Raw genomic sequence first — 72,089 nt, 5'->3', positions numbered from 1 at the left:
ATATTGCTTCACTTCGTACGGATGTCATAGCCGCATTGCGAGATCATCCAGAGACATCCGCGGAGCACGCCCTGCCCGTCCTACCTCCTCTTCATGATTTTTATATCTCCTTCTCATTTTATATCTGTGATTTGACTGTTATATTTCTGATACTGCTATATTTTTTAGGCCAGTCTGTCGGCCCTATTCCTATAATGTACTATATATACTGTTTCCATTTTCTATATTGTGCATAATATTTTTGGATGTCTGGATTTTATATTGATATATCTGTTTGTGATTAACTCTATCAGGTGCATCCCAGTGACTTCAGTGAGAGAGTGCTGCCCGAATTTTTCAGGACCACCTTTTTCCTCTCTCCTTATTTTAATTTCCCATCCCATTTACACTTGCATGAACACTGTGCACTGTTATTATCCCTTTTGTTATCTGATGAGTTTTATCCTAGTGCCATCTTTTCAGGACCACAGTTAATCCCAAGTTTGGAGGGGCTATGCCACCTATTTTGGATACTTGTGTCCCAGCCATTCTTTACTTAGTTGCACTGGTATACTCTTTCCCTTTGTTCTCTTTGCACATTGAGGACATTGTGCCATTTAAGTTTGGGGGGATAATGGTGTTAATTACAGTATTTGCTTTAACTTCACTTCAAAATTTTGAGCATAACTTGTGTATTTGAGAAATTTTCTATGATTGGTCCATAACTAGCTATGATTTTGATCTTTTGAGGACTATATTGCTTAAAATTTAAAAATTACTTGACTTAAGAGTCCAATACTCCTTGTATGCCTTGTGGATGCCATTTAGGAGTAAATTTTTTGAAAAATTGATATCTTGCTTGCATTTGTGATCCATCCTGATTTTGTGATTGTTTTGAGATTCACTTTAGAATTCTACACTAGCACAGGCGCACACTAGCATTCATTTGTGGGGTACATGTTTTGTTGATTATTGAATTGGTTATATCCCAATTGAGTTAGTAGTGCATTGAAAGTTTTCATTCTTAATAAAGGTAGATAACAACCCCTTTTTGCTAAGTAGCCGGGATTCTAGCCTTATCAAGCACTGAACTTCTCGCGCCGAAAGGTGAAGGGCCCAAACTCTAGATTAATAATTAAACTTGAAAAAAAAAAAAACAAAACAAAAAGAAGTTGCAAAAGCAATTAAAAAAGTGAGGACTTCTCCCAAATGGTGAGAAGTGGGAAATGATTAGATGGAGGTTGTCTTAATTTGTAGCCTAGTTGATTTGAGCTTGTAAGTCTTTAGGGGTGTTTGAACACCTAATGCCCTAAAGCCGTCAGGTTTGGGAGTCATTGACCTAACGTTCGACCTCATGGATCACTAGAAAGCTTAATAGATCAACATATTTCACTATACTTCCATCTTTGATCCTTAGGGATAGTAAAAAAAATAATAATAATAATAAAAAATAAGCGCACCTAGTTTAATAAAGCTTTAATAAAAGGTCCACTCTTTGTCTTAATGATCGGTACTAGATTTGTGTGCTAGTTTGAGGGTAAGGATGTGATCATTTTTTTAGTTGGCTTAGATAATAACATATTTGATACCGGTCCACTCAAAAATGATTCTAGAGTTGTTTTGATTTGTATGATCATTTTCTTGATGTGTGGAGGTGTAATACCCCTAGTTTTCAAAAGGGATAAAATGGGAATTTGAATTTAATTTATGTGCTTTTTGTTTTACTAATGGGAGTTGGACTTATGTGTATAGTTGCTAATTGTTTAATTGTGGTTTTATGTAAATTAATTATTTATTTGTTTTGCATGATTTGTTGATTTATAATTATGTATTGGTTTGATATTATTTATTTGTATTTGTTTTAAATGTCATTATTATTTGCGTGACTTTATGTGTTTGTTTTAATGGTATTTTTGTTAAAATTCTATTTATAGTTATGCTCATTGGTTTAGTATAATTAAGTTTAGGGTTTATTTTATAATTAGGGTAACCGACTGTTACTGAGTCGTGGAATTAAGATTAGGGTTTAGAAGGAACCTATATATATATAAGACAATATGGTATCCTAGGGTTCAAAACAAACTCTATTCACGTAATATTAACCTGTGAGGAAAACAGAGGCTCTGGGATGTAAAGAGAGATACACAGTGAGGGTCTTGAGAGATTTATTAAAGAGTTGCTTCTAGATGAAACCATGAAGCAGTAGAGGAAGGGAACGATAATCAGAGGAGGAAATACAGCCTTGGAAATTCTGCAATTTAAAGACGGAGAAAGGTTTCAAACTGAAACCTAGAGGCAAGTTTCATTTTCTCCTTCTTGTAAACTTGTGTTCTGTACATTCTTAATAGTCTCCAGGAACCTAATTAACTTTTAAAACAGACTTGTATACATATTAGATTAGGTTGTAATCTGTTTGATGCTTTTAAAACTGAAACTGTGTTTTCTTGCATAAATTGCTTTGAATCGGTTATAATTTTTGTCAAGCAATGCTAGATGGAAATTGAGGAGTTGTTAGGACTGTGAGGGCTTAATTTAATCCTAAATAGTTTAAAAACAAAGGGGATAGAAGGTTGAACCTCGCTGGAAACACAGATGACAGCCAGACGAAGCAGAACGAAGTTTTGGATGCAGAGACGACTCTCAGAGGGTGAGAGACGGCTCTCTAGGAGAGGGAGTTGTCTCCTATAAATGTAGAGCCAGCTCTCCATGAGGGAGAGTTGGCTCTGGATAATGAAGAGCCGACTCCCATGGGGGGGAGTCGGCTCCCTTGAACAGATACCCCTTCGGGGGTATTTTTGGCATTTTTCTGCCCTTAGGGCCTTAAACAAAGTTTCTGGAAAGTAAAGGGGGTTCTAAATAATTAAAAATTTACCTATTAGAACCTTTAAACAGTAGGTTTATGTTAGGGTTTGATTCTAAGGGCATTATGAACATAAACAATAGTAATGTGTATGATGTCCGGAAGAAAGGAAGGGAGACTGACAGGCTAGTTATTTTAGCAAAATTCAATAAACTGATATAATGGATATTTTTGGGACTTTATATCAATAATATCTAGGATATATATAAGTCCCAAGAGGGTTGGTTAGGTTGTGGTTGTGGACGGTGTGTAATTTAAATACATGGCTGTGTGCTGACAGGAGTGGAGAAGATTTTATTTGCTGGTTTGTTTTAACTAGTTTACAGGAGTAGTATAAAGTACTGTTGGGGTTTTTATACAATGTGTAGTGAGACTTCTCAGTGTCATATGATAGCAGGCACAGGTGTTAAGATGGAGGATTAAAAGGACGTCATGTGATATAAACGTTAACTTTCATGTCGTCAGGGATTGAGGAGGATTTCATACTAGTCTCTGATGTAATAATTTAAATGAACTAGTATGAGAGGATGGTTTGGGATTACTAGCATAATGTACTCAGTTTATAATTCTGGTAATCATTATACTATGCTATGGATGTTAGTTGATGAATTGTTTGATTTCTGTTTTATCAATTGTATGGATGTGGATTATATAAATTGTTTGTCATTACTTTAACAATTTATTTGGAGGATTTATGATTATAATCATATACTGGATGTATGATGGGATCTTAATAATATCTGTTTTCTATTATGCTGGTTTCTAGATATATTTGATGTTCCAATGAATGTGCATCACTTGTAGATCATTTGCATTATATGTACCGGTATGGGACGGTGACATATCAGGGATGGATTAGATCAAAAAGCTAAGTCCTACCCCTTCATACATACGGAATGGATTAACTAAAACAGTTAAATCCTACATGGATGCATGTCCTGTCAACTAAAACAGTTGAACGACATAACGGATGTTTGTTTTATCTTTCTGCATTAGGAAGGAATTTATATATATATACTTATGGTACTGTGATACGAGCTTGAGTCTCCTGATCACAGTTAGGGTACGTATATCGCAAATGTTGGGTAGCTAGATATAGCTGATGTTCCCTGGTAGGTCTAGGTACTTGGCTGCTGAAAAGCGTGTTTTTATGTCACCTTCTACCTAGGCTGAACTATGTTATAGGCTAGTGAGCATCCTATAGTATGTGTATATATATATATATGGACTATTTCAGATATTGCCGAGCTATCTAGGATGTATCTGCGTATTGGGTTTATGTACGGATTGTAGTAGGATGGAACTTGCATGTGGGCCTGACCCACCTTTATTTTTCAGGTGTTCGTAAGTACCAGGCGTAGGGCTTGATCGTGGTGATGCAAATACAGTCACTTACTCTTCCGACTACATATGATTTCTTTTCTTATTTTAGTTTTGGATATTTATTCTGTAAATTTATTTATCAGTTGGAATTATTAGGGGTCTACTGGATGGATTCCCGAGTTGTACGGATTTGAAGGATTTAAATAATATTAATTTATTATTTAAAGTTTCAGAATTTTTATTTTAGATTTCTTTCAGCGCATTATTATTTTATTCTTAATTCAGTTTTTATTCTTGTTTATTTATATATTGATTGTTTGGTATCCCTCAGATCTGTGCTCGGACTTGATCACCTGTGGCTCTAGAATTGAGGGGTATCACAGGAGGACCATACTTGCTCGCTTGATGTTGAAATTTTAGGAGATTGCTTGGAAATGGTTGAAATTTTACATACTTGAGGTAGTTTTCTCCCAATACTTGTTTGTAATATTAGTGTCTCTTTTGTGAGAATGAACTGAATGTTTATGGGTATCATTTCTGGAAACCCTCACGAGACTTCACTCGTCCACTAGGGGTAACCTAGGGGTTTAAAAAGCTTGTTACATACGCTAAATGTAATCGTGTTTCCTACGAAAGTGGCGTTATCCATATATTACTTTCTAGTTCATAGTTGTATAGTTGTTCATTTCATTCCTTTACTTTGTAGTTCATTGCTAAGGACTAGCAATATTTAAGTTTGGGAGTGTGATGAGCGTTGAAAAGTGCGCATTTAAACCCCTTAAGCTTAGGTATTGTAGGACCTTTATCTATCTTACTTTCCCGTTTTAGACTAATTTTATATTATTTCCATTTTCAGGTACTTATCCCCAAAATAAGCTAACTCAGCTAAATAAGAGCTTAAAAGAAGCTAACTCAAGCTAGATGGAAGAAAGGAGTAAAGTTAAAGCAGATTGAAGCAAAGTATGGAATTCAGCAGGTTCGATTGATCACAAGTACACTTCGATCGATGAAAGTTCATCGATCTAGACATTTCAAGATGGATCCAAACTCTTTTGTCCTTATCCAAAGATCTCACAAAGTTCGATCGATCCAACAATTCTCAGATCGATCGAAAAGATTTCATCTTATCTTGTTGTACCACCCTACCTACCACTTTTGTCTCATTTCCCAAAATATCTCAGATTTGTCTTTATCCAAAAAGGCGCCGCCATAGAGGATCGATCCAGCTTAAGTTCGATAGATCTCAGGCATGTTCGATCGATCTCACCACAAGTTCGATCGATCGAACTTCCCCAAGTGCAAGAAAATTCAATTTTCAGCTTATTAAAAGTTGTCTCATATCTAATCATTAGGAGGAATATTGGTGTACGAGCCCAGGTCATAGAGGGTGACATTTTAACTTACCTATATAAGGAGTATGAGCCATTCTTGAGAGCATACTTGGAAAGGACTTTTGACACAATTTCCATATCATATTCTTAGTGAGGAAGAAAAGAAGAGAGGAGGCTAGAGACACAAGCTTGGAGTTTTTCCATCAACGAAGAAGAGGAACAATTTCTACCATGGAGTTAGCCCTTGAGGGTTGGAGGACACCATTCATGAGTGGCTAGACATCTTCTTAGGGCTAAAGTTAGCCCTAAGCATGTTTTTTACATCTTGATTTATGTATTTCTAAGGGAATTTGTATTGTGATACATGTTTTGACATTTTTATATACATAGATCTTGTTTATTCAATGATTTATGTGATTTAATACTTCCAATTGATCATTTCATTCTATCCATATGTCTATGTATGCTAGAATAGATGTTCATGTGTTTGTCTCTAGATTTTGTGTTATTGATGCATGTCTATGTGTATTGATGCTATAAATTTAAAGAATGTCAAGGCACACTGCTTAATAGAATGCTCTTGTGGTTTATTTGATGGTTCATACTCATTTCTTGATGGATTGTGCCTCTCTCTTAGTTTAATTAGTTTAATTTTATGTCATTAGCTTAATTGTAGTGTAGTTGTAGTCTAGATGTTAAATGGGAGGACAATCCATGCTTGTTATTTGATGTTCTATACTTATGAAAATAAGTAATATATGTCTCTAACCTTGTGTTGTGTTTGGATTATAAGCTTGTAAGAAAGTATTAATGGCTTAGTTTGATATATTGTGCTATCCACTATGTTGCTTAGACAATATATACTTAATTAGTCATCCATACTTGTTAAAACAACCACACACACACACTATTGTTGCAATACATGTTTTTCCCCTCATTAATTATTCATTAAGGGTGTAGAAAAGTTATCTTAGTGGTGATCTCTAAACCCCAAGATCTCTCTCTCTCTTATTTTCTCTCTATTGCATTTAATTGTTTACTTTAGTTTAAATTGCATCTTAGTATAATTCAATCACCAACTAATCTTTTGATCACTCGACCTACTAACCCTAATCTCGATTCCACAACCTAATACGACCCACCAATCCCTTGGGACAATCCCTACTCGCCCTAACTATATTTTTAGTGAAAGATAGTAGTGGCAAATTATAAATGTAAAACTTGGCCCCACTCATCTTAGTCCTTCTCTTTGTAAACTTTTGGTGCAACGCAACGGCACACACCAATAAGCCTGAAGATAGTAAGCATCTGTCTCTGAACCTCCTTGCCCTCAACTATGCGAAGATGACGCTCAATGTTCTTCTACCATTGATGAGTTACTTTCCCATCGGTGGAGCCCGAGAACTCAGGTGGGCTCCCTTTCGTGAAAGAACTCCTAGCCTTCTCCCAAGGATTAGTCTAAACCACATGTACTGGTACAGGTGCCTGCTGAACATGTAGCTGGTTCTCAAGTGCAGCTACTACGCCTGCTGCTATAGCCTGAGCAATGATGTCAGCTATGTGAGGAGGATACTCTGGATCCCTGCCCTGATGTTGGTCCTAATCCCGAGACTCCTAAGTCTGCTGCTGCTGCTCCTCCTGAAACACAAGCAGTTGTTGTTCTTCTGCAACCCGTTAACGTCGTAAGAGATTCCGCTGCCTACGTGCTGATATCCTTTGCTGCCTTGTTATCTGCAATTACCGTTTTTGTACAACGTTAACCATTGTGTTAACATAAAAAGATAGACATCAGTTTGATTATAACGGACCGTAAAGGAATATAATGAATCCTAAATTTAGGCTCTAAACAGAAGAATATGCTACACGGAAATCAATATACAATAGATCCCTAGAGACACTTGAATCTAGAGTGCTCTAATACCAACTGTGATATCCCTCGATTCTGAAACACTAGTTGATCAGGCCCGTGCACGACACTGAGGGAAATATCAAGCAATTAAGGTAATAAACAAACACGGAATACAAAAGATAATAAGAATAAATAATAAAGCTGAAAAGAAAACTAAATAATAATTCCTCCAACAATAATAATCCAATAAAATAATCCTCCAATAAATATCCAAATACTCTGATACTAATAATCCTCTATATTACAACTCGGGAATTCATAATATGGACCCCTAATAAAATCCCAGCTAAAAGTAAAACCGAAACAACTATCTAAAATGAAAACATAAATAGAATCCTACGTAAAATCGAAAGAGTAATGAAGACTGGTATCTTCTCCGCACGATCAATCTTTCCACCTGATGAACACCTAAAAAATAATAGTGGGTTAGGCCCACGACTAAGTTTTACTCTACTACATCCCAAATAGAGACCTTATACACATATACATCTTAGTCAACTCATACAATAACTATATAGTCCGTATATATATAGATACACACTAAAGGACTCTCATTGGACTATAGGGCGGCATCAACCTGAATAGTAGATAACATGCAAAACTTACACATAGTGGGCATAAGTACCATGATCTACTAGGGCATACAACTATCCACTAAATCCAGCTATGCATCACAGGCAATATACACTCCCTAACCACTGATCCTGAGAACTCAATCTCATATCATGACACATATCCATACAGATATATATAAATCCACCCTATCCAAAACACAAAATAAACTATCCACCACAGTTTTTCATTGGCATGTCATCCACATGGTTTCGTGACCTGATACGAATAGATGTGACTTAACTTATTAGCCTGTCCATCTAATAATTGACCCCATATCATAACAATGGTGCATTAATCCACAACATAACCAAACGAGGGTTTCCAAATCCATACAATGATGCACGTATGTATATATATCAATTAATCCAAAAATAAACATAATATAAATCATATAGACATCCATTGCATTTAATCAAAGATTCAATTTTTACTCATTAAAACACTCGTCGTGACTTCAAAGGGAACTCGAATTAATTTAACTCAAACTTCTCTTTCTCTTTGAAAGATTCAATCTTTATGCGTTAAAAAGGTCTAGTGACTTAAAAGGTACCTTGATTTAGGTATTTTCATTCAAATATTCAATCTTTACTCGTTAAAACACTTTTTTTGACCTCAAAGGGAACTCAAATAAGTTTAACTTAAAACTCTCATTTTCTTTCAAAGATTTAATCTTTATACATTAAAAATGTCAAATTACTTAAAAAAATTATTGATTTAGTTATTTTCATTCAAAGATTCATTATTTACTCATTAAAACACTCTTCTTAACCTCAAAGGGAACTTGAACAATAGAACCAATTCTAAGTAACATGCAGTTAACTTACATCACGAGTAATTTAACATTCATCTCAAATAAATTGCATACATCTCCATAACAGGATTAAAATCATTTAATTCCAAATAATTGTTTAAAACAGTTTATTATAACATAATCATCCATTAATTAACTTTTAAGTTAAATAAATTCCATACTTAACATATTAATGTATATTATGCATTTTAGTTCTTTATCAAATCAATTAAAATCCTTTAAAATCATTAAAACAGGCCCAAACACATCCTAGGCACGAAATCCCATGAAAACACATCACAGAACCAAACCAGTCCATAGCCTCCCAAACCGGTCGACATGAACCATGCAGACGTCAACCAATTTACACAAACCAGTCGACGTGTACTATGTCCCTTCGTTTTCTCCGGCTCAAGTGACTCTGTTATCCTTTGTTAAGGGTCCTAATGGTTTTTTTCTAAATCACAAATGATTCCAAACATTATTTACATCCATTATACATTATTAAAACAAATTAAAACAAGTTTTCATGCATCTAGATTCAAAATCAAACAATTACATAAACATAAACATACATACTATTATTAATCCAATTAAGCATGCAAAGTCATTCATTAATTCTAATTAATCATCCTGGAGTTATCCTAAGCATGCATAATATACGTGATCAAAGGAGAAGAGATAAAAGAAGAACTTGCCTTAAGGATTTCGGGTTGAAAACCTTAAACCTCCTTCTCTGGTTCTTCCTCTAATGTTTATTCTCCAAGCTCACCATTTAATCCTTTGTGCATTGGAAGGCTCCCCCGACTGGAAGGCTTAAAGTGAACTTTGATGCTGTCTTTTTCGTTCTTCTAATATAGGTGGGAGAGGTATGATTACTAGGGATGAGAAGGGAGTAATCCTCAAAGCAACCATTTTCTTCTGGCCTTTTGTAGCTTCTGCAATCATGGCAGAGGCTATGATAGTTAGAGAGGTTTTTCTTAGACTGATTGATTGGAATGTTGTGAATGATATGGTGGAAGGTAATTGTGTGATGGTGACAAATATTTCATTTTCTGATAGTTCCATCACAGTTATTCTGGAAGATATTCAACATTTGTTGCACCAATTTAAAGATTCGAGTTTAATTTAGGTTCCTAGATAAGGCAATATAGTCATCTATACCCTTAATCACTATGCTTTGAAACTCAAGCAAATTGTTATTTTTTTTATTGTGTTATTCCCATGTTTATAAGGGAATAAATAGCATTGGATTGTATTTCACTTTAATTTGTTTGAATGGAGTTTGTCTTGCTTGATTTCTGATAAAAGAAAAAGAGATGGATTTCTCATCCACATATCCATGATTTTTTTCCAAATTTTCCTTATATCAAACAGCAGAGGTTTGGTTCATTATTCTTCTCTTCCCTTTCTCCATTTTCCTTTACTAGTGCCAAACACAATAAAAGGTCAAACACTCATCTCTATCCCAATTATAAAGTGCATTTTGACCATAATTGTGGAGTCTATGGCTTCTATCTCTTGTTTTTCTTTAATCTTTCTCATGGAAAATATCCAATTGTTTAAGATGCAATGAATAATTATAATTTATCATGATTTGTAGTTTAATAGTATTTCCTTTACCTTTTAAAGTAATAATAAAAATGGTAAAGTACAATGACACATTTTCAGGTTTGCCACAAGGACAGACATATACAAGTTTTCTATTTTTTAGACAATGACACCCCCTTAAGGTTAAAAAGTTGACAAAGATACCTTATATAGCCACCTGTCATGGGGAATTGACCAAATTACCTTTTGACCATTTTAGTGGAACTTTTTAACTTTTATAACTTAATAAGTTGGACTAATCTACCCTCAACATTGACCAGAAATTCAAGTCATGCTTCCCCCTTCTCCGATTTGTTTGTATGTTTGTCAATTTTATAGGATAAGAGGCCATGTGGCTGTGGTGCAGGCTAAACTGGGTGAGAGTGGCACCGCCGAGGCCATTACACTCGAGGTGGTCGTCGGTGTTATAGGATAAGCGGCTGTTGGAGTAATTGCAGCCAATGTAAGGTCTGTCATGAAGGATCGGTGGGTTAGATTTCGGCATACACATGACCAAACTCAGGTTTTGTCGTAGATTCTCCGACGAACTATCAATTCATCGTTGTCGATGTACTGTATCTCGTTCATTGACTCACTGGATTTATTAGCAACAACTTTTGTCTTCGTCGACAACAACGACTTCATGATTTGCTATGAGCATCCACACTTCAATTTGGGCGTTCACTGCTGCCTCGAACAACCCGATCTTTGCCTTCACTGACTACGTCTACGCAGACACAAGCGAACAACAACTGCCTTTGAAGATGATTCACGAGACGTCAATGACATCGGGGACCCAATGGATCCACGGTGGAACGTGTCGGTGAAGAAGCAGTAGGGTAGCCACGGAGGATGAGCTGTTTTAGGGGTTCTTGGAGGATGGTGATGATGGAAGGCTGAGATTCCGTTGAAGAATCCATGACCGCAGAGCGTGGATAAAAAAAGTTGGGAGGAGAGAGAAGATAAAAAGTTGTAGGGGATGTATCCCATGTTTACACATGGCGTCACAGGGTGTAAACAAATATATAAGTGCAACGCACGTTTTAATCATAGTTGGCGTGCCCTTCGCGCTCTGCTGTCGCTCAAGAGCAAAGACTATAGTCAGAGTACTTCCTCAAAGACGAGCCTTGTGATACCCCTCGATTCTAGAGCCACGGGTGATCAAGTCCAAGCACAGATCCGAGGGATACCAAACAATTAATATGTAAACAAGTAGAAAATAAAAACTGAATTTAGAATAAATTAATAATACGCTGAAAGAAATCTAAAATAAGAATCCTCAAACTTGAAATAATATATAAATTAAGTATAATTTAAAACCGTACAACTCGGGAATCCACCTAGTGGACCCCTAATCCCAAAACCTTGTATAAATTTACAGAAATAAAAAAAAAAATCCAAAATTAAAATAGAAAGGAAATCCTATGTAATCGAAAGAGTGAGTGTCTATATCTGCATCAACACAATCAAGCTCTAAGCCTGGTACCGTCGAACACCTGAAAAATAATAGAGTGGGTCAGGCCCACATGCAAGTCCTGATCTACTACGATCCAAACAAGAATCCGATACACAGATACATCTTAGATAGACTCAACAATATCTAAAGTAGTCCATATATGTATATATTACACACTATAAGACGCTCACTAGTCCAATAGGTATGTCTCAGCCTGAGTAGAGATACCATGCAAATCACACGTAATGTGGTCATGTGTATCTAGACCTACCAGGGAACAAAACCACTGCCCAGTTATCCATCCTAGGTGATATACGCACCCTAACCATGGTCCTAAGACTCAAGCTCATACCATGGCACCATAACATAAATATATAAAGTCTGTACAAGGTATGTCATTCAAATAGTTTATTGACCTGACACATAATTATAAGTAGGACTTAACTTTTGTAGTTAATCTATCTTATTTCAATATAGTTAGGACTTAGTGTTTGAACTAATCCATCCCCAATATAGGTAGGTCTCAGTGTTTTGAACTGAGCCGTCCCTAATATGCCACAGTCCCATACCTATGCATAGACATTCATATAAGTAGGACTTAACTTTTTATAGTTAATCCAACTCATTCCAAAATAGGTAGGATTGAGTGTTTTACTAATCCATCCCTAGTATGCCACCATCCCATACCGGTGCACACAATCTTTCAAACAACATAATTGTAAAGACAATAACTGTTATCTATGAACCATTATCCAGGATATGCATAAATACAGTTTAATACATATAACATGACATTAGGCATTCATTACAGAACCTAAATATCACATTCCAACCATTTAAATTGCTAAAATGAGTCATAGCATTTAAATCCTCCATTTACCATAGTTGACAAAAAACAGTATAAATAGTTACCAAATACATTCCAAAATAAGCATAAATACAATTTCACATGTGTAAAACTAAATCATGCATCCACTAACAGAGTTAGAATCCAAATCCCAGTCCTTTAAATTTGTAAAATAAGATTACACAATCTACCTCTCCAAACAGTACCATACTGGTGCAACATATAACCGACTTAAACACCAGTTAACTCCAATTAAGCATACGCATAATTAAATTACTATAAGCCTAAATCACAGATGAAAACATAATTCTCAATTTAAGATTTTGTAGAGAAATCAAGGTTTCAAAAACAGTAAGCAACATAAGTTAATTCACATCCTCCAATTAGTCCCTAAACTGCTGCAGTTGATTAATAAGATGACTATTAATTTAGTCCAACACAAGCATGGTTAAATTCAAGTAATCCATGTTACTTATAATCCTATTTAGACATGATTAATCAAAATTAATTCACCAATAAATAATCCTCCAAGTTCCAAAGTTTAAACTGATCAACATTCAAGTTGCAACCTGTAGATTCCTTTCCTAACTGTACACTGCCTCATCCTTAATCCCTTTATGAATTCTTATTTAAACATGTTCTTACAGGTCTAAAACAATAACATGCATCATTTAAAATCATTTAAACCAAGTCTCAAAACTCTGTACAGCCTAAAAATAATCAAAAAACCAAACAAAACGCATTTTGGATGAGAGCAGGCTCTCTTAAAATTGAGAGCCTGCTCTTTTAATGTGAGAGCCGGCTCCCTAAACTAGGGAGCCTGCACTTGATAGCATGGAGCCGGCTCCATGCTCCTTGGAGCCGGCTCCTTGATGAGGGAACCTTCTCCCTCTCACTCCGAGGCTCTCTGCAATTTTCCTACTCCATCCTCCTCACATCCGATGATACCCAGGTCTCTATAGCTTGTTTAATACCTAATCTAAGACTCAATTTATGTTCTAGATTGATTGTAAGACAAGAATATACAAGTAAAACCTAAGTTGCAACACAAGTTATTAAGCATCGGCAGTAAGGTTTAAACTGAACTTTTAACCAACTAAAGAACAGATTAATACACTGATTTTAAACACAGATTAAACATGCATAAACGTTGTATTTGAAACTTAATGTAATCCCTGGAGGCTATTTAAGCATGCACAGAACACAAATTCCGGGGAAAGAGAAGATCAGAAACTTACCTTTGAAACTCAAACTTGCAAAGCTAATTCCACGTCTCTGAGTGTTAAACCACCCTTGTTGCTCCTACTGCAGTCCAGTAACACACACCAAACTTCCCTCCTTGATTCCGTTTTGTGAACCACCCAAACTCCCACTCCGGTTCTCTCTGTATCTATCTGGTTTTCACTACCAATTTAGGGCTCTGTTTGTGGTTTACAGAACGTACGTTTATTCTGTTCTCCAAACCCTAAACCATGTATTGCTTTATATTTATAGGTGTATATTAATACCCTAGTCCACGAATAATCAGAGGCTAAGCCCTAATCCCCATCCTAATCGGCCCATGAAACTACCTCAGTTCTAACCTACGGCGGCTCACCTATACGTGAATTATAAGCCAAAAATTATAACTGTAACCCTAAGTTACCATACAAAAAATAAATAAACATTACATTAACTAAATAAAATAATTAAATAAGTATAGTAATTAAACAGGTAATAAATCCAAATTACATGTTACTAAGGCAATTAATTTAAATAAATTCAAATAATATAATTAAAATAATCTCAATTAACATGTAAATTAAATATACACAAATATTAATTAAATCAATTAAGCAAACACAATTAATCACTTAAAAAAAAAACAAAACAACCAAGTCACATAACTAAATCAATTAATCAATGTAAAATAAAATAAAATTTTCAATTCTATCCTTCTGAAAACTAGGGGTATTACAAGCCTGCTGTCCCATGTGTTCTGGCTGCAACACTTATAATCACATTTAGTATTTCCCAACTACCGCCGCTTTCGAAGAGATGTGCATTTAATGTGACAGTAGCATCTTTTGGGAAAAAAGACCATCGTAGCCCTATACAACTTTATAGTGTCATCATGACTACTCTAGCGGATCTAGCACTGAGCTCTCAAGAGCCGGGAGTAAAAAACGAGGGCTATAGAAAGGGAGAGACTCACGCCAAGAAGAGGATGTTGTTTTAGCTTTTGGTTTTTTTATCTTTGGTTATCCTCTGTATTTAGATATCATCCCTCTTGGGATAGGCTTTATTGAGGTCACGAAAGTCCACACATATGCGGATGTCACCACTCTTTTTCTGTACTGGGACAATGCTAGCCAACCAAGTAGGGTGGATAATAGGTTTTATAAAACCAGCCTGAAGTAACCTCTGGATTTTGTCTTTGATTTGAAGTTCGAGGGTAGGTCGGAATATGTGAGGTGCCTGTTTAACTAGTTGATGATGGGGTAAAACGTTGAGATGATGAGACACCAGGTTGGTGCTAAGACTAGGCATCTCCTGGTAAGTTCAAACGAAGATATCAGAATACTCTTATAGGAGCGAGAGTAACTGTTTGCAGAATAGAGGCTTGAGGTTGGCAGCAATGAAAGTGGTGCGAGGTCGAGCATCCTCGGGGGTAAGGTTAACCTCGTCTAGGTCAGTGAAGGATGGGCATTTACGGTCACGGATATGGGACTCGCTCTGTTCAGTTTGACAGATCAAGTCCAGACACTATCACAAGCAGTAAACATACTTACCGTTGTCTAATTGGACAAGCTGGTACTTGCAAGGGTGAGAACGACTGTGGCGGGAAGACGCTTTGTAAGGATGAGGATGCGGGAAAATATTTTTCTGAGCCTGGTCCCAGGTTGGCAACAGAGTAGCGATAATATGGGCTTGCTCTGGCTCATCATCCGCGAGTTCATCGAAGAAAATAGACTCAATAAAGTGGGTTTCTGCCTTAACGAAGGGTCGTTCGGAGCATGAAACTGTTATGACGCGGTTGCCGAGTATGCCTTTGAAACATTGATGATAGGTGGAAGGGACAATTCCAAATCGAGGCATCCAAGATCAACCAAGCAGAATATGGTAAAATATGTCAGCATCAATGACATAGAAGCGAGCATGAGCTCAAAATTTACTAACAGCAAGATCTGCCATAGCCAAATAAAGGACATTAATAGAGGAGCCGTTGTCAAGAAAAGTGCGTTTGAACTCGACACCATTTAGTAGGCCTGTAACATATAAATGACGATTTTGATTCGAGGAAACCTTGCAATCAGTTTTATCGAAAAAAAATGACAATGCCCTGAGGTTTGGCCACATCTGGTCACAACTGAGATGGGGTTGCAGCCGCACATTGTTCGAGGGCGACAGGCTCGGCGTCGATGACTGATAGGGCTCGGGAGCACTCATCGAAGTCATTATAACAAGCGACACCTGCGATGGCGCCAGGGTGGCGAGGATAAGGAACTTTTCGAACGTCAGCAAGGTTGGTGACTTCAAGTTCTCCACTGGCTATCTTTGTTTGAAACAAACATCTACGTGTCTTGCACTTAGCAATTGGATGATTGACTATCTGGTGGTAGATGTAGAAGTTGGGGTTGATGCGGTCATGGACAGTCGGTGGTTGGTGAGGTACTGGGAGAATGACCTCTCTATGCTGTACCCATTTTTTGAGAGTGTCGGCCACCTCGTTCATGCGAATCGGAAAGGGAGATGGATCGTCCTATCATGGTGGACGCTCCTTTGGCTCACTGTCTTTGCGTTTATTGGTCCGCTCGACTTGTAGTGGTGACGGATCTGGTTTACGAGAGGTAGTGCGCACGACATCTGCCTGGATCGGCTCCTAGAAGTCACGCACCAAATTGCGGACATCCAGGATGAGATTAGTGAAGTTATCGAGCCTCAAGTTACATAAGTTTATTCTATAATTTCTGTCTAAACCTTGGACACAGATATCTACTTGATCCTTCTCGCTGCTGCTCTCAAAGCAACCTTTAGGAAGCACGAGACAAACTGGAGAGGTGATTCTCTAGGGGATTGAGTCTCTTTTGTCAAAGAGAAGGTAGTTACCCGCTCCTCAGTCTCTCGAAATTTGGCCAAAAATTTGTCAACTAACTGTTCCCAGGTGGTGTCAGAATCTTGCTCGAGGCTTTTATACCAACGATATGCCAACTCGGTAAATGATTTGGAGAACTCCCGCAATCGTAGTAAAGTATCGAGGCTATGTCCTCCAAGCAATTCAACAAAATGCGTGACATGCTCCTCAAGGTCTCCTGAGACACCATCGTATTTGGGGAATTTAGGCACGAGGTATCCGTGAGGATAGGGAGTCAATGCGATACTGCGCAGATATGGTGGCTTACTGCGAAAGGCCAACGATCGGGTTGTTAGGCTAGTTTTTGAGAAAGAAATCTCAAAGTCGAGACTTAGTGACCAAACCATCTTCCTTGTATAGCGGATTGGGTGGCCGGGCCTGGCTCTGAGCCTTGACCTAAGCATAGGAGGGAGGCGAGAAGGGGTCCAAGGTATTCGAGAACACTGGTTGGGCTAGTTACATAGGCGGTGTTAGAAAAGATGAGCTAGACTGAGTTATGCCTCTCTTTGCAGCTTTTGCCTGTAAGTCCTGAAATAACATGGCCTCTATGTTTGCCAAACGTTCTCCTAATTCATATTGGGTTTGCTACATGGATTGTGTGGTAGATACATGTGGGCAAGTGTAGGTTGGCTGATATCTGTTTGTAGCGGTTTTTGCACGTTGGGGGGCGAGGTTTTCGCCCTGTCCCGAGTGTTTTGACTGTAATGGCTGGTTGTTCAAATCCATCAGCTCTACACTGATATCCCCAGGGGAGTTACCAAAATGTAAGGCTTTTTTTACATTTTATGCAACGTAATTAATACAAGCAAGATGGATGATATCTAAATATATAGGATGATCAAAGATAAGAAAACCAAAGCCTCTTCTTGGCGTGGGGCTCTCCCTTTATATAGCCCTTGCTTTTTACTCCAGGCTCTCGAGAGCTCAGTGTTAGATACGCTAGAGTAGTCATGATGACTTTATAAAGTTGTATAGGGCTACGATGGTCGTTTTGCCTGGAAGATGCTGTTGTCGCATTAAATGCACATCCTTTCAAAAACGACAGTAGCTGGGAAACAATAAATGTGATTATAAGTGTTGCAGCCAGAACACTAAAAGAACCTCCTCTTCTTGGCGTGGGGTTATATAGCCCTTGCTTTTTACTCCCGGCTCTCAAGAGTTCAGTGTTAGATCCGCTAGACTAATCATGATGACTTTATAAAATTGTATAGGGCTACGATGGTCTTTTTGCCCGGAAGATGCTGATGTCGCGTTAAATGCACATCCCTTCAAAAGCGACGGTAGCTGGGAAACAATAAATGTGATTATAAGTGTTGCAGCCAGAACACGTGGGACTGCAGGCTCATCTTCGAGGAAGTACTTTGACTATGGTCTTTGCTCTCGAGCAACAGCAGAGCGCGAAGGGCACGCCAACTATGTTTAAAACGTGCACTGCACTTATGAATTTGTCTACACCCTGTGATGCCATGTGTAAACATGGGATACGTCCCCTACAAAGGTTGATGTGTAATGGTATTGAAGGGTACTTTTGACATTTCAATATATCATATATTTTACAATATAATTGATTTTAATATTAAGGGGTAATTTCGTCTTTTTGATCAATTTAAGGCCGTGTTTGGTTGCCAATTCTTTAAGGGGGTGTCATTATCCAAAAAATAGACAACTTGTATATGACTGTCCTCATGACAAACGTCACATGATGTCATTGTACTTTATCCTTAAAAAAATAATAATAATAAGTTCAAAAATTTCTTATCAAGAAAAAAAAAAAAAAAAAAAATTGTTCAGTTTTCCTTAAATCAGTATTTGACGGTGATACTACATAAACAGAAATGAATAAAGCTTGTCTTAGGTTGCATAAGAAGGAACTTCATTCTTATAATGATGTGGCCAATAAAACATCAACAAGTGTTACAGTTTAAAAAGAAAAGAAAAAAAAAAGATGACTAGAGGGAATAAAAACTGATCATTCCTTCCCTCTTTCTCTCTCATGCAACGATATATGTTACTTTTGTGTTTTGAATCTAAAATCAAATATTGTTCTGGAAAATATATATATACACACACACACACACACACACATATTTTAAAGAGTGGGGCCAGGTGGGGGAATGACTATATATAATGTATGACGACACATTATACCAAATTAAATAACTTTTTCGATAGAGAAATCTAATAAATCTATTTTTATTATTTTTATTTGGTGATAATCATCTTTAAACAATTAAATTTGGATGAGAAGTTTGTAATTAGATACAAAAGAAAAGAAGATGAACATGAAATGTTTTGTAATTTAGGAGAAATTGGGATAAGAAAAGAAAAGAAAAGAAAAAGAAAGGAAGATGAACATGAAAAGTTTTAAAATTTATACATAAGCGAAAAAAGAAAAAAAAGGAAAATTTTAATTTCTATATCAACGGAAAAACCTAGAAAAAAAAAAAAAAATACTCACCATTGGTATCATGAGAATGAATTCATGATATATATCATTTTCTATGAATTTATAGTAATTATTTGTCTCAACTCTCATATATGACTAAAAGATGTCGATCTAATATATATATATAGAATTATTCACTTGCTCTCTGATGTACAAGAATATATATATTCCCACTTCAAGTATTAACCGTTAGATTACATTGGGCAGTTAAAAAGGTAGTTTATTATTTTATATTTAATGGTTAAGATTCAATTCGTGCATAAATTCTTTGTACACTAATGAGCAAGTGAACAATCCTAATATTAATTAATATATATATATATATATATATATATATATATATATATCTGTTTTGAAATGATATATATGTGTACCTGAGAGAGAAAGACCTAAGGATACTTTATATTGTCTTTAGCCTTCATTTTTTTTTTTTTTTCTTTTAAAACTTAAATACCTATTAGTATTTTATTAGGCCAGCTCATTATAAGAATGATGTTCTTTTTTTATGCGAACTGAGACGAGCTTTGTTCACCAAAAATTACTTCATATCCTTTTGCAAGACTTGTCTCCCAGTGATTGCTATCCCTCGCGTCCTTTTCAAAAAAACCACATGTCGCCTCGTGAGATGCTTGAAGTTAAGAAGATAAACCAATAACGGCATTAAATTATACCAATAAATTAATAGTAATAATAAGAAGAAAAAGGTTATTTGCCTAATTTGCCCCATTCCACCTGTGCTTGAGTCGGTTCTGTGCTTTAGTTGGTTCCATGTCCATATCCATCTCCATATGATAGAAGTTTCTGATCTTGACATTCACTTATAATAAACAAATTATAATTTTTTATTATTTTCAGAATTTATTAAATTAAAAATGTTTTTACAGAGAAGAAACGTACTGAAGTTAAATTAGTTCACTGAAGTCTTTAAAAAGTCGAAAAAATAAGGAATTCATCTCTATTCCAATTATAAACTGCATTTGGACTATCAAACCTTAGTTATAAAAACCTTAGCTATAAAAATAAGCATTTCAATGTTTAATTATTTATTTAATTTATTAGTGAAGAATGAAAATAGGCAGCAGGCTAGAGTCCATGTGAATGAATATATTGATATTTCTAATGCTTAAGTTTGACCAAGTATAATTGCATTCAACATGCAATGGAATTCTTCAATTTTCCTATTTCAAAGAACCATATTCAAATATGGGGGCTAAAAAGCATTTTAAATATATAGATAGTCAAGTGTCTCAGATTAAGAAAAATTTCAAAAATATCTTTAAGTTTAAAGAGCCAACATAGTGTTTTTGAATCTCACGATTTGTTTATTTATGCATAAAATCCTTTGCACTTAAAAATATTTTAATATAATATCAAGAGTGTTGTAGTTTAATGGGATCCCGTGGATAGTGAGCGTTTAAGTCTTTATAGGAAAAAATGGATGTGTACGTTTCTTGCAGAGGAAAAAAAAATCTCATTTATTTATTTTCTATAAAAATTTTGGTTTTTTTTTTTTTTCTTATATTGAGGTTTGCTTTAAAATTAGAATTGCAGAAAATTTAGTTTGAATTTTAAACTAATTCTTTTCTAAATTCAAATTCAAGGCACCCATCGATAATCCCAAACACAAACCTACCGAATAACTACTTATTAGCTTTTGAGCAAGCGAGTCTTAAGTATTGAAATTCAATCAGTAATTATGAAGAAAAAAAATCTAGTCATTTCGAGGTTACGCCATTTTGGAATTCACTTATTTTTGTCAAAAATCTTGTATATTTTAGTGGGATTTAAAATGTTTTAAAAAATAAAATCTCAAAGAAAATCACCCAATTATGTGGGGATAAGGATCATCTCCAGCGTTGGACCTCTCCTGCACAGAATTTATTGGGTGAAGTGGGTGAGATTGCATCATCACTAGTGGGTCTCATTTATCAATTCAATCTCACTCACTGAATTTTGTACCGGAGAGGAACGACGAGGATCCTTGTCCATCCAATGGCAACTATACTTCACCTTTTAAAAGAAAAAAGTGAAGAGTTCAAATCCCAATGTTTTTGTAATTTATGGAGTATTGTCTAGAAAAATACTTAGTATTTAAGGCTATAAGTTGGGTTGGCCCAAGCCAACCTCAACCCGAATAGGGTTGGATTGGGCCAACCCGAATTGTACCCAACATGGGTTATGGTCATAACTCAGCTCAAATATTTTCGGGCCGGTCGGGTCGGGTTGACGGGTTGTGTTTTTTTTTTTCCCCCTTAGAAATTTATATTATATATATATATATATATATATATATATATATTTGATTATATTATTATTAAAAAATAAAATATTTTTAGGACAAATCATTTCAACCTCCCCAATCGCCTCCATCTCTATTCTCGTTCTCTACTCTGAACTTGCCCTATTTCTCTCGCTGCAACTGCAATCTACAAATCTACAAGAATCAGAAGTTCAAAACCCATATATTTCAGTTTATCTATCTGCCTGCAATAATCAAAAGTTCAAAACCTATATCGGCATATCATTTCAGATTGTTCAAAAAATCAAACCATATCTTTCAGTTTCCATCGCCCACTGTTCCAGTTCGGGTTCGCTGTTCGCAAGCTTCAACCGCTGTCTCTTAACTCTCAAGCTTGCCCCCCCCCCCCCCCCCCCCCCTCTCTCTCCAACTGCTAACTTGTATGTACGGGTTTTGTTTTAATTTTTGGAAGTGACGGCGGCGGCGGCAGCAGCAGACAGAGAAAGAGAAAGAAAAGAGAGGAGAGAGAAAGGAGAAAAAAAATAAAAAAATAATTTTTTTTATATTTTGGGTTTTGGGTTGGGTTGAGCCCGAACTCAACCCGAACATGCCTGGGTTTTGACAAAACCCAACCGAACATGAGCCGAATTTGTGAATTTTAAGTTTAAATTTCAAAAATTTTGGGTTAGGATTGAATTAGACTGAGTTAGCCAGCCTAAATTGCAACCCTACTCGGTAATAGAAAAAATAAGTTAGGAAAAAATTAAAGACTCCGGAATCAATAGACCAAGAAAAAAGTTAATCTCATGTCATCTATCTAGCTTGAACTATGGTCCAAGAAATTCCTTTGATCAATTTACAGCGACTCCTTGGATCCTATTTCTATTGACGACTTTTGTTGTCTTTTTAGCTTCTCTTTTGTTTTTTACCGATTAAATTTTGTAGGCTGATTGTACTACTACATTGGATTAATCTTCAAATCGTCCAATGGCTTAGTCAACATCGGAGCCAAAATATTTGCACCCATTTGGAGGTTAGAAACCGTCGGCCACATACATATACATATACATATGCATATACATATATAAATATCTATGTATTATATAATATTGGTGGCATAGTGCGCATAAGCTGTATCCAACCCAATTCACTCACTCCCACAAATTAATTACAATCTTAATTTTTTTATTAAAAAAAAAAAACTGCGCTATCTTATGCTTCACAATTCCAAACATCATCAAAACTCGACCAATATACCATGAAGTAGTAACTGCGAACATGCCAGCAAAACGCACAAACAACTCTCAAGTATTATACATATGTAGAAGTATGTATACGTCTATATACATCACACACAAAAATGTAAAGCAAAATTGCATATAAGTACTATATATACATATAGTCAGTGTGTGGAAAATTCAAAACCCTATATTCTTTTTCTTTGCTTTTGACTTCTTGACGAGTTTATACGCGGTGGTTGTGGTGGTGGTGGTGTTGTGGAAGCCTAAAGCGGACTTGCGACGCCGGGGACCGGACAGCGACGCCGTGCCAACATATACCCCCTCGACAAATCTGATTGGCTCGATCATGCGTCAGTACTGCATACGTGGCCTTACGCGACACGTCCCACGTCAGCGCCCCAATCAAGGTGAGTCCAACCACAGCCGTCGATATCACCAGCACATAAACGCCAGTGAAGCTCTTCCCAGCCGCCAGGCCGTACACTTTGATAGCCAAAATCACCGCCAGGTACAGCGTCGTCAGGTTCCCGACCACCGCATCGGAGATCGCCATCTCTTTTTCTCTCTCTAGAATTGGGGGCGCACCCTGCTTGCTTCAGTAACTCTAAATTGAGGGGAATGTCGGGAGGGGGTTTTATATGGGGAGTGGAATTGGGGGTTTCTTCTGGCTTTGGCTTTGGCTTTGGCTTTGGCTTTTTTGAGCTTATCTTCTCTTTCTTTCAGATTTGATGTTTTTGAGAAAGTGAAACGTAGCATCATCCACCTAGACCTAGTGTTGTAGGTGTACCTCTAGGTGATTTTTTAACTAGCCAAATAATTAATGACACGTGTCTCAACGGTGCCTTCAAATATTATACTGTAGCCAATAATATAATGACTAATGTGTGTGTATGTGTGTGTTTATGGTGTGTTTTTGTGGTGGGTGCGCATGTGAAACGAGAAGTCGTTGCATTGTGGCATTGGTCATCAGGATGGACTTGAAAGTAAGTGGTATATTCTTTTTCTTGGTGCAAATATGACTAAAAATATTAGCTCTGTATCTCTCACTCCAGTTTAACGAGGGCCACATTGACGTTTTGATATTTTTGAATCGGAAGTGGATCCCTTTGTGTATGGATTCATGAAAAAAGACATTGGCTACAGAATTCACGGGACCAAGTTCCATGTTACTCCTCTTAACTGTCTTATATATTAGAACGGTATCGTATGCACACAATTTCTCTAAATATGAAAAGGTTCAAATTCGATAAAATGATGTTGCTGGAGTACGTGTACTTTGAGTCAAATCATTCACAAAACATGTATGACACACCATACGAATCCATATGATATCATGTTCTGATTCTTAGTATAAAAGTTCGTTACTATTAATTGAGTAGTTTTTTTTTTTTTTTCAACAGTTACAATACTTTGAGAAGCATACAGTCTTTCAGAAGTGATTTTTCTAATAGAGCTGAATTTTGGAAAACTAAAAATAAGAAAATTGATATGAATAACAAAGGTTATTTTGTCATTTTAGTTATTTTGTTAAAATTTTGTTTAATAATGGAAGGCACTAGGTTAGTGGACTTGAATTCTATAGCAACTCATATCCAACTCACAAAGGCGTCGCACTTATCAAAATAACGTAATTTTTGTACTTTAATTTTTAGATTTCACCACAAAAAGTAGGTTAAATTTTGCTTTCTTTTTTATTTACGAACTTCAAACCCTTAATCAAAGATTTGAATTAAGCCCCAAAACTATTGGTGAATTGCCATCATCCACTTTGCAAAAATTCAACTAGAATTCATAATGATGAATTGATTTTTCTCATATATAGGACACAAGGAAAAATAATAATAATAATAATAATAATAATAATAGTAATAATCACTAGCTGAGTCTAAAACAACTTTTCAATTTTTCCATGAGTTATTTTTTTTTTGTTGTTCTTTCATTTCGTCATCGGGCAAGTATATCATATTGAAAATGAATACTTATTTACTCGTCAATGATTGTTTTCGGGAGAGAGATATAATACTCTTTTTTATTTTATTTTATTTTATGTTTATACTGATGTTTAAATTAAATTTTGAATCCCAAATATGGTATTGTAAACTGATATTTGAAGTTACTTTGTGATAAGTGTCTTTCAGCCATACAATATTGTGAAAACCAAACCAATGTAAGCAAATCACACCCATATAACTATTTTTAAATTTCATATTCAATATGAATCTATATAAGCTTGTTAAATGCATTGTATTAGAATGGTAGTTTTGTTCTATTTAATTGCTTCAAACATCACCAATTGGTCTTCCTGATAATGGGTTTTTGTTTTTGTGTACTAAGTTATTGCTTGCTTGCTTCTTCTTCTTCTTCTTTATTTATTTATTTATGTACTAAGTTGTGTTGGGTGTCTATGATTTGTTGCAAAGGCTTGGAGATTATCAACTTGAAACTTAGCTGCCGGAAGCTATTAGTATTAGATTAAACATTTTATTATGATGGGTTTTCCTTTTCTTACCAACAACCATTTTTATTTTATTCGTTTGAAGGTACAAAAAATTTCTATTGTGGTTTTCATGGTGATAGACTTCTGGTGTTTTTATGTTATTTTGTATGTTTATTTATTTTGACAATAACACAAATTTTTATTTATTTATTTATTTTTTAAAGATGATAGTAACAGGAAATTTAATGGGGATATTACATATATAACATGTATAAGGGATACTTTAGTTATTTTGCATCCTTAGTTAACGCCCGTGTGAGTCTATTACCCCTTTGATAGTTGAGGGGGTTTTTTGAAATAAAAATAGTCAAGAGGGGTTTAGTAAAAAAAGGTAAAAGTCAGAGGGAGTTTTTTGGACTTTGTCCAAAAAATAATAATAATAATAATAATGTATTGAGAGAATTTTGATTGATTCTTGATAAATGGGTAAAATACGAGTAGGTATTCCATGTGCAGAAATCGTATATATTCTTGTCAAATACGAAAAATATTAGCTAGAGGATTTCAACACTAAGATTTACTTCATTTATGGTAGAAGATAGTAACTTAGTCAACGTTCGCGAGAGAAGGATGGTCTTCTTGATGAACGGGGTGAAATGGGCCACGTCATCTGTGGGGCCATGATTTGGGCGCAAAGAATTGAGAAGAGACCAAATACCGTTGAAGCAAAAGCCCAAAGTCTCTCAATTCACGATGGCTTTGCGGTAACGTAAAGTTTGTTGTGGTGTGCTTAATCATGGAGTTTGTTGATGGATTGTTCTTATTATGATGCGTCATCTTACATAAAAAGATTATACACCTTGTGGCCCACGGGGTCTACAATGTTCCAATTCGACGGTTCTGATTTGGCCACACCATTTTCGTATTATGATGACTAATGAAATATGAATCCTTCGTCAACTTCAATGGCCATTTTTTATTATTGTTATTATTTTTACTTTACTTGCAATCTTGAACATATGGGTATAGTTAAATAGACATTAATGTCTATTTTAATAGGCATTACACTTTATCCTATTATACATTTGTGTTTCCTATTTTAACAAACTAATTGAATTGTTAATTGAATAAAAAGGAAATAACAAAGTTTCTCTTTATATCTAATTTATTTTTTTCTACAAATATTTTTCATTATATATACAATTGTATATATTTATATATATGTTATATCTTCTGCACTCTCTATATTTTTCAACTATTCTATATTTTTGTTGAGTATTTCATTAAAATTTAGGATTAATTTCATTGATACTCCCTCAAATTTGGTCAAATATCACCCTCAAATATCTTTCAAAAATAACTATTATTCAAACATCTTTCGAAAATAATTATTACTTATATTACAAACTTTTACTTTATTTTTCACCACACCCCATCCGTTACTTGCATAATAATGATATAATATAAAATGACGTAAATACCTTTCAACTTTGTCAAAACAACTCTTTAGCCTAAAAAATCAGATAAAAAGACTAAAATATTCTTAAAACTATGTATACACATAAATAGTTTTAGATATGGACATACACATAAATAGTATAAGCATATACATAATTAGTTTTAGATATGGACATACGCATAAATAGTTTTAGAATACCCCTTTTTTTAAACCCCACACTCACATAATTAGTTTCCTATTTTAATTTGGATTTGCTAATGTATATATTAATTTGAAACTCTTATTAAACTTGTTTCTAAGTCCTATGTAGTTTATTTTTAATTCTAATCAATTGAATTTGTGTTTAATTATTTTTAATTATTATTATAACACCCCCAAATCAAATTACATCAAAACTGATTGTATATATGTCTTACAGCTAGTGCTCTATATATGTATATTGATTATATATAATAGGTTGTTGTATTAGTGAAAGAAGTATTAATGGAGTTTGAGGATCAAGAGGAAGAGAAGCAAGAAGAGGTGATTGAGCTGCCATCGAGTTACAACTCGCTCGATAACTCGTCCCGACCTAATATGTGAAGCCCAGATGGAGCTAACGCGTCACCGTATGAAGCGGCGCCGAGGAAACCTAGGTACAGGGGGTGCCTGAAGAACCACGCCATCGGACTTTGCGGCCACGCCGTGTACGGCTGTAAAGAGTTCATGTTGGTTGGTCCGGAAGGCACCCTCGACGCACTGAAATGCGCTGCTTGAAACGTCATGGACGGTGATGGTTGGTGGTCTGCTTCTTCCGCATTAGAGCTCCACCCAATTCCAAGCCTATTAAAGGCATTAAGCCTCGGATGTCGCCTTCGACTCCACTCGCAATCTCTGGTTCGGCGTCTTCCCTCCCACCAAACCACCACCGTCCATAGGGGATTTTGAATATCAACCCCTACCCCATCACTGCCGACCACGGTCAATTTATTAGTTCGGCAAAAAAATCAACGTTATCGCTGCAGTGCCCAGCTTTCGAATTCATCGCTGCCTAACTGATGTCACCACCTAGGTTGCTGTTGCAATTGTAATATATATATATACCTGAAGGGTATAATGGCCATTTAAGTAACATGATATTTTGGAATAAATAGGATAAAAAAATTAAGGACAAAGTTGTCTTTTTTTCATGTTTTTAATACAGATTTTAACGGAAAAAATAGAAATGGATCTAAGTGATAATTATTTTCAAATAATATTTTAAAGTGATATTTGACCAAACCTGAGTGGGTGCAAGTAAAATTAACCTAAAATTTAACAAAAAAACTCTAAGTGAATTATGTAAATTATGGTTCTTATACACAAGAAAGAGCTCACTCATGATAAAATCACAATTTATACTTTTAATTATTTAAAAATTTAATATAAAGGATCTCCCAAACCATTAGAATTGAATTCAAATTATATAAATTTTTTCTCTCTTTCCTATATTAAGATCTTTCATTACACAAAATTGCTATTAAAACATATAAAGTAGCCAAATAAGAAGTAGAACATTTTCCATATATATATGTATTATATGATAAAAATCACATAAGACTAGATAGTTATTTATGATGTGGTATTTGTGCTTTGTTTGATCAGATTTTAACTTCCGAAAAAAAAAAAAAAAAAAATTATGTCTCGAAGGGAAGCATAAATAAATAAATAAATAATAAAAAAACTCATGTTAAGAAGAAATGAAATGTTGACTAAAAATAGAAAAATGTAGCAAAGTGTTACATATATATATATATATATATATATATATACATACACGAGCGGGGGGAGAAGGATTCATTTTTTCGATGCGGAAATGGCTGTAGAGGAATGAACAAAGGGAAAACAAAACATCAGCTAACCTGTGAAGCAGCCATTTGAGAGAGAGAGAGAGAGAGAGAGAGAGAGAGAGAGTTGGCACAGGATGCAAAGACAAAATATGCACAAGCACAGGCACAATCGCAAGCAAATAATGAACTTCACAAAAGAAATATTTCATTCTTCATTTTGAAACAACCTACGGTTGGTTTCATTCTTTGGTATTACTTTCAGTTCAATGCAGTCCTCGTAATTCTGACCCGCAAAATTACAGGTGAATGCGAACAATATATATAAGTTAAAAGACATTTAGTGTGGAGAATCCAATCAACCCTTCAGTGAATATTTCTTCCCAGAAAAAGGCTGGAACTTCGGCTCTTGTTTCTGTTGGGGCTGCTGCTCCTGTTTAGTCTCTTTTGCAGCTTCCTGCGGGATTACAGATATAACCACAGTTCAAGATTATATCTCAACTATTAGCAAATTAAAGTTGGACGCGGGAAGATGAATACATTTACCTTTTGTGTTTCCTTAGCACGGTTTACATTTGAGCCACCGAACACAAGCTTTCCCTGAGACTGACGAGAGGTACCTTGTGAACTAGACCCGGCAGAAAGCTGCCCACCACCATTGGCGACTTCAGGTCGTTTGTCTTTGGACCCAGAAGAAACTGGTGCAGGCTGGTACGCCAAAGGTTTTCCATCCAATCGTCTCCCTCCTCCTGTAAATGGCGTGAATTTTGGTTCAGTATCCGCCGGAGCCTCTTGACCTGGCATGAAGAAAAAGAGAAGGTTATTTGCTTAAATGATATCATAAAACAAGCAGAAGTTGCAAACATAAATCTCGTACTAGATTATTTGCATCTTAAAGTTTCTAAAGGAAATAAGGTCTCCAAACAACAGCAATTGCATAAACAAATATTGGGTATGTTTTAGATGCTCACACTATTTGAACTGGTACGTACTTATCATCACCATTGTAGTACAGATGATGTACCATAATACCCCCCATGAAGGAGCAACAATTTGCATCATACAATTGCATGCATGAACAGGATTATGACAATCATCTAAAGATGTGCCAATCTGATAAGAAGTCACAGAAGTAAAACCTCAACAATCTATAAAGTGTGGTGCTATTATCTCCAAACCCAATAATTTCAGCTTTTAAAGTTTCAAATACAGTAACCAGGCTGCAAAAACAAGTCTCATCAAATCCTAATCAAATCCTAAAACAAAATGACTGGTTGTAGCTCCAAAATAATCATGAAGGGAATTAAGCAAACGCGAGTGTACATGAATTTTAAAAGATAAAGAAATGCTCTTTTAAAACTACCAACTAACATGGTTTACAAGCAGAAATTGTACTCTGCATCGTGACCAAAAGCAAACAAAAAAGAAGTTCCAACAAATCAACCTCAAGATCAACATGATATTTAGGACTTGCCCTTTATATAGGGGTAGAAAGATTTGACAAGTTACTATTTACCAACCTGGTAATCAGAAGGAATTACTGAAAATGGGACACAGAAGAGAAGCAAATCACTAAGTTAAAACCTAGGATCCAACCATTGTAACTTTGTTAAAAAGGGAAAAGTTATGTTTATGCAATAAAGAGTACATGCTGGACTAACATAATGATATACCTCACTAAATTTTGTGAGAAGTGAGCACCGACTAAGAAGAAGAACAATGAAATAACCATGACAATAATGGAAACAAAGAGACTGAAAATGATATATGTCAAATGAACAAGTATTGCACCTTCTGCCGGTGCCTGGCTTGCGGAAGCAGATGCAAGTGGTTTTTCAGGTTCCTTGTAATCAAGCGGAGGAGCAAAATCCACCTCGCAGTCTGTTTCAATTATACTTATTGCATTAGAAGGCTTTGTTTCTATAATGTCTATGTAATATTTTTTATTGTTGTATGCCACCATAATGCTATCCCCTGTGGTTAAGCAAGAAAAGTTCCTCAGTGTCGTTTCCAAACTGCATGAGAAAAGAACAAAAAAGTCAAATTAGGAGATCTACTCGAATAATATGACAGACAAAAAGGGACCAACATTTTATTCTCATACCAGATATTTTATACAGATATTGAAGGCCAGGCCATAAAACTAATGTGAGAAAAGAGTTTCCTAATTCCCAAAAAGCTTCGATGTAATTTCTAATGTGCAATTTAACAGCAAAGATCTGTATTTACTGCGGGAACTATTCAGTCTAAAGTCACCACTGTCAATGATCTTCTCATATGAAAAAATAAAAAAATAAACTACTAAAAAATGATTTACAAAATCTAGCTCCTATTAAAAGCATATTTATGTTATTCTAATGCCAGTGAAAAAAACAAAGCATATTTATGAACTCTGTTTTGCTGAAGGTTTCATTTTACAATCCCCACAACTAATCCAATGTCGCAAGAAGTTTTTTTCACTGCAGGGTCAGCCATAACAATGAAAACAATAGTAGGTAAAATACTTTCACAAGTACTATGACAATAAGCCAATACTCAGTAAACCAGGCATCTTTCTTGTTGATAATTATAGCAATGCACTGTTTTCACAGCAGTTCAATAGTAATGAGAATAATTACAGAAGTTATTTAGAAAGGAAAGAAAAGGAAGAGAGAGAGTAATCATTTCGAATTGTTCAAAATCAAAAAGCAATACAACATAGTGATAAACTCAAAACACGATTTAACACATACACGACCAAATTTCCACTGAATGTACCTTAAAAAATCCTCTAAACTCAAGCAGCAAACATTAATGGGCAAATAAATAGCATAACCTTCTACCAACTGAAAAAATAAACATAAGAATAATGAACTCACATGGCTTTTGGGTTGGAAATATCCAAGAAATCCTTCGTGTGGGGTTGCAGTTTAACATACGTTCCCTTTGGAAGAGTCGCATTTTTCACTCGCACAATGTCTCCTTCTTGCAACAGCAAGTTCTCCATCATCTAAAAGGAAGCAATTGAAAGTGATTCACGGAAAATAAATGCTTTTAAGATGCCCTAACAGTTACAACCTAATAAAATAAATGCTTTGATGATGCCCTAACAGTTACAACCTAATAAAAAAACACAATGTCTCCTTCTTGCAACAGCAGTCATGAACAACATTATTGAACACCTACCCAATAAGGCATATATATCATGCCTTCTTCTGCAATGAACTCCAAAACCCCACAGTGAGAAACCCGCTCAGCAGCAGCATTGCGGAGCTCAAACAACATTGGATAATCAATATGAAGAGATGCTGCAAGATTAAGTTCTATTTTAGCATTTGAGATCAAAATTTCAAAAGAATAAAGAAACAACTTTATTTAACTAAAGTAAAACATATGCCTTGACAGGGGAAAAAAAAAAAAAAAAACAAAAACAACTAACCAAGGCGGTCAAGCGCTGAGGGAGGCATTATAACTGAAACAACACAATTAAACAAGATTAAGACATTTCTTGGGGCAAAAAGGATAAATTGAAAGGAAAAAAAAAATGCCAAATTCAACATAAATTTGATGACTTACTTTTATCACCATTTTCTGTCTGTGGCTGCAGGATTGAAAAGAAAGAATAGAATTAGAATCATGGAAAAGTTAATTAAATAAAAAAAAAATGAAAACTTAGGCAATAAGGAATCATCAAATTTTTTTTTTAGCACACAAGTTAGTGAAGAAAAACTGAAAGACCTTAAGGCAGGAGATCACGGTAGGGTAATTTTCCTTTCTGCTCTGTTAGGTCAAGAGGACTAAGTTGGCAAATTCCATCCAAAACTTGGAATTTGTATTTCTATTTTAAATTTTGATTCATGTTACAAAAGTTACGTAAGGTGATTGGGTTACCTCTGCCCACAGGCAAAAGTGATATTCAAATCTTCGAGCAAGGGCAAAAAGTTAATTACATCTTTCAATTATGCACTCAACAAAAATAGGATTCATGTTCGAATGCTTTCAATGTAATAACAATACTAGGATTTTCAAATTGCATGATTTAACCTTGGATACTTTAGGATTTTGAAAATAGTTACTTTCTAGATCAATCAAAGACCACTGGAGTACTTTCGATCGACCAAAATATGCTGAGGGAAATCTGTGGATTTTAACCTAACTGTAAACCTTTTCTTATAGTAGATTTGATCTGCCTGAATTGCGTCCCGTGATTTTTTCATGATGTAGTTTTGCACATAAAAATTGCGTGTTCATGTGCATGGATGATTTAATTATCACCTTGCTTTATATCTACAGCAATGACTGATTTTGCATACTTGAGACTTGATTGAAATTTCAAAGTGACTTTAATTTTTAAATTTCTTTTCTTTCTAGGAATATATCTGGATATTTACATACTCTGACATCAAAGCCTAAAGTTACAATCCATAATCCTTTATGTTTGAATTTATTACAAAGTAGTAACTTGTAACATATGCGATGTGCGAAGGTTTGCACCATTAGAGGCTTGCAAAGCTGAACTACAGTTGATCAAAGGTGTAATCTTAGTAATAATAGCAGCAGGGTTTCTTTCCCTTTTTTTTCAATGAATATAGTGGCAGCAAATATAAACTAACAAGACTGAACTGAAAATTGATTAGAGAAGTCTTCTCACCTTATCAATAAAAGACACAGGGTAGCATCGATACGTTTGCTCAAATGATGTTCCATGGTATCCATATCCGTCGAAAAACTAAGTTTCACCACAATAAAGTTAATCATGATGACAAGTATGATAAAAACAATAATTTAAATAATGTCACCACAACAAAGCAAATCGTTAGATTGATGGTGATAAAAACATAATTTAGTGACAATAACAACAACATTACATATAATATATTTTTATAACAATCAAACCAATAAAATAATCTATATAGATGACATAGTAAGGAAAAGCAGCACCTGCTTCTTTAATGACCAAGTGATGTATTAACAAAATAACGAAGTAAAAGAAAGGCGCAAACTGCAAGATATATGATTACCAGCTATGAAATTAATCAGACACTTCATTTAAGAAAGCAACACAATTCACTGTCTAGATTGCATGACCCGTGTTCTACAGTTATGGGTTTCTAGCTTGCCGATTTCCAATGGTCCAAAGCTTAGCTAAGAATATAGAACTATGTTTAGAATATGTTCCGCACCAGAAAGCAATACAGAGACGGTCACTCAACCCATTCAATATAAACCAACCTCTTGAATCGATAAGGTTTTATAAAACTAGAACACAAGTAAATGGAATAATTTTTGGGGAAAAAAACATATAATGCAGGCAACTAAAATATGTCTGTTATTTGTGCTACAAGAAATACTAACAAGAACCTAAACCAACTAATAAATTCAAACTCATAGGTAAACAAGTATCAAAATGGAAAATTTAAGTAAGGACCACACAAATATATAAAATATAATATATAGACTACAAAGCCATATGATCGTGTGTAAGAGGAGGAAAGTATATTTCTCTTTTTTGTGGGGTGCTGAGAAATGTTCATCTACAGGGTAAAAGTTCACTGTAGCTTGTCATAATTGCTACTACAGTTGCTTCTTGTAATTAAGAAAAAACCAAAACCCGTCTTCATGTAAAATTGGTTTTCATTCCTCAAACAATATCATGATACTGGTAAATTCATTAGAACCTCCATAATAGCACACACCAATGACCTGACGAACCGCATAGGGACTAACCGAATGCGATAAATAAAGAATTCAATCAGATTTTATTTTATTTTCGCGTCCGCTTATATGCTCTGCATGATAAAAGGGAAAGAGTCATTGATCTAAAATTAATCATCAGTGCGATCTCTGTGTTAGTGACAAGTCGCTATGGTAAGTGCTTTAAGCTTTCAATTAAGCATAAAATAATTGACTCTTTTTTTTTTTTCTTTTTCTTTTTTTAATTATTATTATTTTTATGTGATAGATTGAATGATTGTTTTCAATCTCTTGATTCGTTAGATTTGTATACAATGATTGATACTCCATAGTATTATTTCGTCTTTTCTCGCCCTACTTTGATCAGGGGTTTTTTTTTGTAAATTTTAGACAATGCTTTTGTTGTTAATTGCCCCCACTGAAGGGAGTACCTTGGCATTTTGTTAAGAATTTAATCTTATCTTCATTTAAACACTATTTGCCTAAAAATTCTTATCTTGAATTTATGTATGCCAAGCAGCCTTGCATTCTTAACACAGAAGGGAAATTACTGCAATTGGGGCAACTATACTCAGTACACCAAGTCATGTGTCATTGAGCGAAAGACAATATGTTCATGGGAAGTCACATGAAATGCGGAGAGCATCAGCTAACACAATGACTGGCGAGTATGACATACTTAACTTGTTCACAAACAGCACATCCATACAGAGAATATGAAGAAGGTATCCTCCTAATAAAGTGGTGAGCCCCAACCTTCTAACAATTGTTTTTGCCATATTAATGTTTGTATTTTAGAGTGGTTGACAGTTAAAATTTGTACAATACCATCTACTCTACCATTATCTCCCAAGCAACGTAACAGGAAACAAGTAATGATGTAAGTTATCAATTTAAAGGACATGTACAATTTACACGTTTTCATGAGAACAAGAGGAAAAAGAAGTCTAACGTAATAGTTCTGTCACAAAACAAAACTTCTCAATCTCCCATTCAATTTTGTAGTCTTGCAGGTTACCCAGTCTATTCCTACTTTCATCTTACTTGAGATGAAAATATATAGGGGATTCATAATGCAAAGAATGCATGGTACTCAATTAATCATGTTGAAGAAGCAAGATTAGGAAATACCATATAATTACCAAAACATATTAATAAGTTCATCATCTGGACTTCTGACGTGGTATTTTGAGATTTAGTTCCTAAAATATACATAATAAAACGCATCACTAGCAGTTCCCAGATGCTTAACACATGAATGAGTTAGCTAGCATATTCCCTTTTCACTTCATCAATCAGATGTTTATTTAGTATTTCTATTTTTACTTTCTTTATCGCATTATTTAAATAAGAAATTTCCTGCTTTATCTACAAAACATTTAAAAAAAAAAAAAAAAAACTTTCACCATATAGCGTGAATACTGAAAGCTTAGCAGGCATCAAATAAACCGATACAACAAACTATAAAAAATCACATACAAAAATCCCCATCAACCATGTTAACAGAATAAAACATGAAGTGCCCTAAAGCTACAATAATCATCCCTCGGCTCTTTTACACACAGACACACATACATACACATATATATATGTTGGTATGATCAGGCAATTTCTAACAAGTAAAGAAACTTTATGAAACTTGTCAACAAAATGAGATCTGAAGAGTCCTAAAACAAACCCTAACGAATCGGTACAGGTAAAAAAGTGTAAATAATACACGGCGACACACATACACAGAAGATCGGAACAGAAAAAGCACATAAACTAACAGTGAGATCTATATAGATATGTAGATATATGTATGTATATGTGAGAGAGCAAACCATTCTGGCTTTGCTAGGTCAGAGATGAGTCGCCTCAAGATTCGTCCTCGGCCTCTGCTGCTCTCCTTCTAGCTGTGACGACCACAATGGAAGGCTAAGTGGACTTCAGTTCGTCTTCATCATTGCTTAGGTTTGTCACGTATTAGGCCCAAGGATGGGCCTGGAGTTGGTTCTTGTTTCTTTCCAACTCCGCCCAATTTAAAGATTTGACAAAAGCCCAACATGGCCTGATCCCGAAAACGTTTTGGGCTGATCCGATACTGGCGGCCCTTTTGAGGCTTGGATAGAGCACTTTTTTGCTTTCACCTGTCAAATAACATATATATTAAACCTGTCAAATAACTCTCACACAATACTTGAACAGACATTATGTCTCACTTTGATAAACAAAGAGAGAAAAGAAAAATAATAATAATATAAATATATATTTTACAAGAAAAAATAATATTATTTATGAGAAAAGCAAAAAGGAAAAGACATATCAATAACTTGCACTATTAATGTTTAGATAAATTATGGAGTAAAAAAAAGAGAAAAAGATAACATTTTTATTTGAAAAAGGTAAAGATAATTTTTGATTTTTTTTTAACTAATTTATTATCATACTCTTTCGTTAATAAGTAACTCAAAATGTCTTTTAAATTTTCTTCGTTAAAATGTTAAGATTATTTTTGAAATTACTATATGAAAGTTTGATTTCTCTCTCTGTTTTCACTTCCAAAAAGATTAAAAAAACTTTCTTATACTTTCTTTTCTCTCCTCGGTAACAATCCAAACTTAAAAGTCACTATCCTCCAAATCTCCCATCATCCTTTCTTACATATCATTAAAATGCATCTTTTCAATTCCATCCGATCCAGTGAGGACCTAGAAAATTTTGTGAGTATGATGACCTTTTAATTTGTGGGACAAACTTATATAATGGTCCATTTTTATAATTTTAATACAATTTTCTTCATAATTTTTTTAAAATTTAAAATATAAAATACAAAAAAAAAAAAATTCAGTAGGGCAAATTGTAATTTTATGAGGGCATCTTCATAAATTCTTAAAAATTTGAAGTATAAAATATAAATAAAAAAAAAATTAGTGGGGACGCACTATAATTTTAGTAAAGGCATCTTTATAAATTTTTAAAAAATTAAAATTTAAAATAAAAATAGAAAAAAATTCAGTGAGAACCGGCGCCCACAAATCCTATATTAGGTTCTTGCCTGATCTGATCTATATTGAAATAAGGCTCCATATGGATGTGTTTAGAAGGGTGATATTAAATCCTTTAAATGATTTGATGACTGCTCTGTCTAATCACCTTAATAAATTTCATTTCTATAACATTTGGAACTATTATAAGTAATAAAGTCGTAATAATTTAAGTCAACAGAAGAACATATAACACATAAATTAGAATCACGTACACAATTACAATCTTTGATTAATTTTTGAAAGAAAACAAATGTTTTTCTTTTTTCTATAAACAAACTGAATTTCAACGTTATATAACTTATACAGGACCTGGATAGGAATTTTTTAAAATAAAAATAACAAGCGTTATTAATGAAATAATAACTATGCTAGAAAAAATTTAATATACATATACTTTTTTTTTTTTTAAGAATTCTAAATAAATAGGAGTTAATAATTAGATCTAGATATATATAGATAGATATAAAAATATAGATATAGATAAATGACACATTAGTTTGTAATAACAATGGATCGGCACTTTTGATCAAAACTGCTGATTAAATTAGAAAAAAAAAAAAAAAAATTGCAAAACTGTTGTATTTTCCCATTGGCCATCTGAACCTATTTTCCCATTGGTGATCTGGTCCATAAAGACTCGGTTTTTCAAGTCGTCGCGTCAAGTCTTCCCATAACACTAGGTTTTTCCACGTCTTATGAGGCAACGAAAACCAATAACAACTCGACACGTTTCAACTAATCACGCCTCCACCGTCCGATCGTCCACGTCGGCAACATCAAGCCAATCCAAATATTCTAAATCGTCATTGTAGGCCTAGCAGATCCAGTTCTCAAGCTCACTATATAACTACGAAGGAGTAATGCAGAGAATTTGAAACCAATCCACAGATCGATTTTGCAGAACAAATCTGTGCTTTGAATCGTAGCGAGGATGAGGAAGTGGTCGATCCCTTCCGTACTCTTTCTCCTATGCCTTCTCGCTCTCTTTCCAGATCAAGGTACGTTAGGGTTTTCTCTTTTGCCATCTCTGCATCTTCACACACACACACATGCATGTGTATATATCTTTTTGTGTGTGTGTAGACAAAGATTATTTAGCTATTGAATCATCTTTGAAGACGGAATGACATTCGGTTGGAGTATCAGTGGTTTTGAGAGTGAGTGTAGTTGAATTTTGGATCTTGTAGATTTGCGGTGTATGTATTTACGTATATGTATATGTTTTGGATTTTGATTTGTTGCTTTTTAAGGATCGTGCATTATAAGAAGAAATTACTTCGTCTTGTTTAGTTTTTGTAATATATTAGGTGCAATTTGTGGTATTTGGATCGAGTTTTTCAATTTCTCATCGTGAATCAGAACTAATTTTAGTGAATAATTAGTTGTTTTAAGCTGTTGATGTAGATGCTTATATGTATAATTTTGGATTTGATTTGTTGCTTTTGAGGATCGTGCATTATAAGAAAGAAATTACTCCGTGTTGTTTAGGTTTTGTAAGTACAGTAGGTGCAATTTGTGGTATTAAGACAGTGTTTTGCATTTTCTAATCGTGAATCAGAGTTGATTGAAGTGAAAAATTAGTTGGTTTTCTGCTTTACAGCTACTGATTTTGTTTGTGGTCCTTAGGTCGGAAGCTACACGCAAATGCGGAAGGTAATTCTGAAGGACTTGTAGATCCACCTAAGGTAGAAGAAAAGATCGGTGCTGTTCCAAATGGTTTATCCACGGATTCCGATGTTGTCAAGAGGTTCGTAATTTGGCAATGATTTGCATTCTTTGCTCTGTTGGTTAGCATTCTTTGGGTATTCTAAAAGGAAGTTCAATTTTATGCTTCAGGGAAGCTGAGTCAATGTCAAAGAGATCACTCCGCAGTAATGCTGAGAAATTCGAGTTTCAGGCTGAGGTGTCTCGGCTCATGGACATCATTATCAACTCTCTTTACAGCAACAAAGATATTTTCCTGAGGGAGTTAATCTCCAATGCTTCTGATGTGAGCATATTTTACTTGTAATTTTTTTGGGATTGTCAGATTTTTTTGATGATTATTTATGAGATATTATTTCAATTTCAGGCGCTGGACAAGATTAGGTTCCTTGCACTCACTGACAAGGAAGTTTTGGGTGAAGGTGATAATACTAAGCTTGAGATCCAGGTTAGTAAGAGATGGTTTTAGTATTGTACTTGTAGTCTGAACTTTCAATTAATATTAAATATGGTGCTTTTAATGGTTTGAAAGTCAAGCTTATAATCTGGTAAATGCAGATCAAATTAGACAAAGAAAAGAAAATTCTTTCTATTCGTGATAGAGGGATAGGTATGACGAAGGAGGATTTGATTAAGAACTTGGGAACCATAGCCAAATCTGGAACATCAGGTATCTTTATTTGTTTATTTATTTTTGATAAGTTTTGGTATCTTTATTTTGTAAAGGATGAATGTATTCCAATTACAACATCGACTTTTCTTCTTTCCTTTGTGGGATTGAGGAATGATGGGCATTGATTAAATTTACTTTTTTATACAGCTTTTGTGGAGAAAATGCAAACAAGTGGAGACCTTAATCTCATTGGTCAGTTTGGTGTTGGGTTCTACTCAGTATATCTTGTTGCTGACTATGTTGAAGTTGTTAGCAAACATAATGATGACAAACAGTATGTCCCTTTGGGCCATTTCATTTTCAAGCAATTGTTACTATCTTATGGTAGAAATATGATGTTTATTTAATTATTTCCTCAGGTATGTATGGGAATCAAAGGCTGATGGAGCATTTGCTATTTCTGAGGATGTTTGGAATGAGCCACTTGGGCGTGGAACTGAAATCAGATTGCATCTTAGAGAAGAAGCTGGGGAGTACTTGGAGGAGAGCAAATTAAAGGTGTGTAAACTAAAAATGTATGATGAAATGATAATTTTCAGTTGGTTTTTAGATTAGTACCTTTGTCTTTATAATTTATAATACCTATATTGGGAGCCATGTTCATCATTGGTTTTGTGACCAGTGGCTAGGACATAAAATTACTTATAACCATAAGTTCATTCTGATTCTGTACTTGCATACTTTATGTTTCACATGAGGTAAGAAGGCCTCAAAGCCTGCTCAAATTTTTATTTTTCCCATTTTTCCAGTGGTATTCCTACCCGGAAAAGAGTATTTGTTTCTTGAAAGATGTATGTCAATACACTTTGCAGAGAGATTTGTTTCATGAAAGATGTATGTCAATACACTTTGCAGAGAGATTGAACTACTTTCTACCGCTATTGATGCGTCATTGCACTTCCCCCACACTGCCACAGCTACCCTCTTCACCACTCCTATATTAACTATGTCTTTGTTGTTGAGACCTTGCCACTTTTACCGCACTATCTATACATGTCTACCGCATTGTATTCACCTATATGTGTCGGGAACATGCATGGCATGTCTACCACATTCTTGGCACTCATTTTGCTTAAACAGTCATCTGGCACGCGTGAGAGAACTTGGATATTATATTCAAATTAGGTGTGGGAAAACTTAAAAAAGGTAGTCCACCATGTATCTTACAATCCATCTGCTTCTCTTTCCCTTTATAACCCATGAAGAAAAAAATTAATTGGTGCATTGATATGGGGAAGGATTTCCATCTGTTAGACAATGGAAAGCAATTCTTCTATTTTTTTCCCAGTATGGAAAGTTGTATTGGTCTATGATTTTGTTTAGGCTGGTTTGGTTATGTATAGAAGAGTTTATAGTTGATCAACTAGCTGTGGGGTGCGGACATAGGGGTGAGTCAGGTGACCTCAAAGAGATACATTGTACCATGAGTGAGAAGAAAATCAAAGGACAGATTTTTGCTGCCCCTATGCAAACAGAGGCAGCAGATCAAATATTATATGATTATTTTTCACTACATCTTTGATACGTAATTTGTTGCAATTGAATTCTTGAGTTGCCATTTTTTAGTAGCAGAAATATGGTCCTGATTTCTGCTACTGAACTTAAGTATCTCATTTTTTGGCAGTAGTTTCACTGATATAGTGAATTATACTTTATGTGTGTGATTTATATGCTTGCTTTTATTATGAAAATGTTTAGGATTGAAGAATCTTATACTCCTCTATTCTCTGGATGGATTTCCTCAAGATTTATTGTTTCCACATGTGCTTCATTCTATATGGCTGAGGTTTTTGATATAAATCATGGATATTGGTGCATGTAGGATTTGGTGAAGAAATACTCAGAGTTCATCAATTTCCCCATAAACCTTTGGGCAAGCAAAGAGGTTGATGTTGAGGTTCCAGCAGATGAAGATGAAGAAGAGGAAACACGTATTCACAATGAATCTACTTTTCTTTGAATTTTTTGCTCAAAATATTTAGAATTGATATAACAAAGTTACATATACTAATGTTTAGAAAGGACATTATGATCTACTTAGTAATTCTTGCTGGTTCCCTTGCCTTTGTCTCCAATTTTACAAACAGCTGAAGGCAGCTCTTCTGAAGAAGGCGAGGATGAAGAAAGTGACAAAGGGGAAGATGAAGATGGTGAGAAGAAACCAAAGACAAAGAAAGTGAAGGAAACAACTTACGAATGGGAGCTTTTGAATGATATGAAAGCTATATGGCTAAGGAGTCCAAAGGAGGTGACAGATGAAGAGTACGCAAAATTCTACCACTCTCTGGCCAAGGTAAATTGCCATATTGAGATCATACTTTGCTTGCAGGAAACTTGTGAATGTCCCAGAGAAATGTAGTAAATTTTCCTAGTAGAATTTTATTCATCAGATGTACTTCTGGTTTGTTCAACAGGACTTCAGTGATGAGAAGCCTCTTGCATGGAGTCACTTCACTGCGGAAGGTGATGTGGAGTTCAAGGCTGTATTGTTTGTACCACCTAATGCTCCTCAAGATTTGTATGAGAGTTACTATAATGCCAACAAATCCAACTTGAAGTTATATGTTAGAAGGGTCTTTATCTCAGATGAATTTGATGAACTTTTACCAAAGTATCTTAGCTTTTTGAAGGTAATGAAGGTTATATATATATATATATTATTGCATTCTTGTGAAACAGACAACATATAGGTTGGGCTTTGGTTTTGGTTCTTAATGGTTATAATGTCTACCAGGGTCTTGTTGATTCTGACACCTTACCACTTAATGTATCACGAGAAATGCTTCAACAACACAGCAGCTTGAAAACAATCAAGAAGAAACTCATACGAAAGGCCCTAGATATGATCCGAAAGATTGCTGAAGAAGATCCTGATGAATCCTATGGCGAAGACAAGAAAGGTATCTCTAATTAACTTCAGAGGCTTGTTAAAAAATTACGTTAATGGGGAAGTTCCTCGTATCTTTGTGGCCTAATAAATGCTATGTGATTTGCCAATCCTGGCTGAGTTACCGATTCATTTTCACAGTGCCTGTCTGCTTAAATTATAGAGGGGACTTATAAACTTCTATGTTCAAACATAATTTAGTGCTATCTGGGCTTAATTTATATCTTTTCTGGTAATTGTGGTTATTTGATATTGTCATTATGATTTCCTCTCCATCCCCACCCTCATTTGATGTTGAATTTCAACCACATTGCAGATGTTGAAGAATCTGGTGACGACAATGAGAAGAAGGGGCAATATACAAAGTTCTGGAATGAGTTTGGAAAATCAATAAAACTTGGTATCGTTGAGGATGCGGCTAACAGAAACCGCTTGGCAAAACTTCTCAGATTTGAGAGGTACCTTACCTGTTCTGTACTGTCTCAGGCTTTATTTATTACTGTCTTTGAATGTCATTCTCCTCCAGAGGAATTCAATTTGTATATGGTTTATTGTTTCAGTACGATGTCAGATGGTAAATTAACTTCACTGGATCAGTATATTAAAAGAATGAAACCTGGTCAGAAGGATATTTTCTACATAACAGGAACTAGCAAGGATCAATTGGAGAAATCTCCATTCCTTGAGAGGCTTACTAAGAAAAATTATGAGGTATGTTTAGCCTTTCTAGGAAATTGTTTCTGATTTTTTATATCTTGAATATGTTTTTTTTATGCCTTTGCTTTTAATTGATATTTGAATTTATGCTTATTTCAACACTAATCCTATAAGCATTAATTGTGCAGGTCATTTTCTTCACGGATCCTGTGGATGAATACTTGATGCAATACCTGATGGATTATGAAGATAAGAAGTTCCAGAACGTGTCCAAGGAGGGCCTGAAACTTGGGAAAGACTCCAAGGATAAGGAACTCAAGGAGTCATTCAAGGAATTGACCAAATGGTGGAAGGGTGCTCTTGCCAGTGAGAATGTGGATGATGTGAAGATAAGCAACCGTCTTGCCGACAGCCCTTGTGTGGTCGTGACATCGAAGTTTGGCTGGAGTGCCAATATGGAGAGGATCATGCAATCACAGACTCTGTCAGATGCTAAGAAGCAGGCGTACATGCGTGGCAAGAGGGTGCTTGAGATCAACCCAAGGCATCCAATTATCAAAAAGCTTAGGGAGAGCATAGTAAAGGACCCTGAGGTACGACTTTTCGAAATCCTCTCATTCTATACTTGATTTTGATAATATAAGCTTTTCATAAATCAGACTTACAGTGGACATTCTAGTTAGTCCTTAAATGGACAAACATTGTTACAATGAAACAAAATCTCTTGGAATTATGTTCTGCATCGAGAGCTTATCAGTGACTTGCTTTTCAGAATCAGAGCTTGAAGGATACAGCCCACCTCATGTACCAAACGGCACTGATGGAGAGTGGCTTTGTTGAGGTACTCAATAACCCCAAGGTTTTTGCTTCCCGTATCTATAACTCGGTGAAGACTAGTCTGGATGTTAGCCCCGATGAGACTGTAGAGGAGGAAGATGATGCTGAAGAAGCTGAGGCTGAATCTGAGACGAAAGAAGAAGCATCTGAGCCTTCTGGCGGCATCAAGGACGAGTTGTAGATTTCCTGAACTGAACGAAGATCACTTCTAGTTTTCCATTAGGAGGGGACTGTATTTCTTGTGTCCAGTCTCTTGAGAGAATCCCAGAGACCACTACATACTATTTTGTTTTTGTTTGCTCACTCGTGTAAGATTCGGTTAGAGAGAATGTTAGATTAAATCATAGACCTGTAATACTATCAGGATTTTGCCTCTTGCATTAAGGTTTACTAGAATTTGTCTTGACATGCTCTGGTATCCTAGTTTTCTATGCTGTTGAAGAGTGGTGTCTGATAATCTCTGATTTTATCATATGTTTTTTTGGTTAGAGATTAAGAAAATTGCTGGACTGGGTTCCTGCGTTCAGCTCCGCACTGGATGCACCACAGGATCCCCCTCCTGTGGTAGAAGTTATTCTATGAGGTGGTTTAGGGCTTCAAATGCGTTGGTAATGAAAATGCAGTAGTTATGTTTGACGTTATGTTTGACAATACCGAATTGACACTTTAAATTTGGGATTGGAGGAATTTTAGTACAAAGTTTGAACTAAATTTCTTTTAATGAGTGATTTTTAAAACTGAGTTGACATTGAAGAAAGGTTTCAGGTCCTCTAGAGGAAGAAATGTGTATTCAGGTTATTAAGACAAAAAAAAAAAAGGAAGAAAGAGAGATAGAAGTAAGAGACTATCCAAAAGTGACAGCTATTCAATTTTGTTTACTTTCATTAAAGAATTCTGAAGTTGAAATTTTTTTTACAGTATCGTCTCAAATTGGTTTCATTTTATGGGGTTTGTGTTTTTGCCCTAATCTAAGATAATTTATGCACTCACTTTTGTTCTTAGTGAAACTTGAACCGTGATCTTACATTTTGAAGACTAGAGCTCGTCGGTCTTTGGAATTGATTCTTATGCCATATTCGATCTGAGGTGTGAAGTAAAACTTCTGTATGTGTTTGTATATATATATATGTGTGTGGGTATGTGAGATTGTAGAATAAGAATCTCCAATTTTTTTCATAACTACTTGAGTTGTGTCTATCAAATGCTTATGTGAGATTGTAGAATGAGAATCACCAAAATTTCCATAAATAAAGACTTGTGTCTGCAATTTGGTAACTAAAAAGTATAACCTGGAGATGTCATTTAGAAACTATGCATGAATTGATATTGAACATAAATATTTATTCATTTCCTTGGTGTGTGTATAATATAGTTTATATATATATATATATATATAAGTATGACTGATTTATGTGAGTAGGGCTGACATTATCATGATGTGTCCTTAATATTCATGATGTCACGATAATATCAGCCTTACTCACATAAAATTACTGGAATGGGTCTGATTATTAAACACATCATAGTTTTCACTTGAGCCTACCAAGTACAATACTGGAATTCTACTCCCCTGTTTCTGTACCCACTCTTGCTTTGAACTCAAACAACATAATCAATCTGCAGAGTGCATCTGGAAATGAATACTTTTGACAAAACACAAGATTCTTCAATTATTATTATTTTGTTTTTTAAGCACACCAACCGCACAAATCAAGCATTTAATTGCAGCCGTCCATGAATAAACAAAACACCACTTTGACGGAGATTTGATTCTCTCGACATAAAAGGAAATATAAATTATTAACAAAGAGTTAAAAGATGATTTATTTTTACTTTTCAATTATAACTATAAAAAGTGTGTGTATATAAGGAGTTGCTTAATTGTATAAATAAATTTGCTATAGGGGTGACAATTGAGTAGGTTTAGGCGGGTTTAGAATGAGTTGAGTGTGAATGGGTTAATAATTCATTCTCGACCCATCAATAGTGAGTCATAAAGGAGTAAGAGTTTAAATAAGCAGATCAAAATGGGTTAAGGCATTTCCCCCTCCCCCGAGGGAAATTTTTTACTTTCCTAACAATTTTTCTTTTTCTTTTTTTCCTTTGAGAAAAATCACTAAACAACTTAATCAACAATATTAATTAATTTTTTGATTTCAAGAGTTAATTTTTTTTTTTTTTTTTTTTTTTAAATTTGTTTTAAAAAAAGTCACTATACAACTTACTCAACAATGTTAATTACATATATTTAAAAAAAGAAATTTTGAGCAAAAGTTTTAATTAATTGTTAGTCATTTATTTTATACAAACAGAAAAGAAAAGAAGCAAGCAGGAGGAAAGGGAACAGAGAAGAAAAAGAAAGGAGGAGAGAGAGAGAAAAAAAAAAAAAAATAGAAAAAAAAAAAGAAAGGAGGGGAGAGAAAAAAAAAGTGAAAAAAAATGAAAAAGATAAAAGAGAAGGAGATATGGAAGAGAAAAAAAAGAGGGTTTTGTTTGAGTGGGTTAAGATGAATACTCATTATTAATCCATCATTGACCATTGAATTTTATGAGTACCCACTTTTTATCTATTGTTACCTACTCACTTAAATTTTGGTGCTCAAATAATTTAATTTTAGTAGAGGATTTTAGGTGATTTAATGGATTTGGACTTAAATTGCCACATTAATTTACTCTATCACAAAGCTTGAACTAGGTCTGCTTGATGTGAGTTTTTAAAATTTTTTATTTATTTATATTAAATTTTTGAACCTCAAAAGGAAAAGAGAAGCAAGACACTAACCTCTCATTAGAGTTATTTAATATTTTTTTTTTCCTATTAGAGTTATTTAATATTTAGTTACTATATTGTGAGAGACAACTATATCTTTGGGAATATGTATCTCCTAAAAGATGTTTTTGAGGATGAACATGCAATTGGTTATTCCAATGATATTGTTTATGATTTATTGTATATAAGATTTTAAATAAATTAAAAGACTAGCTAAGTTCAATATATATATATATATATATCACCTTGGTTCCAATTACTTTAATAGAATCTCAGTTGCATTAATGGTTGATCGATGCTATTTTGGCTTTAGATTTAAGTTAAAATTAATTCATATTCTTAAAATTTAAAAGAGTTATGTAAATTACAAATTAACAACAAATTTATTATTTTATAATAGTTGGAGTATATAATTTTTTCCCCCCCTAGTTTTAGAGTAAATATAATCTTGTCAATATATAAAATCGCAAAGTAAAAAAATTATCACTTCGAAGCTGAGTTTGACTAAGATTTTTTGTCATACTATTTGGCTATGTTAAGAGTTTATAATCTTGTCGATGTATTGCCATTTTTTTTAAGGCACCAGTAAAATTGCTTCTTAATAATTTGGAGGTTACAAATTCTAAATCAGACATAACCTCTTTATGTGAAGGTAAGATCCTTTTTCAAATCTTCCAGTCCCAAAAGTATTGTGTATTTAACTAATCTTTTTATATATAATTTTGTCAATTGTTATCAAGTAATTGTTTTGAATCGAAATGCATTTTTCTTGGCCTTTTCAGCCTTAGTCAGCATTCCTATCTTTTGTCATGATATATAATGTACAAAAACATCCTGTAAAATAGAAAGTGTGTTTGGCTTAATAAATTGGTGTCACTCATCATCACTTGTCTTCATAAACAGACAACATGTAGGTTTGTTCGTTACTAATGCATGCCATGTGACCCCTAGACATGTTTTGTCAATCACACACAATCAATATCAATTGCCCAGTTCATAAGCTAGCCATTAGGTTTGCTTTGAGAAAGTTTTTGGTGTCTTTCTGTCTTTGTTACAAGGAATTGGTACGGATATCTCGGACACAGATATATATATTTATGCGTTGGACGTATCAAATTTTTAAATAAAAGGACACAGAAATATGACTAAATATTTATTTTATTAATTATTTTATTTTATTTTTAAAAGTAAAATAATATTTTTATCTAATATAATGTTCAATATATACATTTAATTCATTTTAAAATAATAATATAAAGTAATTGAATAATTGAATATGCTTTTTAAGTATATGTCTAACTAAAAGTATTCGACACATATTCCATACTCATGTCCGAGGGTACGTGTCCGATACAAGTACTCTATTACTTTTGATGAGTTCATATAACAGTTTTCAGTTGTAGATGATGTTTTATATGTGTGTGTCTATATATATAGAGAGAGAGTGTGTGTATACAATTGGTTGTATTGGAATATTAATTGGTACCCATATTCTGAATTGTCTCTGCTACTTTTCAATACTTATCAAATTAAGTAACAAAAATAAAAATAAAAAATAAAAAATAAGTATGGTCGATAATTAAACAATGAATTCAGAAGAGAGAGACAGAGGTGGACTTAATTAAAAATGCATATTTTTTCAAGACATGAATGTTAGGGGTTGGTAATTAAAAAAGAGAAAAAAATGCAAGACTTGAAACAGCATTTGAGACAAAAAAACAAACAAAAAAAAAAACCTAACTATTCGATCAACACGACATTTACACTGCGAAAATACAACCAATCCAATCAAAAGTATCTCAAAAACTGATTTATTTATTAATTATAAAGAAGTGTTTGTTGTTCCCTAGCTCACACATTCAACCAATTTCATCACTCACATTACCATCACAGAGAACCTTTTGTTTTTTTTTTAATAACTTTTTTTCTTTAAAAAGGAAAAGAAAAGGTTAAACTTTTTATAGTCCTTGATTTCACCACATATCTTTCTAAGTATCAAGTTTAGTACCTTGTTCTCGCTAATCAAGAATTAATGCTAAAAGATATGAAGATACAAAGTGCCTTGGACACAAGTTGAAATTCCCTATGCACCGACCAAAATTATTTATTTCTTAATTGTGATTTGTTTAAGATGGAAGGGACATATCATAACACAAGATGGTAAAGTTGATATAAATTTGGTGACGAGTTTAATTATATAATTTATATGTGTATAAACAAGTTCAATGTAAGAAGGGTGTATTAGGAATATTGTAAAATATAGTATATTAATTTTTGAATTGAGACAATTAGAAATAAAAAAAAAATTGGAAATGAAGAAAGTATGGACATCCTCTATTTGTAATTTTAAAAAAATAATTTTCAATAATTTATAAAATAAAAAACTATTTTTTAATAAGTATAAAAGACAATTATCTGAAAACAGTCTTTTTATAATTGATTTTAAAAAAAATTAAATCAAGTAGAATTTTTGTACAATTTTCTAATTTTAAATATTTGAAACTATCAATTATTTTAGAGATATGCATGATTATTACTTTTTAATTCATGAAAGTAGACATTTTTTTTTTTTTTTAATTTTTTAAATAAGTGTTGGCATTTGTCTTTGTAGGAGTCCAATCTCATGTCCAATCATCAGACTTTGTCATGTCCGAAAAAATATTAAATAATTCTAGAGCATTGATATTTGATTGATGAGTTAAATTTAGACTTTGAATTGAGAAAATGACCCCCACTAAAAATATATTAGTGTATTAATGTATTATAAAAAAATCTTAACCATGAATCTACCAAATATCAAATAAACCAGGATCATATAATAAATTTTCCTCGTGTCGTTGATATTTTTCTTCATGAAAAAATAGCAGGATCATATATGTATAGTGACTTTAGTCTATAAACAAAGGGAATTACAATAATTAATGTGCCATTAGTTCAATGATATAGAAGGAAAGGAGTTTCAATCCTAAGGTGGACAATGTGTGCAAATATTTGCCAAAAAAATATTAAAAAAAATAAAAAAAGAAAGAAATAGAAAAAGAAAGAAATCCTAACATAGTTTTGTTTATAGATTCTTAGGATCTTATCCTTCCAGATATATTATAAAAAATAATAATAAGAAAAAAAGAGAAGTTCTACTCACCGAAAAAGAAAGGATAATTATTAGTATTATTATGATCATTATTCTGTAACAAATAATACAACCATCCATTTTGATCACTTGAGAACTAATTCTTAATATTTCTCTTTAGAGAGTTGTTTGATGTTCAATAAAATACAACCTGTTTCCAAATTCAAATCCCATCAAATCCAGCATTCTAAACAAAATTTTGTTGGGGAATATTTTGGTATTTTTTGTATTTGTTTTATTGTTTTAGTACAAAAGTATTTATATCTCAATCTAAACTATTTGTATTACTTTTATTGTTTTAGTAGAAGGGTATTTATAGCTCAATCTAAACTATCTTTATTACTTTGTTGTTTTAGTACAAAAGTATTTATATCTCATACTAAACTATCTGTATTACTTTTAGGTGAACAACCTATCTATATTACTTTTATTTTTCGTTTAGACTGGCATATTCACAACAACATTTTATATGAAATCGTGAACTTATAGAGATGATAATAGCAAAATTATATTCATTATCTTGAATTGAGTAATTAATGATAAAAGTTAACATCCAAATGATGTTGGAATGGCCCTTTTAGGGAGACACCATTATTTCATCTTTGGATACAAAAATATATATCTATAACTATAAATAAGCAATCACATAACTACCAAACTTGCAATTCCAGTAAAGGGTATGATACCCATCAACCACCGCTGGGGACAGATTCAAAGAAAAGCAAACCCTACTTTCTCTCTCATTCTTCTAAATTAATTAAACCATTTTTAATTAAAAAAATAAAAAATAAAAGCACCACCACTTTCAAAAAGCTATTCCCTTTCAATTCATTCTTTGTTTTGCCTTGCACATCTTCTTCGAATTAATACTTGGAATTAAAAAAAATACAAACAAACAAACTTAATTCGCTATACGCATGGCGTGTGGAAAATTGTGCTTTACAATCTGGATTTTCATCAGCTTTTCACTCAATGTGAATCCCAAGTCACCAATAAAGCAGCATGCATGTGCTCTAGAGAGAGAAAGAGAGGAGAGAGAGAGAGAGACTATAAATGAAGTAAAGAGAGGATTAGAAAGGTGAAAGTAGATTGCAGTGCAAAATTGGAGATGGTTTTTGATGAGCCTCCTGGCACAAAGTTTGGTAACCATGAACTGTCGGGAAAATATGGGCTATCTGTTGACCCGGAACCGGACCCGGACCCGGACCCGTATGATGTTCCCGGAGTTACTGTTGACCCATTTGTTGTTGTGCTAGTCATTGGCGATGAAGAGTCTCTTGAAGATTTTTGGCTGTAGGAGACATAATATATAATTGATATTAGAAAATACTTCATTAAATATTTCTTAGCAAACAACCTTATTAAATAAATTTTTTTTGCAGAAAAAAGATCATCATCAATTGGCAATAATCTCGAACTTATCGTCCAAAATTATGAATTTATACAAAAAAAAATTCAGTTCTCTTAGAATGCATGTAATTGGACGACACTATCTTGTAAAAATGACTATATTTACTTGAATTTGATATTTATGTTTGTGAACCAGAATCATTACATCAATCAAAGAACTTTTATCATATGCTCACAAATAACTACTCGTTGTTTATTTGTTGTTAGATTCGACACTATTGTTAATAATAAGTCCCTTGACAAATTGGCATGCCATCAATAAAGTGACATCATAAAAACAGAATAAATGAAAAAAAGTGAGTTGCATGGGGTGGGAATAGAATATAATTGATAAACATGAATTGACAAATGAATCATACATACCTCGTCACGGAAGGGCAGAATGTAATTGTATAATCTGCTCCGGTACACGTAAATGTACTTGTGGCATCATCATATGCGTAACTATATGATCTTGGACATGCTGATTTAAACATTTGTGAATAAACTGACGGTTTACAAGTGTTCGGTGTGGCATACGCACCACTGCAACAGTATTCTGGACTCCCAAACGCCTCGCACGCGCTCTTACACGCCTGCCCATCCTCGGCCCGCAACTCAGCCGGGCACTGCTGGTTCAAATCTGCCACGCACCCGGTCGACCCACAAGCGCCCGACCCGCCACTTGCTTCCACCAACATTGGCAAATTGTACCCATCAACTAAACTAACGTCATAGAAGTCCTGGGTACCCGATTGCCCACCCGACCCAATTGTGAACTCGGCTAGAGATGCCGGTGGTGCCGCACCGGCTCCATTGCACTCCACCTGGTTGGACCCACAATCCCCCGAGGCACAGCTTCCTTGACCGGTATTGACATTGAAAACGCAACCGGTTCTGCCCCAAAACCGCCCTGACCAAAGCTGCGGAGCTTGGAAGGACCGAGATCCACCGGGTGCAAGCTCAAACCCGGTGCTTTCTAATCTGGCGCTACCCGCATTGGCTAGAATTCCCGGCCATACCGTGTGGTCACACCTGTTTATTATAGTAAATGTTGCCCCGGAAGTGCCTGAAACAACCATAACCATATTGATCAATAAACATAAAAATTGCATACATTCTTACACACACACACAAAAACACACACACACACACACACACACACACACAAAACCCCATATGGAAGTAATGAAAATTATGTGCTTTCACCTCTAGAGAATGCAAAGAAAATGATAGTGAGGAACAGAGGAGAAGAGGATGAGAAGATCAGATCCATTAGCAGAGAGATAACAAAGATAGATTATGGGTTTTTGTGTTAGTGATTAATAGATCTTAATATAATGTAAGGTACTGTTTGTTTGGTTTGAAGAGAATATGAGAATATGAAGAAGAAGAAGATGAAGATGAAGAAAAAAGTAAGTAAAGAAACTTTCTTTGGAATGACAACTGGCAATGAGAGATGAAGAATGGGATTTGGGTTGGATTTTGCTGCCCATATACAATCATAAGTTGTGTTGGAGATGGAGGGAGAGAGAGAATGAAGAAGGAACTGATGAGAAATGAGAATGAAAGGCGTGTTAGAACTTCAACTCTATATATAATATATGAGATATAGACACAGAGATATATAGGAATATAATACACTGTTGTGTAATACCAAAATCACCCAATTAACTTGGGGTAGCCAAACTTTATGAAAGTCGTTTACCATCCTACTTTGGTGACTCATGACTGAGTTTCTTGACATCTAAGCACCTAGTTTTTAATTTCCTCTGTTTCAATTCAAAATATCAAATGTCTAAATTGGTTTCCATCACAAATTATTTTCTAAGTACTAATATTTTAATAGACTGATCTTTCTTGATGTTTGGGCAAATTACACATGATAATGGTTTATTACTTTGACATCTCCTAAGTTTTGATGTGTATGTACGATTTTTATCATTCTCTTGTATAAAAATTTACCATTTCCTTATAAGAAATGAGATATCACTGTCTTTTCATGCTCTAAGTGGTTAAAAGTAATAAATACTTAACAACTCTCAGAGGAGGTCAATAACCTGATAATGGTATTATCTCATATTTTATTAAAGCTAACAGTAAAAAAAATTCGATGTCCGAGACGATTGTGAGAGTTTTACACCCAAAACCTAGTAAAAGTTAGTAGAACTCTCACTATATAAAGGAACAATGATCCATAATCTTTTTCCAATATTTATTTTACATAATTGTTTTTTATCACTAATTCGTAGAAAAAAAAAATATAAATGGAAAATTGTTATTTTTACAATTTCAAAAGAAAGTGGAATGAGTTGAGTATGTGATAAAAGCCAATTTTACATGATTTGGTAAACAATCTTAATTTCCCTTTTTTAGAACTCTTACAAATAATTAAACTAATCATATCCCTAGTGAATAAATGATGTATTAACTGAACATAGAGAGAAAGTAGTTCAAGATGACTTAATTAGGTGAAACCTAATCATATTTCAGTCAAGGTTTAAGGGACTAATTTGATTCAAGATCCAAATCTAATCATCTATCTATATCTAAATAATAGTTTTCATGGTACTACTAAAAATAGAGGAATCCAAATAAAATCCTACTAATTATTTGCATTCTTTGATGCGATTCTAATTCTTTTCTATTTTTAGAATACTAATTGCTCAATTGAATAAATCCAAATACTCTTTTGCATCATTTCATTATGCATTATTTATGCAACAATAGCTATATTTTCATACTAACCGGTCAGTGACCTACCGATATTAGATTTCTATTTTTCAAAGGGAGATTAATAATTCAAGTTTCAGAGAAGACGTGTGTTAGTGAGTACCAACTAAAAAAATAAAAAATTATATTTTTATTTATATATTGTAATACAATGTCGTTGCACCAAATAAATTATGCCGCAAATGTTGTAGTAAATCAATTGGTTTGAGAGAGAAGATCCAAATTTTGAGTAAGGTCAATCACTGAATAGTCTACACAGTAGTAATCTGTTCATGATATTCAGTATTGATGTTGTATTCTTCTAACCAAAAATTCCAACTAACTAAAGTGTCACAAGAAAATTTCTTCAAGAATCTAGACTTTTTATAGGCCAATTTTACATTTGTATGGTCTATGATTGGCAACTTTTAAGTGGAATTGGATTCTAATGAGCTGTTGAACTAAATAATTTGAAACCAATGAGAGGTCATAGTGAGTTGTTGACTAGAATCACGTAATTTATGAAATGCTGTTATTAGGCAATTATCCTGAATGTGGCTCTAAGAAAATCCTAACATTCCATTTTTAAGAATGAAGTAAGAGTCTTGTCATTAGATCCTCTTTTGGGGTTAAGATCATTAGCGAGTAAAATGTATTGAACACTCAACTTCTCGTTAGCTCTGGCTTGAGTAAAGGACATGTAACTCAGAATGAATATTTTATCTCCATTCTATGATTCTTTTCTCAAATATAGGCTTTTATTATTTCTAAATATTCTAATGGACTGCATGACTTGGAATCGAAATTGTTGGAATTTTTAAAAAAGAAGTAAGAAAATTGAATCAAAATTTTTTCAAATTCTCCAAATTCTAATTCTAAAATTTTAATTTCATGCAACCGAATACATCCTAAAAATATTATTTAACAAAATTAAAAAACAAATTGAATTTTGCATATTAACAATACTTAATTGAACTTTTCTTGTAGAGAGAATTAAACAAGCACGTGACATCTTAAACCAGTAATTTTCTGATTCAAATTTGTCTTGCTGTTTTAATTTTCAATCAAATACTTTATTCTCTTAATTTTTTTAACAATTGAAATGACAAAAAATATTTCTCAAAAGTGGGATGCAACTGTACTATTTTAAATAATTATAGAGTTTAAACATATTTATGTTAAATTTTTATTATTAAAAAAAAAACAAATGGAGTAGAAGAAAAGGTGTGAAACGAGAATAGAAATTATTCACTTTTACCCGCAAAATTGGACTATTAAACATGGAGTGGCGATAAAAATATAGAGCGATAAAGGTGGTATTTTTTTTTATGGTCTTCAAAAGTAAGAGACGGAAGATAAGTCTCCTTTAGACACTATTTCCTATAATTTAGCCTATTTAGAGCCCAAACTTTTGGGTTTCTAAGTTACTAAAATTCTTATTCCGTAACTTATATTCATTAGAAATTTTAACAATTTCTTTACCTTTTATCCAAATCTTTTTGGTTCAGTATTTCTTTTACTTTTTTTATTTATTATTAATTATTATCTACTTTTATTATAAATACAATGTTTTGGACCACTAGTAGAGTAAAATATGTAAACACTTGGGCCCAATATTCTATAATTTTAGAAAACTGAATAATCGTATTTCTTTAGCAGTTTAGGAGTTAGGACCACCGCCTCCACAGTCCACATAGACCTTGACTAACCAATAATATATATATATATATATTGTCCTATATTATATTCCGGCTCTCCACCCAAATCCCTCTCTTGAAGACTTGAACTATGCATAATTTTACACTAAGTCCATATTCAGTAATGTTATCTAGAGTATGTGAATTATAATTATTCATGCCAAACATTAATTATAAATATACATGTTATAATATTTGTGTGAGAATATTAAACACAAATATAATTTCCTTTTTGTAGGAGAATATTAAACACAAATAATAATCAAAGGAAATTAAACTTCATTATTTTCACATATTTATAATATATAAATAAATAATTAAATATAAATACCTCCATCCGTGATACCAAATCGCAAAAGTGCAACTCCAACCAATAGCCAAAGCCTAAAAATAGGCATAAACATTATAAGTGTTGTTTTAGTAGTGTACATAATCGATGGGATAAATGCACTTTTATAAAGGTAAAGAGAATACCTTTTTATTTTAGTAATCCTAATTCCACTTTCAATCGAAATAAGGAACAAATAGGAAAATACTTTCCTAATAAGTATTCCTAATTCCACTTTTAATCAAAATAAGAAATCAATAGAATAATCTTTTCTCAATAAGTAATCCTAATTCTACTTTCAATCAAAGTAAGGAACAAATAGGAATATACTTTTCCAATAATTAAATATCAAAAAAATAATTTATTAGTTGACTAAACAATATAATATTAGTCTTATATCTATTTACTTAACCACTAAATAATTTTACATATAAGATTAAAGTCTGAATTTTTTTTTGGGATAAATATATACGGAGTAATTTGTTTAGACCATATATCTATGTTATAACAACAGAATGGAATACTGATTTGTTACGGTGATAAAATAAGTTTTGTTTTGTTTTTTTGTTTTGTTTTTTATAAATATAGATCCTTCTAGAATCTAAACGTGAGTATTGGATTTGTTTAAAAGTGCTTAGTTTCAGATAAAATTTTAGAAAATGGGGTTATTATGAATGAGAAGTTAAGCTGCCTTGTGAATAAAAGTTATACTAGCTTTCCCTATCTAAGGTTGGATTGACCATGCAAAAACACAGACACACACTGCCACATAGATTTGCAGATGTGTGTATGTTTGTGGATATAACTATGGCGGCAAACAGGCTGACGTGCGAAGGTGGAATATCGACGCAGCAAGTCAATGCGGCAAAAAAAGGTGATATATATACGGACAAAAAAATCCACACACACACACACACACACACATATATATTGCTGCAATTTACAATTACGTGCAGGATGAATTTGATGTTCTACATTGAGAATATATTCAATTGAAGTCTCAAGTCCTCTCACGGATCTAGTCAGCCAATAATTGGCTGCCAATACTCCATAAAATTTTACACGTGACTGATCACAATTTCCATTGCCTTTATTTATTTATTTTGACTTTTCTTATGTACGTAGCAACTAAAATAGACATTTAAACAATAACTTTAGTGATCACCTAATTCAAATACTAATTTCTTTAACAAAAATAAAAAATTAATGCATATCATCAATAAAATAAACTTCATACATTTGCTTTATTAGATTTTATCTTAATTTCTAAATTGAGAAAATCAAAGCATTTCAATTTACTTCATTTTAATTATTTTTGAGGCAATACTATTACAGTTAATTCTACTTAACTTAAAAAGTTTTTCTAATATTAAAAGAATAGTGAGACTCACACAGAATATTTGCAGTAAATTATCTAATTGAATAATTTTTAATTAATTATTTATACCAAATATAATTCAGTGGAGGGTTCTATTTTCTTATTTGTTACATAATTGTTCAATTAAAAAAATAAGTTCAGCAATTCACTGCAACTATTCGGTGCAAGAATCATTTTTTACATTAAAAATATATAAATTATAATATCACGAAACGAATTTCCTACAAAGTTCGTAAAAGAACATTTGCTCTAATTGGAGCTTCTCATTTTTCACTTGACGTATTTCTTGTTCAATTCTCTCAAGTCTTGTAGCGATATCCATCAATGACTGCTCAAAGCTATTTCTCGCCGACTTCTAAGTTAAACCGAAGGTAAAAAGAAAAAGAAAAATAACATCTTCGCTTCACCTCCCATATATCCGGCTAACTCCATCCCTGCAGTATTGTACAAGAATCTTCATTGTTCTCCCTAAATCAAAGTTAAAAAAGTATATATATAGATCACTTACGTGTCTATCATGCATTTTTATACAAATTATCATTATCATAAAATCATATACACAATACGAAAATAAACTATTTATAAAAGCATGAAATAAGGTTGATGTGATTCCTAGAGTCTGTACAATGGCTTGCTATGTTATTGGCCGATATGCTAATATCGTTATATACTAAATCGGCCTTCGATCGATTTACATCAATATTCGTCCGAATTCGTTATACTACAATATCACAATTGATATCATAACTGCAAACCATGATTTTTGTATGAATTGGCGGTGCATATATATATATATATATATATATATCATTATCATTACATATAGAAGTGTCATAGTACTCCAGTCATTATCAAACAAGATAATAGTATTAATTATTATTATTTTTTTGTTGAAATAAAACGTGTTGATGAGAGTGAGCATGGGACGACATATCAAAAGCAGATTGATATCCATTAGCTTTTTCTGGTGATGGTTCTTTGAGCAACCAGGAACGTGCATGCATGTTTATATTATCCCTCGTGTAAAGAACCTTATGGATAATGGTTGCTACTACTTTTCTAGATTCTTCTATTTTCTCTCTCTTAACAAAGAAGCTAGGGTTAATTTAGCTCTTTTAATTTGATCATACTCTTTAAATAAATAAATAAATGTTTTAATGTTTCATAAATGAGAAGTGACTAAATAGTAGTTCTACTCTCATGAGAAGCAAACATGCAAATTTATTTATTTATTTTTGGACCACCTAAAATAAAAAAATTGCATGCTTATATATATATATATATACACAATTAAATTATCTTAAGTTCGATTTTTCCCAAGTACGAATAATTCTTTCCCGATCAGTGTGAGAAGTCATCTTGCATGAATCCTGTGAATTAATCGGGACAAAATTCTGAACACCCTAATTATAAAAAAATATACATATATAAAAAAATCATCTCAACAAATATATCATTAAATTATTCGAACTGTTTGGAGTGGGCACATGCATCAAACCTAGATTATCTTTGTTTGATCTAAAGCAATAGCTTTTGGTTTTGTGGAGTACTCTAGTATCTTGTCCTTCCACGGTCAATGTCAAAAGCAAAGATAGTGTTACACATGCATGCAATTTGTGTTAAACTTTTACTTGTTATATCCCCGTGACATGTAATATTGACATAGAAAGTGCAATAAGTGTCATGAATTAATTGTAACATTAAAGATAGTCAAATAAGGATTGTTGAAAATTATATATATATCACCAATTTTGATCACGAAATCTTCTTTTATTTTAACGTGGATGAACCTGTATGTCGGAGTCGAATTCAAAAAAGGGTCAAAGAAAAAAGAAATATGAGGTGGATGTGCATATATATAACGATTAACAGTAAAAGTGATGGTGATCACTGATCAAACAGAGAAACTTTGCCTTGTCTAGCATAATATCCGAAAGAGTCATGGATTTTTTAAAATCCTATTCAAGTTAAAAGAAAAGATCGTGTTATAATTGTCGAAAGTCGACAACGACTAAAAGACATGAGTAGAGAACCTATTAGAGTATTCACACTCCAAATTTGTCAATCGATTGTAGACTGTCACTCTTGACAAGTGTAAAGTTTTTCTGCTAGCTATAATTTTCTTAACTATACTAGCTAGAGTAAGGTTATTGTTAATGTGCTTAGATTAAACAAAAAGAACAAAGTTAATTGATTTTGTGTTGAAACTTTCGAAGAGTGATCACCACAAATGTGCTTCTTTGTGCCATTGTAATATAAAGTAGTATGATTTACATTGAAGTGACATGACCGACTTGGTCATCAATTTGGCCTTATATGACCATAATTATATCCGAATCAGTTGGCATTAGTTCTGTGCTTTTTCATATTACATAGCTATAAAGGATTTTTTTACAAATCTACCAATACATGAATATATCGATCGTAATACATTAATATAACTATGTCAATAAAGATTTATTGGATCAAATTAATAAATCTGTAAGTGGAGTCTACTGTTCCACTCCTGTCAAAATCGGCTAAGATCATCTTTACATAATTGAAATTTATGTTTTGAAATTTTCTTTTTTTTAGTATATTAGTTAAATTTAGTTAAAAATTAGAATATGCTTCCTCAGCCGTTGGGATCAAGGTCCCAAGTTCAAATTCCACTACTGGCCTGACTTATACTTTATTTACCGGGAAAAAAAAAATAGAATATGCTCTCGGCTGAAGAAGTTCCAAAGCAGCAGAGAGAAACTCCACTTTTTTTATTTTTTATTTTTTAAATGACGTGGCCCATTTTGGGCCACACCATTTTTTTTCCTGACAAACAGAATAAAAACTGGTAGAGTAAAGGACAGTGGTCCAAATCCACAAACTTAAGCACCTCTTCCGGAAGTCGAGAGATGACAGAATTAACACGCAAGCAAGATGAGGAGAGTGATGCAAGGGCATGGGCTGCTTGATTACCTTGCGGCCGCACATGAGAAATCTTAACCCACGAGAAGAGGTCCAGATCAGTACGAATATCATAACAGAAGGGCACTAAGAACCCACTTGCAGAGCTTCCACAAGATTTTTAGCATCATATTCAAACCAGACATTCTGAAAATCAAAAGCACGAGTCCACATGACAGCAAGTCTAAAAGCGAATGCTTCAGCCACCAATGGAGATGAAGCCGAAAACTGCTTAAAAACTACTGCCTTAAGAACCAAGCCTTCTGAATCTGTTAAAATAGCTCCCCCACCCCCAAGGCTGGCTGAATGGAAAAAAGATGCATCAACATTGTACTTGATTTTACCTAAAGGCGGAGGAGACCAAGAAAGAGGGGGAAACAGAAGGTTTAGGAGTCAAATGCACATTCAAACAACACTTCAGCGAATAAAAAAACTCCAGAAGCTTTGGCCTACCTTGGAGGCCACAATTGAAGGATTTTGGGCCACACCATTGAAATGGCAAGAACAGGTCTCCTGTTCCAATGGAGAGGATTTTTGTCCTAAAGACTTGAGGCTATATATATATATATATATATATATATATATATATATGGTGAAGTGTAAAAAAATATCCTTAAAGTATACTATGCATTACACTTTATTTGAAAAAGTGTGCAAAAAAACACTCATATTCTTTTTACATTGTGCGAAAACATCTCTCAATCATAAATTTGACATAAATTAGTGCTGTAATACTCGTTTTACCTTTTTACTTTTCCGAAAATGCCTAAGTAAGTTTTATGTCGATATCATTTTCTTGGTGGGTTGGCCCACTTCAATCTGGGTCAGAACCAGATCAAAGTGGGTTCACCTGCAAGGGCTGTGTAAAGAATGCAAATGATGTAAAGATCGAAGACAATTGGTTTTGGTGATTTTTTCCTTAACTGAGGAGTAAATCAATAATCATTGTATTTTTATATGGACAAAAATATTACAATATGAAAAGAATCCACCAGAATTAATTTACACGTATTCTTGTTCAACAAGAATTGTTGATTTGCAAGATCTCAACAATTAAGGATATAATTATGCCTAAAATAAATCCTACAAAGAAAGTTAAATATAATACATATATGGTAATACGTTAACACTCCCCCTCAAGGCGGAGCGTGTATGGAAATAACGCCCAGCTTGCCTATCAAACCATGAAATAGATCTTTCTGGTCCCAACGGTTTGGTGAAGATATCCGCAAGTTGACGAGTGGAAAAGATGTATCTAGGAACAAGAAGCTTGGACCGGATCATTTCTCGAACAAAGTGGCTATCAAGTTCAATATGCTTCGTGCGTTCATGAAAAACAGGATTGTTGGCAATATGTAGTGCAACTTGATTGTCACAAAATAAAGTGATAGGAGAAGAATGAGAAATACCAAGATCGCCTAACAAGTATTTCAACCACCGAAGTTCACATGTTAAAGTTTCCATAGCATGATATTCGGCTTCAACAGAAGAGTGAGAAACTGTAGCTTATTTTTTGGTTTTCGAAGAAATGAGGTTGGAACCAAGAAAAGTGCAATACCTAGTAGTCGATCGTCAAGTGATAGGATAACCTGGCCAATCTGAATCACAATAACCTTGCAAATGAATACTGTTAGACGATGACAAAAGAATTCTTTTACCAATAGAACCCTTCAATTAGTGAACCAAATGGTGCGCTGTATCCATATGAGCACTACAAGGAGAGTGCATAAATTGGCTTAAAACATGCACTGAATAATTAATATCGGGTCTTGTAACAGTAAGGTATATAAGACATCCCACTAATTGACGATATGGAGTGGGATCAGGAAGTAATGTCCCATCATCGGGTGATAACCGTAACTGTTGTTCCATGGGAAAATCTGAGACACGCCCTCTTATTAAACCAGTGTCCTTAAGAATATCCAAAGTGTATTTTCTTTGAGAAAGAAAAATACCCTTTTGAGAACGGGCAACCTCGATGCCAAGAAAATATTTTAGGTTGCCCAAATCTTTAATAAAAAATTTGGCTTCAAGAAATCTCTTAAGGCTTTTAGTAGCCAAATCATCATTTTCAATAATAATGATAACGTTAACATAGACTAAAATAAAAGTTGAAGAATTACCTTGGCAATTTGTGAATAATGAATAATTAGACTTTGATTGGAAAAACCAGCCTCAAGAAGAGTAGATGAAAATTTGGTAAACCATTGTCAGGATGCCTGCTTTAACCCATAGATGGATTTATTGAGTTTACAAATCCGCATCTCCCCCTGTTGGGAAAACCAGGCGGAAGTGCCATATATGCCTCTTCTTCAAAATCACCTTGTAAAAATACATTATTAATGTCAAGTTGATGAAGAGGCCATTGCTTGACAGAGGCAATGGAAAGCAAAACACGTACTGTTACCAATTTCGCAACGGGTGCAAAAGTATCACGATAATCGAGGCCTTCAACTTGGGTAAACTTTGTTACCAAACGAGCTTTATGACATTCTATTGTGCTGTCTGATCGATACTTAATCTTTACACCCATTTACAACCAATTTATTGGGTGGAAGGGATGTGAGGGTCCATGTATTATTTTTCTCAAGAGCTTTTATTTCCTTTTCCATGGCAACCCTCCACTGTGGCGACTTTACAGTCTGGGAGAAGGTTTTAGGCTCATTTGTGGAACAAATTGTAGAAAGGAACCCTCTGTGTGCAACTGAAAAGTTAGAACTAGAGTTATATTGATGGAGTGGGTAGGGTGTACCTGCCAACTTGGAATCAGATGGAGAGGGCATATGCTCATGAGTGGCAGCCGAACAATGATAATCATCTAAGTAAGGTGGTGGTCGTCGATTGCGACTAGGTCGATCAATTGGCATTGTACCTGTAGAAGAAATTATGGGATTTGGTTACACACTTGGTTCAGAATTATTAGATAAAATTTGATCAATAGTAAGTGGTACTATTGGATTATTTTGTTTAACAATATTTGTATCAACAACTGGCGGTACAATGGGAGAAGAAGAGGCACCATGCTCACCAATTGGAAAATCAAAACATGGGTTATCAGTCAAAGGCAAAGGAGTGACATCAGAAGGTGATGGTACCAATTTAGACAAATCATGAAAAGGAAAAATTCTTTCATAAAATATGACATTACGAGAAGTAAAAATAGTTTTAGATGCAATGTCAAAAATTCGATAACCTTTTTGAACATAAGGGTAACCGACAAAAATACCAGGTTTGGCACGCTAGTCAAATTTATTTTTAATATTATGATTATGAGCAAAACATAAACTACCAAAGACATGCAAATGGGAATAATCCGGTTTTGAGTTGAATAAAATTTCATATGGGGATTTTCTGGATAAAAGAGGAGTTGGCATTTTGTTGATAAGATATATCGCTGTGAGAACGCACTCACCCCAAAATTTTAAAGGCAAATGTGCCTGAAAACAAAGAGCACGAGCAACTTCAAGAAGGTGACGATGTTTGCACTCTACGACACCATTTTGTTCCGGAGTGCCAACACAACTACGTTAATGAATGACGCCATGGTCAGAAAAAAAACTTTTGCATATCTTTGGAAATAAATTCGGAACCATTGTTTGATTGAACTTGTTGTATTTGTGAAAATATTTCAGCACCACTTCCTGAATAAAAGAGAGTGTATGCGAGAGTGAAATTGAGTCTTAACCATCTCAAAAAAAGAGTGCAAAATATTTTTAGTTTCAGACTTGACATGCATAAGATAAATCCAAGTACATCAGTTAAAATCTGCAACAATAGTTAAAAAATAACGAGAACCATTCAAAGATGGTTGAGAAAAAGGACCCCATATGTCACAATGAATTAAAGTGAAAGGCGTACTAGTAGTGATAGAACTAGAAGGGAACGACAAACGCCTTTGTTTTGCTTGTGGACAAATTTCACAAACTTTATTTTATGAGCAAGATATAAAGGAAACATCCTTAGTTAAATTATGCAAAGTATGATAAGATAAGTCTCCAAGTCGCCAATGCCAAAGATCAATGGATGGTGGTTTAATAACGGTCATTGCTAAAGCCGGTTGAAAGTAGTATAGCCCCTCATGAACATTACCCTGTACATGTCCAATTGTCCTCTTCATTGACGGGTCGTGAAATAAACATTGATTAGAAGAAAAAGTCACCAAGCAATTAGTGGTTTTTGCAAATTGACTCACAGATAAAAGGTTAAACTTGAATGAAGGGATAAAGAAAACATTTCAAGTTTAATAGTAGAAGAAAGATGTATAGTTCCAATATGCGTGATAGGGGCATTTGACCATCAGATTTGAACAAACGACGAAGTTGGACATGATTTATAAGAAGAAAATAACGATAATGTGGAACACATGTCATTAGTTGCCCCTGTATCAATAATCCATATTGAATTGGAGGGAACTGTAAGAGCAATACCTGCCAGATGAGCATTCAAATTGATGCTACCTGAAGAGAGCCTAGCCAATAAATTTGTCGGACTAGCCGAGTGATGAACATAAAGAGGATCATTAGTTGATCCTTGCGGTTTGTTATTTTCAGATGAACTGCTTAAATCAATTTGTGTTTCGGTCATTAAGGAAGAACCGAAAAAATAAATAAATAAAGAGGAATTAATTAATAAAAAATAAATAAATAAAGAGGAATTAATTAATAAGGAAGTGCTTAGAATGGATCAATGACAATTGACTCTGATATCATGTAAAGAATGCAAATGATGTAAAGATCGAAGACAAATGGTTTTGGTGATTTCTTCCTCAACTGAGGAGTAAATCAATAATCATTGTATTTTTATATAGACAAAAATATTACAATATGGAAAGAATCCACCAAAATTAATTTACACATATTCTTGTTCAACAAGAATTCTTGATCCACAAGATCTCAACAATTAAGGAAATAATTATGCTTAAAATAAATCCTACAAAGAAAGTCAAATATAATACATATAGTGCTGGGATCGTTTTCGGCAAACCAGAGAGCCCTACTCTCTCGTCCGGTGGTGACCCCTCTTTCTTCCTTTTGCTCCAATTTTTTATTTTTAATTCCTTCATCCCCACCTTACCTCAAAACTCCATTAATGAAACTTGAAGGAATTACTGGTGAAGGCTGCCGGAGAGACAAATATCACTGAAGCCAGTTGGTTATTAAATTTTCCATTTTGGGTTTCTCAGTTGGCAAAGCTCATTTGAGAAGTATTGGGTCTCTCAAATTTTCATGAATCGAAACACTGTTTGGATCTCGACCATATAACTTCAGATCACGAGACCCGGCCTAAGCTCGCGAACCACTACGTTGCCACCTCCTCCAACCTCGTCGGCACAAGCGTTCTCCGGCCAAGCTTCAGACCACCTTCGGGTGAGCTTCAAACCATGAAAGTGAGGTTTATTTTTTTGGGCATCATCAAATGTTTCTCCCTTTCTAAATGTTTCTATTTGTAAAACTGAACCTTTTTTTTTTTTTTTTTTTTTTTTTTTTTTTTTTTTTTTGGGATACATTGATGAGTAAATTTAGTTTTACTTGTTGAAGAACTGTTGACGCTAAAATCAGCTAACTAGAGCCGATCTTGATTTGATGTAATGCGGGCGTGCCAGAACCAATTATATGGTTCAATTGTGAATTGTCAACTTGCAGTCTCTTAGGGATAGTTGACTTTAGGTAATTATCAGAGAAAGAGAACAAATAAACTCCCTAATGAGTTCTAAATGCCTTAGTTAAAAGGACTTTTCAATGAATAAATTATAGTAACGTTAAGAGAATAGAAAAAGGGAGAAACAGATATAGAAAGAAATAGAAAGAAAGATTGAGAAGAGAGAGATAGAGATCGAGAGATTGAGATAGATAGATAGAGATGAAGAAGAAATAGCAAGGATGCTATTTTAGTAAAGGCTTGAGAAAGCAAACAAAATAATAATAAGATTCTGAGAGTACTGGACCACTCTCTCAGCATGCCCTTTTGTTTATTTATAGAAATTATTAGAAACAAACTCCTACCAATAAGTATTCTAATTACAATAAAACTCTATCTCATCACTGAATTTAAATTCAAACTAAAGTTCTTCGATAAACATTGATTCAATATTTCAAAAATACTCTATCCAATCTGTAACAGTCTTGCACCTCGCCTCTAACTTTACTTTGTGTAGAACATGCCATGTCACTGTTACTTGTAATCCATGTCCATGCATAACATTGATGAATTTTATTTCAACTGAATTGCTGATCCAAACCACCTTCAGCCCAATCATGACCCAAATCCAGTGCTTTAAAGCCATATTTACAATCCCGAACTAATCACTGCATCCTCAACCCAATGTTTGTGCAACCTGAGTGTCTAAAACATCATCATTCATAAGGCCCATATACTCTTGGCCCATGATACTATGTTAAGCCCAATTAGACCCCAGACCCAAATTACCAAAATGGGTGCCAACAAGAACAAGACTAAGAAATTGGGTCTATATATGAAGTGCCTATTGATTCCAACAGTCTCAATAGTCAATACCAATTGCATTGTGGATGATTGTCAAGGTTGGTGTTTCATTTCCAGTGAAGCTAATTAAATGCTTAGACAAATGGGTGCAGTCTTGGGTCTGCCTTTGATGGTGGAGAGTGTAGTGTGGTTGTGCCTTCTTTGGTCATTTCACAAAACCATATATATTTTTATATAATTTATAAAATGCCTCAATAAGGGCATTTATAAATTTTTCTTTTAAAAATTGCAAGTTGGATTTCATGTTGTGATTGCATTATGAGATTTGAAAAGTATTGAAAAATTTGTGGAGTCGAAAATTTGTGTTCATGGATATTCATAAAATACTCGGGAAGCTTGGATCATGTGTTGACTTGAAATCTATGATTAAGTTACTTAATGTTTTGAAATTTAAAAAAAAAAAAAAAAAATCCAAAAAGATTTTGTTTTTCTTTAATTTTTTAAGTTTTTGATCATTGAGTATTTGAGATATCTTTGGAAATTTTTTGAAAATTTAGTCTGTGGATTCGAGTCTGGAAGACTTCAACAGGTTCCAGCTCTCTGAACCGGTTTAAGAAGTGTTTAGTTTCTTGATTTTGAAACTACCAAACTTGAACCAGTTCCAACCCCCTAAACTGGTTCAAGGCTATGCACCTAGGCACTTAAGTATCATCAATTGCGCGCTGTTGGGTCACATTGAGCACCTCTTAGCCTTGATTTTGAACATCCCTCACCCACACTTTTGCACCTATACATACATATCATTACCTAATATCATTATTTCATCTATAATTGAAGGTCTTCATCATCATTGCTTGTAATCTTCTTCATTCTCATTATATGATTACTCGATTTACAAAATTGTTATTGCGATTGAAATTGGTGGTTTGGTTTTTAGCAAACTTGAGGAGTTGGTTAATTTTGGTTGAAAAATCATTGTGGAGAAGTAGTTTTGAAGACTTTGGGCTGAAATTTGTTGCGGGTTTGGATTGTGGGGTTTCTATTGTTGACTGATTTTGTGGGCTTTATAAGATTTAATCTTGATATTTCAAGAACACTTTTGGGGTTGCACACCAAGTGTTTGACAAAATTACTCAAAGGAGTTTGAAGCTTGAAAGTGAAATTTCTTGAAGATCAAATGGCTCCTAGGTTGTCAAAGAAGGCTAAGGGCAAAGAAATTGATACTGGAAAAGCTCCAAAGCGTGCTAGAACTGGCATTGTTATTCGTGAACCTCAAATGGAGTCACGCACTCTTTCGGATGCATCATCATCTCCCGTGGCATCTAGCTCTCCTCTAAATGAGATACCTACTAGGCATCCATTTGTTTCTGCCACTAGAAGGATATAGTTCACTATATAATACTTCTATGATGAACATACTTGGAAAGCATACAATGATGTCTATAAGGATGGGCCGATAAAGATAGAAAGGAATGTGTGTCTAAATAAGCTAAGGGATAGTGCAGGGATAAAGCTCAAGACATATCTTACCTATTGAAGGTTCGGGTCCAAAATTTCTGAAAAATCATAACACTTTTTGTGTTCCGGGATCTCTAATGTATGATCATTCATTCCATCCCGTCATCTCACAGATGAAGCATCATTCTTGAATTTGTTTGCCATTACGAATTGATAAGCGCCGAATATTACATATTCAAGCGCCCTTACTTGCATTAGTTAAGTCCATTAATGGAGTATAATGTACAGTTTAACTTCACTTGTGTACTTCTGTCTTGTTTCAGGTCGATTTCCCCAATTATGATAAAAGAAGCGATTTTAACATCATTCTTATTGAAGTAGGTGCACCGTTGCTGAGGACCATTTTTTGGGCCAGGCCGCTTGAGTCCTCGTATGCATAGAGTTCGTGGCTTAGTGTTTAAAGTGGAAACTGCGTCAACGCTCTGGCTCGAAGAGGCTTACAAGAAGCCTTGATGAAGTTGCAGCCATAAGGTCCCGCGGGCGCCCGCCAACTCCTCAACTTTCTGCCTAGTTTCGTGTGGCCCCGCCACAGGACCGAGGGCCCCCGCCGAGCTTCTGCTGGCTCCCGCCAGGCCACCGCGGGCACCCGCGAAACATGCCAGTAGCCATCTTCGAAGTTGAAAGCCCGCAGGCGCCCGCTGATCTGCAGAGGGCAGCCCACCTGCTCTTGTTTTTGTGCTGAACTTGTTCCCTCTGCAATTTTTGTGTGGTTCTACTTCCTTGGAGTGGTTGGAGCTCGTGATGGAGTAGGAGGAGAGGGGGTTTTTGGCTAGATAAGAGCCTTGATGCATTATTATTGGATATCTCTCATTCTTGTAAAGTTCTAGAGAGAGAAAAGAGAGTTCTTGAGGTGTTGGGTATCTTGGGTCCTCTAAGCACGAAAATGGAGGGGGTTTTCATCTTTTCTCCTTCATTCCTTGCATCTATGAGCAACTAACTTCCTATCTAGGGAGGTGATGAAACCCCTTATTGTAAGCATGTTCTAATTTTGATTCTCTTTTGGGGAAAACAATGTATTTTTGTGGTTGTTCAATAGTCTAGAACTTACATTTGATGTAATGAACTGATATTGATCTAAATAACCATGTTGAATTTATTTTCTTATCTTAGAATATATATTCTCATGGTTGTATGGTTTACATTTTCATGGTGACAATGAAGATGAGATTATGGAATGGTTTTAATGGCATGTTGTTGAGAAATTTGATAGGCCATAGCTTAGGTTCCCCCTTTTTGATGGTTTATTCTTGATTTTCAGCTCCATGTGCTCTTACCATGTGATTAAGGGCTTGATGATCTCTAGCCTAGTGAGCATGCATGAAACTACACTTCTGTTTAGGTAGCTAAGCATGTACATCTTTGATAGATCATTCTTGCCCATTGATTTCATGAGCTTCTTGAAGATAATGTAGTAACCATGAGTAACTACTTGTCATGGCCATCTATTTATGTTGTTCTTCCCCAACTGAATCATATTCTAGCATGTTTATATTGTAGGTGGTGAATTCACTTCCCTAGTCCTCTCTACCTAGATCCCCTTTTTTTAACCAATTGCAAATTAGTGTTTATTGCATTCTTCAATTTATAATTTTAGTGACAAACCAACAAATCTCTATACCCCCTTCATCATTCTAAAAATGATTCTAGACACCTAGGTTGCCATAAACTAGTAGTTCCAGTGGTTCGACTTACCCGACCAATAGCCCTATTTTACAATGATTTGTGCTATTGCAAAAGGGTTGATTTATAATTGTAATCAATCCATCGATTTATTTTTGGTGCCGTTGCAGGGGAATGCAAACGGTTTTGCAACCGAGGTTTTAGGATTACCTTTGGATTGACTGTCAATATTGTGCTTTGTGAATATTTTCTTGTGTTGTTTTGATCATTGTGACATTTTAAGTGTTTGTGAGATTCTAGATATTCAAGGCTTGCTGAGGAAAGCTAGCAAATTTGTAAGTCTAGACGACTTCAGGTAAGTTTTCGAAGCTCTAGTTTCAAAGTTATGAATATCTTGCATGTGTTTAGTTTAGATATAGTTAAGTTGTGAAGCCTTGTCGAGGCTATTTATTTTTCTTTTCAATTGCAAGCATCGGTCCTTGTCGTGGCCATTTATATTTCTGTCTTGATAATTGAGGAGAAAGGGAACATCGTATGTGGAGTTGATGGTGATGAATTGTTGTCTTGATTGTGCTATGTGTTGTTAATGTTTGGCCGTATGTCACTTTCCTTACCAACTCTTGACTCGCCAGTTGACATAAATTCACTTGAAAGAACTTTTAGAAGAAACCTTAGGGAATCTACTAGCATAAGAGAACTTGAAACTGAATTTAACACAATGGCTGAAAATGTTAGAGATGTCAGAAATGAGGGAATCCATAATAATAGAGCTAAAATTCCAAACGTGGTTCCTATGACTCTTTGGGACCATTTCATCCCTACCACTTATGCTTCTCCCTCTTGCATAGTGATGCCAAATATTGACGCCGCTCAATATGAAATCAAATCTAGCACCATCCAGATGCTTCCATCTTTTCATGGGTTCGAAAATGAGGACCCCTATAAGCACCTTGATGAATTCCTCCAAATATGTTCTACCATCAAGCTGAGGGGCTCCCTTGACAATGCTTTCCATTTGCATCTTTTCCCATTCTCCTTAAAAGATAGGGCAAAATATTGGTTGAACTCCCTTATTGCAAATTCCATCACTACACGGGCTCAATTGCAACAAGAATTCTTAAAAAAATATTATCCAGTGAGTAAGACCAATCTAATGAGGCGTTCTATTCTTAGCATTTCACAAAGTGATGGGGAACAACTCCATGAGACTTGGGAAAGACTACAAGACCTCATTAGGAAATGTCCGCACCACCTAATTCCAAAATGGCAATTGGTGCAAGCTTTCTATGCTGGTTTGACCGACACCCATAGATTCATGGTTAACTCATCATGTGGAGGGATGTTCATGTTTAAAGTGCGGATGAGGCGTGGACCTTACTAAAGAATCTGAGTGAGAATTCATTACAACACACTTCTCGTAGGGCTCCAGCCTTAACCAATGCCAAGAACACCAGCCCTTGTCAACTGAAGACAATGAGGGAAGAATCATCTCAAGTGGATGCCATAACTCATAAATTCTATCAATTGATGGCACCACATCTCTCTCCCTCTTTGTCTCAAAATTTAGCTAGTATGGTGTGTGCATCATGCACTAGTCCTTTCCATCTCTCGGAAGATTGCCCCACACTGGAGCAATTTTCTAATCCCAATCAAGAGCAAGCCAATGCGATGTTCTCAAGGCCAGGAAATAATCCATATTCTAATACTTACAATCTGGGATGGAGAGATCATCCGAATTTCTCGTGGAGGCAACAAGCCCCACAAAATTCTCAATTTCAAAATCAAGGGCATCAAAATCAACCCTCTTCTCAATTTCAAAATTGGCCATTTCAGGCCTCGTCAAGCTACCGTCTTCCGTATAATCCAAATGTCTCTAATCAACCTCCTGCATTCCCAACTGATGAGATTTTGGCTGCAAACAAACAAATGATGGAATCTCTAAACAAGCAAATGATGGAATCCAACAAGTAACTCTTGTCATCTTTGCAGCCCACTCTCCAAATGGTTTATTCCCACACTCAGTCTATTGCTAAACTTGGGAATCAAGTGGGGAAAATAGCCACTTCAATGAACCAACTCCTTCAAAGAGATAAAGGGAAGCTTCTCGCTCAACCATTTGAGAATCCTAGAGGGATTCATGTGATTGACGAAACCACTCCTCTGAGTGGGCCTACTCATGAACAAGTCTAAGCAATCACCACCCTGAGGAGTGGTCGAGTTGTGGACAACAAGGTTGATGGAGAGAAAGATGGAACAACCCTTCTT

General features: G+C 34.4%; 4 protein-coding genes across 4 annotated transcripts; 1 reads left to right on the top strand and 3 right to left on the bottom strand.

Annotated features, from left to right (window-relative positions):
• Positions 1 to 22,790: 22,790 nt before the first annotated feature.
• On the bottom strand, positions 22,791 to 23,558 carry LOC132279290 (uncharacterized). Its single transcript, XM_059781221.1, has one exon. It carries the CDS (start codon positions 23,291 to 23,293, stop codon positions 22,964 to 22,966), a length of 330 nt encoding a protein of 109 aa, XP_059637204.1. The 5' UTR covers positions 23,294 to 23,558; the 3' UTR covers positions 22,791 to 22,963.
• A 5,069-nt stretch (positions 23,559 to 28,627) lies between these two features.
• Positions 28,628 to 36,061, bottom strand: LOC132280190 (uncharacterized). Its single transcript, XM_059782345.1, has 9 exons — positions 35,938 to 36,061; positions 33,072 to 33,149; positions 31,997 to 32,021; positions 31,860 to 31,892; positions 31,607 to 31,728; positions 31,300 to 31,430; positions 30,233 to 30,456; positions 28,988 to 29,238; positions 28,628 to 28,898 (listed from the first exon to the last, which is right to left on the bottom strand). Exons 1-9 carry the CDS (start codon positions 35,938 to 35,940, stop codon positions 28,800 to 28,802), a joined length of 966 nt encoding a protein of 321 aa, XP_059638328.1. The 5' UTR covers positions 35,941 to 36,061; the 3' UTR covers positions 28,628 to 28,799.
• Positions 36,062 to 37,984: 1,923 nt separating this feature from the next.
• On the top strand, positions 37,985 to 44,307 carry LOC132279949 (endoplasmin homolog). The gene is made up of 15 exons (XM_059782025.1): positions 37,985 to 38,141; positions 38,770 to 38,890; positions 38,980 to 39,133; positions 39,215 to 39,295; positions 39,406 to 39,517; positions 39,668 to 39,794; positions 39,880 to 40,018; positions 41,343 to 41,451; positions 41,608 to 41,813; positions 41,935 to 42,150; positions 42,255 to 42,420; positions 42,724 to 42,865; positions 42,968 to 43,118; positions 43,253 to 43,657; positions 43,837 to 44,307. Exons 1-15 carry the CDS (start codon positions 38,075 to 38,077, stop codon positions 44,080 to 44,082), a joined length of 2,442 nt encoding a protein of 813 aa, XP_059638008.1. The 5' UTR covers positions 37,985 to 38,074; the 3' UTR covers positions 44,083 to 44,307.
• Positions 44,308 to 50,448: 6,141 nt separating this feature from the next.
• LOC132279360 (thaumatin-like protein 1) lies at positions 50,449 to 52,782 on the bottom strand. The gene is made up of 3 exons (XM_059781320.1): positions 52,400 to 52,782; positions 51,575 to 52,259; positions 50,449 to 51,092 (listed from the first exon to the last, which is right to left on the bottom strand). Exons 1-3 carry the CDS (start codon positions 52,464 to 52,466, stop codon positions 50,849 to 50,851), a joined length of 996 nt encoding a protein of 331 aa, XP_059637303.1. The 5' UTR covers positions 52,467 to 52,782; the 3' UTR covers positions 50,449 to 50,848.
• Positions 52,783 to 72,089: the final 19,307 nt, after the last annotated feature.

Source organism: Cornus florida, unplaced genomic scaffold (genome assembly GCF_030987335.1).
Source record: "Cornus florida cultivar Cherokee Brave unplaced genomic scaffold, ASM3098733v1 CherokeeBrave_3.0.0_Hap2_Chr10, whole genome shotgun sequence".
Taxonomy (NCBI): domain Eukaryota; kingdom Viridiplantae; phylum Streptophyta; class Magnoliopsida; order Cornales; family Cornaceae; genus Cornus; species Cornus florida.
Note: the sequence above shows the minus strand (reverse complement) of the source record. Positions and strands in the feature narration are given on the sequence as shown.

Excerpts from the sequence above, each read along its gene's own strand:
- LOC132280190 (XM_059782345.1), bottom strand. Across the intron at positions 31,729-31,859 it reads CTCAGCGCTTGACCGCCTTG|CATCTCTTCATATTGATTAT; the intron begins GTTAGTTGTTTT and ends TTAATCTTGCAG. Across the intron at positions 30,457-31,299 it reads ATTTCCAACCCAAAAGCCAT|TTTGGAAACGACACTGAGGA; the intron begins GTGAGTTCATTA and ends TTTCTCATGCAG.
- LOC132279949 (XM_059782025.1), top strand. The coding sequence starts at position 38,075 with ATGAGGAAGTGGTCGATCCCTTCCGTACTCTTTCTCCTATGCCTTCTC. Across the intron at positions 39,795-39,879 it reads AAACATAATGATGACAAACA|GTATGTATGGGAATCAAAGG; the intron begins GTATGTCCCTTT and ends TTATTTCCTCAG. Across the intron at positions 43,658-43,836 it reads GCATAGTAAAGGACCCTGAG|AATCAGAGCTTGAAGGATAC; the intron begins GTACGACTTTTC and ends CTTGCTTTTCAG.
- LOC132279290 (XM_059781221.1), bottom strand. The coding sequence starts at position 23,293 with ATGGCGATCTCCGATGCGGTGGTCGGGAACCTGACGACGCTGTACCTG.
- LOC132279360 (XM_059781320.1), bottom strand. The coding sequence starts at position 52,466 with ATGGATCTGATCTTCTCATCCTCTTCTCCTCTGTTCCTCACTATCATT. Across the intron at positions 52,260-52,399 it reads TTTCTTTGCATTCTCTAGAG|GCACTTCCGGGGCAACATTT; the intron begins GTGAAAGCACAT and ends TGGTTGTTTCAG. Across the intron at positions 51,093-51,574 it reads TTCTGCCCTTCCGTGACGAG|CCAAAAATCTTCAAGAGACT; the intron begins GTATGTATGATT and ends TGTCTCCTACAG.